The sequence below is a fragment of the Papio anubis genome, chromosome 11, assembly GCF_008728515.1.
Source record: "Papio anubis isolate 15944 chromosome 11, Panubis1.0, whole genome shotgun sequence".
Classification (NCBI taxonomy): Eukaryota; Metazoa; Chordata; class Mammalia; order Primates; family Cercopithecidae; genus Papio; species Papio anubis.
In genome coordinates, this window is record NC_044986.1 from 84,224,785 (window position 1) to 84,285,732 (window position 60,948).

General features: G+C 48.2%; 2 protein-coding genes across 5 annotated transcripts; one reads left to right on the forward strand and one right to left on the reverse strand.

Annotated features, from left to right (window-relative positions):
- The first annotated feature begins 12,028 nt into the window (after nt 1-12,028).
- ZNF488 (zinc finger protein 488) lies at nt 12,029-30,096 on the forward strand. Of its 4 annotated transcripts, none has more exons than XR_001906332.3 (3): nt 12,029-12,172; nt 15,538-15,720; nt 16,782-19,614. XR_001906332.3 is itself a non-coding variant. In XM_017962809.3 (3 exons), exon 3 carries the CDS (start codon nt 26,813-26,815, stop codon nt 27,782-27,784), a length of 972 nt encoding a protein of 323 aa, XP_017818298.1. In that variant the 5' UTR covers nt 12,047-12,172; nt 15,538-15,720; nt 26,653-26,812; the 3' UTR covers nt 27,785-30,096. The 4 variants fall into 4 exon arrangements, 3 of the variants coding, with proteins under 3 accessions (XP_017818298.1, XP_009212699.1, XP_003903695.1); XM_017962809.3 differs by lacking the exon at nt 16,782-19,614 and adding an exon at nt 26,653-30,096 and having other exon boundaries at nt 12,047-12,172; XM_009214435.4 differs by lacking the exon at nt 16,782-19,614 and adding an exon at nt 26,653-30,096 and having other exon boundaries at nt 12,047-12,172; nt 15,570-15,720.
- Nucleotides 30,097-37,613: 7,517 nt separating this feature from the next.
- Nucleotides 37,614-47,449, reverse strand: RBP3 (retinol binding protein 3). The gene is made up of 4 exons (XM_003903645.4): nt 44,281-47,449; nt 42,353-42,543; nt 39,972-40,114; nt 37,614-38,400 (listed from the first exon to the last, which is right to left on the reverse strand). Exons 1-4 carry the CDS (start codon nt 47,332-47,334, stop codon nt 38,045-38,047), a joined length of 3,744 nt encoding a protein of 1,247 aa, XP_003903694.2. The 5' UTR covers nt 47,335-47,449; the 3' UTR covers nt 37,614-38,044.
- Nucleotides 47,450-60,948: the final 13,499 nt, after the last annotated feature.

The window sequence follows — 60,948 nt, forward strand, 5'->3', positions numbered from 1 at the left end:
TTTGGAAAGGTCAACAAAATTGACAAACTTCTATCTTGGATGACTTAGAATAAAAGAAGGATTACTCAAATTACTAAAATCAGAAAACAAGAGTGGGACTATAACTACCAATTTAACAGAAGTAAAAAAGACTATAAGCACGTATAATAAACATCTGTACACCAACAAATGGAATTAAATAGATAAAATATCTTTTATGAATTTGGGTGTTCTTTTGAATCTGGTTGCTCATGAAGAATATGTTGCTCTTTTTGAATATGGGTACTCATGAATAATATTTTGCTCTTTATGAATCTGGGTGCTCATAAAGAACATGATTCAATTTTGATAGACTGTGTGTTTCTAGGAATTATCCCATTTCATCTATTTAATTCTATTTGTTGGTGTACAGATGTTCATAGCATGTCATTATAATCTTTTTTATTACTGTTAAATTGGTAGTCATTTTACCACTCTCATTTTCAGAAATAAGACTGCACACCTACAACCATCTGATCTTTGACAAAACTGTCAAAAACAAGCAAAGGGGAATAAATTCCCTATTTAATAAATGTTACTGGGATAGCTGGCTAACCATATGCACAAAATTGAAACTGGACCCCTTTCTTACACCTTATACAAATATTAATTCAAGATGGACTAAATACTTAAATGTAAAACCCAAAACTCTAGAAGAAAATCTAGGCGATACCATTTGGACATAGGCACGGGCAAATATTTCATGATGAAAACACCAAAAATAATTGCAACAGAAGAAAAACTTGACAAAAGAAACTATCATCAGAGTAAACAGACAACCTGCAGAATGGGAGAAAATTTTTGCAACCTATCCGTCTGACAAAGGTTAAATATCCAGAGTCTACAAGGAACTTAAACAAATTCACAAGAAAAAAACAACCCTATTAAAAAGTGGGCAAAGGACATGAACAGACACTTCTCAGGAGAAGATATTCATGCAACCAACAAACATACGAAAAAAAGCTCAACATCACCGATCATTAGAGAAATGCAAATCAAAACCACAGTGAGATACCATCTCATGCCAGTCAGAATGGTGATTATTTAAAAGTCAAAAAACAATAGATGCTGGTGAGGTTGCAGAGAAAAAGAAATGTTTTTACACTGTCCATGGGAGTGTAAATTAGTTCAACCATTGTGGAAGACAGTGTGGTAATTCCTCAAAGACCTAGAGGCAGAAATACCATTTGACCCAGCCGGTATTCCATTACCGGCTGTATGCCCAAAGGTATATACATCATTCTACTTTAAAGTGTCTACTTTAAATGTGTCTACTTTAAAGACACATGCATGTGTATGTTCATTGCAGCACTATTTACAATAACAAAGACATGAAATCAACCTAAATGCTTATCAACGATAGACTGGAAAAAGAAAATGTGGTACATATACACTATGGAATAATATGTTGCCATAAAAACGAATGAGATCATGTCTTTGCAGGGACATGGATGGAGTTGGAAACTATTATCCTTAGCAAACTAATGCAGGAACAGAAAATCAAACACCACATGTTCTCACTTATAAGTGGGAACTGAATGATAAGAACATATGGACACATGAGGGTGAACAACACATGCTGGGGCCTGTCGGTGGGGTGAGGGAGGGAGAGGATCAGGAAGAATAGCTCATGGATGCTGGAGTTACTACCTAGGTGATGGGATGATCTGTGCAGCAAACTACCACGGCACACATTTACCTACGTAACAAACCTGCACATCCTGCACGTGTACCCCAGAACTTAAAATAAAAGTTGATGAAAAATGAAAAATAAAAAATTTTAAAAAATTGTGAAGAAATAGAAAATCAGAACAGACCTATAATAGTAAGGAGATTGAATTAGTAATAAAAACCTCTCAACAAAAAAAAAGTCCAGGACCAGACGACTTCACTGGTAAATTCAGCCAAATATGTAGAGAAAAATCCTTTGCAAACTCTTTCAAAAATCTGTAGGTGGTGGAACACTTCTAAACAAAATCTATGAAGGCCAGCACTGCACTGATACAAAAGCCAGACAAAGACACTGTACGAAAACTATACACCCAAATCCCTTATCAATATTAGTGCAAAAATCCTCAACAAAATACTGCAAACTGAATTCCATAGTTTATTAAAAGATTTGTATATCCCCAACAATGAGATTTATTTCCATAATTTAAAAATGATTCAACATTAAAAATAAGTATTATACACTTCATTAGTAGAATGAAGAAAACTACATGATCTCCATTGATAAAGAAAAATATTTGATACAATTCAATACCTGTTTTGATTAAGACACTCAAATTAAGGGCATAGAAAAGTTCTTCAACATGAAAAAGGCCATATATGAAAACACACAGCTAAAATACTCAAGGGTGAAAGATAAAAAATGTTTCCCTAAGATCAAGAGCAATACAAGGATGTCCATTTGCATTGTGTTCATTCAACATAGTATGGAAATTCAAGCCAGAGCAAACAAAAATAAAAGGCATCCAAAGTGTAAAGAAGAGACAAAATTGTCCCTGTTTATGAATGATATGATCTTACATGTAAAAACCCTAAAGATTCCACAAAAAACTGTTAGAGCCAGTAAATAAATTTAGTAAAGTAGCAAGATACAAAATTGGCATGCAAAAATTAGCTGCATTTCTATAGACTAAAAATAAAAAATCAAGTGAAATTAAGATAATAATTCTATTTACAATAGCACCACACAAATAAAATACTTAGGAATAAATTCAGTGAAGGAGGCAAAAATAGGTATATTGAGAACTACGAAACATTGTTAAAAAAATTTAAAGATAGAAATAAATTGAAAGACATTTTATGTTTAAAGATTAGAAGACTTAATGTTGTTAGATTGAGAATAATAGCCAAAGACATCTACAGATTCAATGTAATCTTTACCAAAATCCCAACAGCATTTTTGTTGCAGAAATAGAAAAATCTATATAAAATTCACATGAAATCTCAAGAGATTACAAATACTACCCCTTAGCCCCCCCAAAAATCTTTAAAAGGAGAAAGTAGAGTAATTGTATTTTCTGATTTCAGTATTTATTACAAAGCTACAGCAATCAAAACAGTGTGGTACTGGTCTAAAGACAGACATATAGACCAATGAACAGTATAGAAAGCATAGAAATAAATCTTTATGTATATGGTCGATTGATTCTTCAAAAATGTTGCCAAGACTATCTAATCTGGAAAAGCACACTAGTTTCAACAAATGTTGCTGTGAAAACTGCATGTCCACATGTAAAAGAATGAAATTGGGCCCTTACTATACACCATTACAGAAATTAATCCAAAATGAATCAAAATGTAAATATATGAGATAAAACTACTAAAATCTTAGTAGAGAACATAGGAGAACACCTTTATGACATTGGATTTGATAATAATTTTTTGGATATAACACCAAAAGCACAGATAACGAAAGAAAAAAGTCAAAAATTGAATTTGTCCATGGCAATTACATTTTTATGCATCAAAGGATAGTATCAAGAAAATGAAAAGACAGTCCACAGAATGGAAAAGAGCATTTGTAAATTAAGTATCTGATAAGAGATTGATATCCATAATATATAAAGAACTCCTACACATCAACAACAAAAATCAAACAAGTCCAACAAAAAATAAGCAAAAGACTTAAGTAGACATTTCTCCAAAGAAGATATACAAACGTCCAATAAGCACGTGAAAAGAGGCTCAACATTACTAGTCATTAGGGAAATGCCAATGAAAACCACAATGAGAAGCAACTTCACATCCATTGGGATGGCTAATATCAAAAAAGAGAAAATAACAAGTGTTGGAGAGACCGTAGAAAAATTGTATCCGTTGTGCATTGTTGCTAGGAGCGTAAAATGGTGCATCCACTGTGGTAAACAGCTTGGCAGTTCCTCAGAAAGTTAAACATAGAATTGCCATATGATCCATGAATTCCACTTGTAAATATGTGTATGCCCAAAAGAAGGGACAGCAGAAACTCAAACAGATATGTGTATGCCAGTTTTCATAGCAGCATTATTCACAATAGCCAGATGGTAGAAGCAACCCAAGTGTTCGTCAACATATGAATGGGTAAACAAGAAGTGGTACATATACATACAGAGAAATATTATTCAGCCATAAAAATGGATGAAATTTGATAGATGGCATAACATGGCTATACCTTGAAAACCTTTTGCTAAGTGAAATAGGTCAGATAAAAGAAGTCAAATATTGTATGTTTGTATGTATGTATACAATTGTATATATTCTACAATTATACAATATATAATTGTATACATATATACAATAATATATACAATTATGTATGTATAATATTGTATGTATGTATACAATTATATATCTTATAATTCCACTTACGTGAGATACCTACAGTGGACAATTCACACATACAGGAAACAGAATAGAGATTACCAGGGGTCAGAGGAGGGAGAAATAGGTGGTAATTGTTTAGTGAGTACAGACTTTCAGTATGTGAGGATGAGAAATTCTGGAGATGCATGGTGGTGATGGGTGCAAAACTGTGAATATACTTAATGTGAAGGATTGTACACTTAAAACTAGTTAAAATGATCAATGTTATGTTGTATATATTTTATCACAATTAATAACTTAAAAAACCTAATAGCATGGATTGTGGATCAGGCAGACACAAGTTAGAAGACCCAAGTCTGAATCTACTGAATGTCTAGGGCATGCTACTTAACCTCTCTGAGCCAGTTTCCTCCTCTCCCCAGGGCTAAACATCTTCCTCAACCCTACTTCATGTCTGGTGGTAAAGATAAGCGGGAAACGTGGGCTGGTGCAGGGGACCCCACAGCGCAGGCCCCAGTGAACGGTCACTAGGTCAGCCCGAAATCAGAGACCCAGGCTGAAAGAAGTGAGCAAGGAAGCCAGTAGGTGAGCAAGGCGTGGGGACTGAGGACTTGTCAGCCTGGAGCAGGAAACATTCCTGGGGAACACAACAGTACTAAGCAGGAAAACAAAATGAAATGAAAAAGAAACTTCCTGCATTAATAAGAGGACAACAAAGTCTATTCATTCTAGATGAGGTCATTTTTGGGGAAGGATAAAAATGGTGCTTCGTGCAAGGAAGTATCTCTCCAAAAGAGTGGGCTGGCTCAGAAGGATGTGTGCCCCAGGTCACTGGGTTGCATGAGCAGAAATAAGGGGTCCCTGCCCCACGCAGGATGGGAAGAGATTGGGCTTGACCAGCTTTAAGGCCCTCACAGTCTCCAGGCCCTAAACATTCTCTGAACTGTTAATCTTGAAATCCAGCAAACAAGGCAGAGCAGGGGGAACACCATTCAGGCAAAACCCCAGTTTCCCCACCCCATCTTCCCATCACCTGCATTTACGGAGGTCGGACCATAAAAGCCCTCTGGGGCCACCACCTAGTTAGGGAGTCCAGTGAGCTGTCGGGGTCCTGAGCAGTTTGGGAAGAGGCCCCTGGAATCTTGTGGGCAGCAACATCTGGTGCAATGGCAGCCCGGGGCAGGCCAATGTGTGGGGCAGCCAGCCAGCACCTGCTGTCCAGTACCTGAGGTTGGGAGCACTGGAGAACAGAAGGACAACAGGGCTCAGCCAGGACCCAGGGGTCCATCCAGTCCTCACCCTGTGCACAGGCTGGAACACCTGGTACCTCACTACCTAGCACATAAGCATGGCTAGAGCTCCTTGAGGGGTTGGATGTGCTCAGCACCCTGCTTGGCATGTGGCAAGTGCTGAATGTTATTTCACATTCCCCACCTGTGCCAAGAGACCTTCCCCATCCATCCGAGGCCTGAGCTGTACCCCCACTGGGGTCCCAGGCAGAACACTAGGGGAGTGGGTAGGAGACATGTAGCAGAGGGCAGCTGAGAGGACCCTTTGGACCCTCACTACCACTCTGGAAGAATGGACTCAACAAGGCTGCCAGCCCCCCATGAAGTCCATCTGCTGTCTAAGTCCAGTCAGATGCCCAAGAGGGGAATCACCACCCCGAAGGATCAAGGGGCAAGGCCTGTCCAGGGCATCTGTGCTAAGGATCAAGGGGGCAAGACCTGTCCAGGGCATCTTGGAAGTCCCTAAGCTGAACAGGCAGGAGGGACTTCCAGCAAGCAGGAAGCCCCCGCCATTGTTGGCTTTCCTTAGGAGCTGGTGGGTTGGGGTTTGTGTTCCCCAAGCATCAGCATACAGGGGGAATTATAAAAATCAGAGGGAATTCGACCTGCGATGCTGGAAACAGCCAAGCACAGGAAGCCTGAGTCTTGTCCCACTACCTGCTTCTGGCGACTTCTCCAACCTCCAGGGGTCACCCCTGACCAGGAAGCCAGATAGAAAAATACCTGAGCTACTCATAGTCCAGGATTGTAGTGAGGTTGCCAGAAGGGCAGGGGAAGGGCTTTGGAGACCAGAAAGGGCTTCAACATTCTCCTGAAGATTACACCACTGCTACTAGTGAATAAGCACAGCGTGTATTCCCACCCAGCAGGAAGAGTGGGAAAGGGAACCAAGACAATTTCTCCAAGGCTTAACACTGGCCCCATTTCCTACTTTGAGAGCCAGAAGGTGCCTAATGCACAGCCCAGCTTTCCCAAGGCCACCCCAAGACAGACCAAACTGTTCCTGAAAGTGCAGGGACTGTCATATGGCTCTCCAAGTTGTAGAAGGAGCGCTTTTATTGCAGTATTCCAGAATCTTCTCCTTGTGGCCTTAGCTATGGATTGCACTCCGGTCTTGGTAGTCTTGGAAGTTTATGGAGACTGGATGCGGGTGGTGGCAGAAGATTCTCCACCCAGGGCTGCAGTACTTGAAGCTCCCCAAACTAAGTGGCAGAGAAGGCAGCAGCAACAGCAAGAAGAGTGCCAAGAAGGGCTCACTATGGCAGTAGCTCCCCATTTTCTGGCTGCTCCTGTGACCCCACCTCACTCTTGGGTCCCTGTGCCAGGGCCCAGGTTGGCTAAGCACAGGCTACCTCTGGCCACCTTCTCTGCTGCCTCCCCTTGTGCCCAGGGGCTGCAACCCTCATGCTCTGTCACCAGTGCACACTGAGGTCCTCCACCTGGAAACTGCCCAGGTCACAGAGACTAGGGTCAGCAGCTGGCTCTGGGAGACTTGCCTCCAGCTACCTGCCTGGCTCTCCCCCTACCCTGGGGGCAGAATTCTCTATTATGATTGATAGGAAGGGTGACATGGTGACTGTGACCTGCAGCTTTGCCCAATGTTCTGCATGTTGACAACACCAGGGGGAGTCATAGGATCTATAGAGGGGGTGTAAGACGAAACCTCTATTTCCCTTACAATAGCCCTGACACTGTCCCTTAAACTGCCCCCCCGCCCCCCAGATCCTGCCTTTTTGTTTACTGGAAGAGTTAGCCCAGGTGACGTAGGTGAGGACGTCACTGTGCGTGAGGAGGTCAAGGACTGGGAGGCCAGAATGTTGGCAGCGAGAGGTCATTTGCATGATACTGAGGTCCCCCAGGGGATGGCAGACCTGGAGGGAGATGGAAACTGCAGTGTTACCAGTGTCCTTTGAATGAAGGACATTCTGGTTCTGTACTGCTGTGCACCAGACCACCCCACACTTAGGGACACAGAACAAGGCCCATTTTATTACACTCACAGGTTCTGAGGGTCAGGCACTTGGCAGAATGGGGAGGGCTCCACATGTCTGGAGCCCCCAGTGGGAAGGCTTGAGCAGCCTGACATGACTTGAAGGATTGGACACTGGAATTTCTGGAGGCTCCTCCACTCACAAGTGTGGGTTCTAGGGAGGAGAACTCAAAAGCTGGGCTCAGCTGGAACTGTGAATGGAGACTCTGCATGTGGCCTCTTTGTATGACCTGGGCTTCCTCTCAGCATGGTGGCTTAAGGATGTTTGGGCTTTAACAGGTGGCTCAGAGCTCCAAGAGTAAGTATTTTCAGTGAGCAAGTCAGAAATTGTAGTGCCTTTTATGGCACCACCTTGGGAATCACACAGTGTCACTTCCACTGTACTCTATTAATCCAAGCAGTCAATGGGATACAAGAGTCAATGGGAGGGAACACAGGCCCCATCTCTAGGGCAGGAGTATGAATGAGTTCACATTCCAGTGTCAAAACTGCTGTATGACCAGGGCTTTGAATGGCAGAGAGGGTATAGTGGGTGGAAAAACACGAGCGCAACCAAGTGGGATTCAGAAGTCAACCTATTACTGTAAAACATTTGTAGAGATACCTTAATCAATTTTATTTTCTCCATTTTTGTATGCACAAGAGTAACATACAATTTTAGAAAATTTCTAGCAAGTCTATATGTTCTGGCTCTGTGTTCCTACCCAAATCTCATCTTGAATTAAAATTCAAATTGTAACTCACATGTGTTGGGGGAGGGATTTCATAGGACGTGGTTGAATCATGGGGGTGGTGTGCTGTTCTCATGATAGTGAGTGAGTTCTCATGAGATCTGATGGTTTTGTGAGGAGCTTTCCTCCCTTCATTCTGCATTTCTCCCATTATTCTCCTTCCTGCCATCGTGTGAAGAAGGACGTGTTTGCCTCCCCTTTTGCCATGATTGTAAGTTTCCTGAGGCCTCCCCAGCCATGCTGAACTGTGAGTCAATTAAATCTCTCTTTCTTTTATAAATTGCCCAGTCTTGAGCAGTTCTTTACAGCGGCATGAGAATGGACTAATGCAATAAATTGGTATCAGGTAGTGGGGTGCTGCTATAAAGATACCAAAAGATATGGAAGTGACTTTGGAACTGGGAAACAGGCAGAGGTTGGAACAGTTTGGAGTGCTCACAAAAAGACAGGCAGGATGATGTGGGAAAGTTTGGAACTTCCTAGAGACTAGTTGAATGACTTCGACCAAAATGCTGGTAGTGATATGTACGATGAAGTCCAGGCTCAGGTGGTCTCAGATGGAGATAAGTAACTTCTTGGGAACTAGGATAAAGATGTCTCTTGCTATGTTTTAACAAAAAGGCTGGTGGCATTTTGCCTCTGCCCTAGAGATCTGTGGAATTTGGAACTTGAGAGAGATGATTTAGGATATCTGGTGGAAGAAATTTCTAAACAACAAAGGGTTCAAGAGGAAGCAGAGCATAAAAGTTTAGAACATTTGCAGCCTGAAGATGTGATAGAAATGCAAAACTCATTTTCTGGGGGAAATACAAGCCTGCTGCAGAAATTTGCATAAATAATGAGGAGATCAATATTAATCATCAAGACAATGGGGAAAATGTCTCCAGGTCATCTCAGAGACCTACAGCAGCTCCTCTCATCACAGGCCCAGAGACCTAGGAGGTAAAAATGGTTTTGTGGGCCAAGCTCATTGGCCCTCACCTCCGCTATGCAGCCTTGGGACACAGTGCTCTGCATCTCAGCTGCTTCAGCTCCTGCCATGGCTAAAAGGGGCCAAGGTAGAGCTTGGGCCATTGTTTCAGAGGGTTCAAGCCCCAAGACTTGGAAGTTTGCACATGGTGTTGGGCCTGTGGGTGCAGAGAAGTCAAGAATTGAGGTTTGGGGCCAGACGTGATGGCTCGCACCTGTAATCCCAGCACTTTGAGAAGCCAAGGCTGGCAGATCACCTGAGGCCAGGAGTTCAAGACCAGCCTGGACAACATGGTGAAACTCTCTGAACTAAAAATACAAAAATTAGCCTGGCATGGTTGCAGGGGCCTGTAATCCCAGCTACTTGGGAGGCTGAAGCAGAGAATCACTTAAACCCAGGAGGTGGAGGTCACAGTGAGCCAAGATCATGCCACTGCACTCCAGCCTGGGTGACACAGTGAGACTCCATGTCAGGAAAAGAAAAAAAAAAGAATTGAGGTTTGGGAATCTCTACCTAGATTTCAGAGGATGTGTGGAAACACCTGGATGACCAGGCAGAAGTTACTGCGAGGGCAGTGCCCTGATGGAACCTCTGTTAGGGCAGTGCAGAAGGGAAAAGTGGGGTTGGAGCTCCTACACAGAGTCCCCATTTGGGCACTGCCTAGTGGAGCTGTGAGAAGAGGACAACTGCCCTTCAAATCCAAAAATGGTAGATCCACTGACAGCTTGCACCTTGTGCCTGGAAAAGCCACAGGCACTCAAAGGCAGCCCAAGAAAGCAGTTGAGAGGAGAGCTGCACCCTGCAAAGTCAAAGGGCCAGAGCTGCCCAAGGCCATGGGAGTCCACATCTTGCACCAGCATGACCTGGGTGTGAGACCTGGAGTCAAAGGAGGTCATTTTGGAACTTTAAGGTTTAATGACTGCCTTGTTGGGTTTCAAACTTCATGGGGCTTGTAGTCCCTTTGTCTTGGCCAATTTCTCCCATTTGGAATGGGTGTATTTACCCAATGCCTGTACTTGCATTGTATCTAGGAAATAACTTTCTTTTGAGTTTACAGGCTCATAAGTGAAGGGACTTGCCTTGTCTCAGATGAGACTTTGAACTTGGACTTTTGGGTTAATGCTGGAATGAGTTAAGATTTTGGCAGCCTGTTGGAAAGGCATGATTGTGTTTTGAAATATGAGGAAATGAGATTTGGGAGGGACCGGGGTGGCATAATATGGCCTGCCTCTGTTTCCCCACCCAAATCTCATCTTGAATTGTAGTCCTAATTGTAATACTCATATGTAGGGGGAGGGACTTAGTGGGAGGTGATCGAATCATGAGGGTGGTTGCCCTGTGCTGTTCTCATGATAGTATAAGTGAGTTCTCAGGCAATTGAATGAGTTTGTGAGGGGCTTTTACCCCCTTCACTCTGCACTTCACTCATTCTTCTCCTTCCTGCCACTCTGTGAAGAAGGACCTGTTTTGCTTCCCTTTCCACCACGATTGTAAGTTTCCCGAGGCCTCCCCAGCCATGCTGAACTGTGAATCAATTAAACCTCTTTCCTTTATAAATTACCCAGTCTCAGGCAGTTCTTTATAGCAGTGTGAGAATGGATTAATACAGTCTAAAATATATCTTTCTTTATATAAGTTAAAAATTACAAGTGATGAAAAGCATTGAGTTGGTTGGTTGTCAGTTTTCCCCCCTCTTTTGGAGTTGTATTTAGTATAATAGAATATCTTAAATTAGTGTTGTTTTATAATCAATGAAATTGGGTGTACTTCTATGCTGTACTAATATGGGTGTTACTAACATGCTGGGGGCATATTAGGGTTCTCTTGCTTCATGCCTTCCGTGACACTTGTTATTGTTATATTTTAACACTTATACCTAATGATTAAACATCTCCTTGTGGTCTTAATTTGCATTTTCTAATTACTCTAGAGACTTCCTTCGTTCACATGATTTTGGTCGCTAATGGTTCCTCCGAAGTGCCTATTCATGTCTGTATCCATTCTTTGCTTTGGGTGTTCCTCTCTTTCATTAAAAGTATATATCCTGGATACTAATCTTTTATCAATTGCTGCAAGTATCTTCTTTCAGTGTGTGGCTTCCTTTTTCACTCCGTTTGTTGTTTTTTTAATCGAAGTATAAGTTCTTAATTTTAACGCATTTGAACTGTCATTTTCCACCACGGCCCGAGTCGCGGAGCCCGCCTTCCTGGCCAGAGCGCTGCGTGGTCACAGCTGGGGTCTGGGGAGCAGAGGCTGCGGGCGCTCCCGGGGGTTGGGGGGGAGAGCTGGGCGATTTCGGCGGGGGGAGGTGCCGCTCGAGGGGCCGCCAGGCTGCGCGAGGAAGGAGGGCCTGGAGGCCGCGGGGGTCCTCGGCGCAGACTGGAGCCGCAGGCACCGCGCGCAGCCCCCGTCCGCCTCGCCGAGGCCCCGCGGGCCCAGGAGCGCGAGGTCTGGCGCCCAGGACCAGAGGGGGTCGGCGGGAGCAGGCGCCGCCTCCAAAGGACGCCCTCGCCCTCCCGCAGGCGCTGGCTCCAGACCCTGACCAGCCAGCTGGGAGCTGAGCCGGGGTAGGGCCGGGCAGCCCAGAGGATCAGAACGGGGTTTTCTCCCGGGGTTGGGGGTTCTTTGGCCAGCGCCGCCCTCCCCCGCCGGGGCCGCCCACCCGCAAGCCCCGCCCCGAAGGCTGGAGCTTCCCTGGGGATGGGCGAAGCCGAGGCCACGCCCTGAAGGCGGGAGCGGCTTTGGGGCGGGACCTGGCAGCCCTCAGGGCTCCAGCGCCAAGTTCAGAGCCACGCGCTGCTCTTGGCCGGGAGGAGGCTGTGCTGCCCCAGCACCTCTTGCTCCACATCTCCAGAGAGCCCAGGTGAGGCGCGCCCTCCTGTCTGCAGGGACAGAACCGCGAGCAGGCGCGGGCGGCGGGGTCCATCTCACTTCCACTGCCTTTCCCCAGGACAGGGTTGTTGAGTCCTGCCTTTGACTGTGGGGTCCTTTCCTTCCCAATGTCGCCAGCTTCCTCTAGCTCTCTCATGTCGTCTCCGAGTCTCATCCTCGTTTCTGTTCCCTTTCTCCTCTCTCACTTTTTCTCCTCTATCTCTTCTTTATTGTCTTCCTGTTTTCATTTCCTTCCGTGTCAGTCTCTCTCCCTCTCCCTCTTTTCCTCTCTTTCTTTATCCTTCTCCCTCACCTTCCCCCTCTCCCCGCTGTTTTTTCAGCACTCAAGAATTCTGCCTATGATTTTTTTTTTCTCCTAGGGTGACTTTCAGGCTGCAGTTGTTTTCATCCCTCCCTCTGCCCCTCCCGGGGTTTATCGTGTATTGCTCTGTTATTCTCAGCCCAGGCTTGCGCTGGGCAGTAGGGTAAGAACCATGCATCAGCCCCAGATCCTTTCTCCAACAGATGATATCCAAAGATCTGGACGTGTAACCTGTTCACTGCCTTTCCTGGGAAACAAAACAATGCCAAATGATCACATTATACTGAGTTTTTAGAATGAGCTGAAAGAACATACCTGGTTTTAGAGGCAAGGGGTTGATTGAATCCTTTCCTTGACATTTTGCCTTTACTAATAGACACAGACAGCACAGCAGGAAGCTAAGCCATGCAGAAGCATTTAAGGGGAGTTCCCACCCACACCTGCCTTCTGAGCAGGTTATGCAATGCCAGGTGCAGGGGAGGGAGGGGACAGGATTCAGAGCAGGGTTGTGGGAAGACAGTGGGAGGCCAGAGCTTTGCACCTGAAACATCTGAGGGCCCCTGGAAATAAGAAATTAACAGTAAATTTCTAAAATATGTAGTTGCCAATGCCACTGATGTACAGAAATGAACTTACTTAATTACTCCTGAGGGAGACGTTAGGCATTTTATGGCAGTAATTATGGCATTTGAAATTAATGATTTTATGTACATTAAATAGGAGGGCCAAGGGGAAAATATTTCCTGTTAGTGTCAAAGATTGTCATAGATGCATAAAGGGCGAACTCTAGAAAATCAAGCCTCATTCATTTTTGAGGGATAAAATAGAACTATATCGAGGCAATTTTTTGTTTCTTGGTTAAAATGTAATCTTATCAGAGATATGTGATTTAATTTTTAATGATATTTATGACACATAATATTTATGTGTTCAAACACACGCAAATACATAATATATATGCACTAAGTTATAAAAGAGCCTTTGTTTGTAAAGATCTTAATTACCAATAAAGCTTGAAGCTTTTGCTTCTTGGAAATAATTTAACATGATATTGTAGTTTATTATGACCTTTAATGAAAATTCAACTAATTTACTTTTGATTGATACAGAAATGGAAATTTGGCCATAGATAAATCACACAGAATTAAACAGAAATTAAGTGTGATGAAGGTACATTGCAGTGTGTTCAGTGAAAGAATTTGCATATGCTAGATATTTTGGACAAATTCATAGGTATGTGCGTGGAACTGTGATTTGTGAGGCTCTTTTCTGGTTTAAAAAGTTAAATTGCCTTTTATATCTAATCCCTGATCCCCAATATGTGAGGATTCTCGGGGGAGGGGTAAAAGACTTTGCAAATGATTTAGAATCATCATGTCTGCTTTGCTTGGCAGATTTCTTTTCGGGTATCCAAGAAGTGGCAACTTTTGCTTGAAACACGTAATCACACCAATTTTTTTTTTAAAAAAGGATGAATTTCAATATTTTTAAACTGATCGTTCCTCATTAGTGGTCAGTGTCTCTGTAAGAACATCATTGTCTTTTTATCCTTAGATGATGCTATTGTTGGAACCTGGGAATGTCAAAAGGAGTAGCTGAGGTAAAATCATGGACTTTTCCCCAGAAGGCTGCCAGTGGAATTGGGACCACCGTCTCAGGCTCCACCTTTATTCTCTAGTTGTATTAGGAAAAGAGCTGCTGTTCCTTGTGCTCTTGCTGCCTGGCATGTACAGAGCCCTGTTGAGTCCCGTCCGTGAGTGCCTGAAGTGAAGATCACTGTTCTTGTTTTACTTATGAAGAGATGGAGGCCCAGAGTATTTGTCTGAGGTCAGGCAGGTAGTAGCAGGGCTGATTTGGAACACAAGTTGTGCCCTGGAGCCTGAGTGACCAGGGCTAATTCAGTCCCGTTATGTGACTTCCATGTTGCTGCAGCCCTGGCACGTGTAACATCTAAAATATCACTCCACACAGCACCAGCCATTGCCTATTGGCATTGTTTGGCAGAACACTGCTCCCTGTTCTGTGTCCTGGCCATCCTCAGTCATATCCATGGTAGACTCTCCATCTGCATAGCAGGGCCCCATTGAAGCACTGGATTTGCCCTCTGCTTTCACTGGCCCTGCTTCTGCACAGTCTCAGGTATCTGAGTGGGTGATGAGATTGCATCCACCCCTATGAGGGTCCACATGGCCAAGTTATGTTGCACTAGGGCCACTCTCCCTGCTTCCATGGGTACTGGCTGTGTCCGCAGTCTCCTGCACTTAGCTTTCCTGGAATGCAGCAGGCATTGCTGCTAGAGGGGTCCAGGCATAGCTGGCCACAGAGCCTGTAGGGGCTGACCAGGAATTGCTCATCTCCCCAGTGCCACCAGTCAGCCTCTGGGAAAGCCTGGATCACCTTCCGTGTTTAATTTCCTCAGTGCGCCAGAGCCAGGAGAATTCCTGGAAACAGGTGTATTCCCTTTCTTAGGAAACCCCAGGACCTCACAATCCAAATGCAGAAAAGACCCATAGATGATTGTCCTCTGGAATCTTCCAAAAGGGTCTGGAGCTTCTCCAGAGACTAGGGACACCGAAGGATTGGAAGACAGGAGGCATTTTCTGCTGTTGTGTGTTTTAGCTGAAGAGAAAGGCAGATGCAGCAAAGCACTGCATGGGGGAGTTGGGGGTACATGGTGTCTCTGAATAAGATCTGGTGCCTGACCTGCAGCTCAGAACAACTTGAGGCTGGCTAGTTGGCTTGGGTCAGGGAGTGACTTCAGACATCTCAGGAAAAAGAGGTTATCCAGCTGTTTGCCAAGAGTTCTTTCTTCTGTAGGTGTAGTGGGAAGGAGAAAAATGCCCAGGCCGTTTGGTCATTCATTAAACACTGTTGTGCGCTGGTCCCTGAGAGCTCAGGAGTAATGGGAAGGCCGCCAAAGGGTGGACTCTATCCCTTTGCACTCTGCGATAAGAAGTGATACCCCTAATGTTTACTGAGACAGATTTCTTAGCACTTTCTCTATATTCATTCTTCTAATCTTTCCAACAACCCAGTGAAGAAAACACCAAGGTCACCCTCTTTATAGATCAGAAAACAGAGGCCTGGAGAGGACCCACACCTTGCCCAAGGTCACAGGTTGGAGAGAGCAGAGCTGACCCTGGAGCCCGTGCACTTAACATCTATGTGGATGGAAGACTCCAAGGTTACCTGAGACAACCTGGTTAAGGTATAGACAGGTAATGTGGGAGAATGTGGCCAGTGGTTCCTAGATGAGTGAATGATCAGTGTGCGGTCAGGGTCCAGAGGATGGGTGATAAACTGAGAACCACAAGCTCTTAACACCATGGGGTATGTGAGGCTTCATCTCCCAGGATGCAGCACCTGCTGAGTTGGGCAATAGGGGATCCTGGTTGATGGCCCAGCTGGGTTGGGAGCCTTGGGGAGATGTGCTCTGTGTTGGTGGGGAAGGCCAGGCATGGTTAGATCCCCTGTAGAAATTGGGGAGCTCAGTTTCAGAAAGTTTCAAAGATCATCACTTGATTTCTGTGATTCACGTGATCTGAGGGCTCTGAAAGTGGTGGGTTAGTCCTGGAATGAAATCTGCTTTTTTTCAAGTAGGAAAGACATGGGGTGGCCATGAGAGACATCTGTGTGGCTCAGAAAGATGTCTTGCTGAGGTCAGAGGGACAAGAGCCAAGGAGGACAAGAGGAGCCCTTCCCAGGACACTCACAATGACAGAGTGACAAGGGCCAGTAAAGAGTGTCAGGGGGCGAGAGCCCGGGTGTGAACTGAGCCTACTGAGGAGAGCTGACGACCACAAAGCATCTTTTCATATCATGTTCAGAGCCAGGAGAATAGGGCTTCATAGATCCATCGCCGTCTAGGGCAGCTGGTGTCTGTGAAGGGGAGGAAGGTGCAGCTGCACTGTGCCCACAGTGGTCTGGACAGAGGAGGATCTGCAGGTGCAAAGGGTGCAGGCCGGTCCTCGGAAGAAAGCAGGAGCCTGGCAGCCCTGGGCTGCTGTGGGTGTGCCTCGGGGCCCTGACCCAGAGAACGCCCTGGCCAGGGCATGGTGTGACCTGGAATGGTATTCCCTCATCTGAGGTGCTGTCTGAGAGGTGTTGAAGTTGAAGCCTGGAGGTGGATGAGACTCAAATCTGATGTTAGCCCTGGGAAAGATCATAGAGTAAGAAAAAGGCTGTGAGTCTGTAGGCAAAGGAGAGCCGGGCATGAGGAGCTGGCGGGGGCTCCCTGGGGACAAGTCATGCCAGACTCACGTCATTTTCCACCTTGCAGGTCTTCAGTCTGGCCCTTGTTCTGTCGGGGTTCTGGAGGACATCCTGTGCCCTGGCCTCTCTGACCTTACTCCATGCGGTGCTGATGCAGTGACAGCAGTGACCCTCGCGGGTCCTGGGTGGGATGAAAGGTCCCCAGATAGTTCTCAGTTTCATCTCCTCATTTTCTCCATCCTCCTGCTCCTTCTTATTAAGATCTGGATGTTAACATCGATGGATTGTGAAGCTGGGTGGGATATTTAATTCAGCAGTTCTCCGTGTCCAGATCCACAATGGTCTCTAAAAGCTGAGATGCTGCCCTCAGTTTATCAGGATGGCATTTGGCAGATTGGAGATAAGTGCACCTGAACTGAGACACGTAGCTTCCCCCATATGGTTTTTATGAAAATGAAATGAACAAGGTGCCTTATTTCATTTATTAATACTATCGTTTGTCATGTCGACACTTACGTAGCCGATAAATGGTGACTCCTGTTCTCACACCCTGAAGCATCCTGATGGCAAATGTTCCATCCTGCTGTAAAGGAGATTGGCTTCATCCCATTAGTCATACATGGGAAGGTCTGGGATGGACTGGAGAGACAGCTTAGCCCGAGCCCATTTTACAGATGGAAACCTGAGGCTCAGAGAGGTTGAGCGCTTTGCTCAGGGTCACAGAGAGGAGTGATGTTTCTGCCTCTGCCTTTTTGGGAGACACTGGCTGACATTAATCTCTGACGTCAGGCACCACCTCTGAGGAATCCACTCAAAAAGGGCATCAGGAGTGGTGCAGAGCCTGCTGCAGCGTGTGGTTTGCATCCTCTCCATGCGACAAAGGACCTGGACTTCCAGAAGTCACATAGGGTGGTTTGCAGGGCAAGGCGGGGTGGCGATGTTCCACAGGAGCTGGGCAAAAGCTTGTGACAAAAGGGCACGCTGAGGTTTTATGTTCACTTTTCTTGCTTTCTCTCTGATTTATCCTGTGCTTTCACTCTGTGAGAGGGTTGGCCTCTCTGTCTCATCTCCTTGAGAGCTCCTGCAGGAAGTGACTGGACACAGGTACATCCTTTCATGGGTGGGCAGGAAGCAGGGAGAGGAAGAAGCTGATTTGGCCCAGGTTATATTTATGCATAGCAAGCCATGGAGGCCCCATTGAATAAGGCTCTCATCCACTCCTAGATTCTCCCTGAACCCTGGGATAAATATTTTCTCAGGATGAAAATTCTGGAATGGTGAGTGGGGTCTGGCTTTGCCAGTACCACTCACCAGTGATGGGGGCACTTGGAAGAACTTGAGTTCTGGTTTCCAGAACTTGAGGGTGGGGCTGGTGAGGGTGGGTAGGGATGAAGGCATCCCAGCTGGCTGATGCCACTTCCCCATGGGTGGCACCTTCACATGTGGTCACTGCATGTCTTCCCTTCCACACCATGGGCACTTCCAGGGTGAGGCTGAAAGCTGGTCCACCCATCGGTGTCCAGTTTGGCACAGGCAGACAGTTCACAAACCTCTGACAGGGGAGCAGAGGAGAAGCGAGTGGATTCATGTGTGGGGAGAACCAAGAGTGAGCACTTCTGGTGAGTGGAGATGAGGTTACACATGCTGTCTCTAGGGGCAGGGCCAGGTGGTCAGGTGACTGCCCCCTAGTGTGCGGGTGGGGGCCAGGCACAGCCAGACCCATCCTGCCAAGCCTGCATGTGCATTGCTCCAACGTTTGTCCTTCTGTGCACCTATGCCTGCAGAGCCCCTGTCCCCAGGTGCCTGAAGTGGCCTGGTACTCCTGAGGGTCAGGAGAGAAAATGAGTATGGCAACTAGCAAGGAAGGAAAACTGCCCTCAACCAGGGTGCAAGCACAGTCAAATTAAGTCAGAGCTGGCAGGCGGAAGCCCTGTGTGCTCTGTGAATGTGGCAGCTGCTGCTAGATGCTGACAGGTGCAGGGGCAGGGCTGAGCCAGCGCCTCTGGGTGGCAGCCGTATGTGGGGTGTGTGTGTGTGTGTGTGTGTGTGTGTGTGTGTTCCGTGAGAGAGTCCTGGAGGCATAGCGCTCCAAGCTGAGGTGAGTTGTCACATCCATAGCAATCAGGATTCTTCGGATGCAAACCACAGCGACGGACTCTGGCTAACTTTGTCAAGAAGGAATTAATTAGAAGGTTATGGTGGCAGGTAGATCACAGTGTCAGAGGGAGAACTGGAGAAATAAGCTCAAAAAAGACCAGAATTGAGCTATTCAGAGAGTTCCAGTACCAGGCACACATAAGCAGCTTCTCAAACTGAAACTGGGTTTGGTTAGGAAGGATGCTGAGTAGCATAAAACAGAACCAAGCCATCTGACTGTTCTTGTCATAGAGATTGTGTATTCCTCCTTTCCTGACAGCTGGTTTAAAAACCTGGGCAAAGGGGGACCCTGCAGTCCACCCCACTCTTCCTGAGATGCCCTGTGGGGGCTGCAGAGATAGATCAGACACAGGCTGTCTCTTCCCCACGGACCAACAGAATAAATGAATGACTGTCTCCCCTAAGAGATATGGTCTGCCTCCCTGTGGCTAGACCATGTGGTCTTACCCGTAAACAGTCCTCACACTCTCGATTTACGTCTAACCCACTCTTGTCACTGCCTGGCATTCGTGTGTGCCGTTCTCTCTGCTCTCTCTCTTGTCTTTGTATCTGTCTGCCCTTTGGAGGCCTCCTGCCCCTTCCAGGAGGGCCTCTCATTATTCTGGTGCCCAGAATTAGAAAGTATATGGGGTACACGCTGTGGTGTGCTGGTAAGTGTTTAACAACTGGTTCTCAGCATGTAGCTCCAACATGAATTTTGGGTAATATTTTCATTTACAATAAAGTGTAAGACGAAAGTGGAACAATGAACATATGTCAGAACTTCACTTGTTTGTCAGTGATCTAAATAACTTCTTTCGTAAATCACATAATAGTTTCAGAATACTAGAAGAATGGTCCCTCAGCTTTTTGTGAGCTATTCACAATATAACAGCTATTGACAAGACAACAATTTCAGTTTAATCTGCATTATTGACAATTTTTTTCCCATTACTTTCTTAAGTCCAGACACTGAACAAAACAAGAAATCAAGCCTTGATTTATAGCATTTCCATAAATGATCCCATTCTTACTGACTTCCTGATTTATGGCCACTCACGATATCCCTAGATGTGGTGTGAGGAGGAGTGGACAGTGGCAAGCTCCCGCACCGGCAGGCAGAGCGGCGTCCACAGCGTAAGCAACGGGAATGTGTAGTAGAATGCCTAGGAAGTGATGGGTTCTGACTATGTATTACTTGTGTTTTTAATACAATTTCTATGACTGTAAGTTTGTATAATTTAGTTTTGAATAATGTCTGAGTTAAAACAGCTAACTCAAAACATTCCTGATCATCTCACAAGCCAATGTGAGCTGGCTCCAGCACACCACTGGCCACATGCCAAGAAAATCAAGTTGCAGGCAGAGAGGAAAACCTTCAGACAGAGTTGCATGACTGTGTCCTCTCAGTTTCCTCAGGGGGTGAGCTTTATTAAGTGCCACAGTAACAGATCCTGTCATTGGTTCAATCAACAACCATTTCTAACCCCGTCTCACTTGGTTTTCCTGCACTGCAGAGGTTGGGAAGCTGAATCCATGTTTCCCAGACTCCTTTGCATCCAGGGTGCAGGCCTTTGGCATAGATCCCCACAAGCAGCCAGGTACATCACCCAGCCCTGGATGTGCAGTCGAGTCCCATGAGCTGAAGTCTTTGGCAGGCAGGTGATGTCTGTCATTCACAGTGGCAGGGACATCTGGTCTTGTGGGGTGGCTGTGGTGGAGTTTGTAGGAGTTTGATCCCTTGTGATAGGTGCTGATACCAGCAGAGTTTCTACTAGACAGTGCCAGGGCATTGTTAGGCTTTTTTCTCTGGCTATCCTGACCCTTGGAGAGCACCCAAACTTGGTCTGTGTCTCTCACAGAGATTTAATGAGCTGCATGATACCCTTTAATAAGTTCTTTTCTGTTTAAACTACCTGGGTAGAGGTCGCTGTCTGCAGCTAGGAAGCCCTGATTGCTGGAACCTAAGGGATATGAGAAATCACTGTGGAGTGTCAAGGTAACCAGGGATCTGCTCCTGGGACCTATTAATCCACCTCTTTTAGAAGGAGTCCGCAGTCCTGTTTGTGTTCGAATATTCATGAATGTTAGAAGAGCAGCTTAGTCTGGGTATGGCTATGGCTGACAGAAGTATCAGGCTGTTGCACAGTTGATTATTAGATCTGCATTTTTTACCCTTTAGCTTGTCAAAATAATGTCTAAAAAACCAGATTGATCACAAGAGATGCATCATAATGCCACATAAAGATATCACTCGGTGCCTTATGGTATTTAGGACCGTAGAGGCCACCTGGTCCAGCCTCCTCATTTTGCAGCTGAGCAAGGTCTTTGAAGGACAGGGACCTGTCCAAGGCCCTCTCGAAACACTGAAGCTGAGACTCATACCCGAGTGTCTTAACTTTGCCCACCCCACGCTGTTTCTCAGTCTTAACCAGCAAGCTTTCCTTGTTATTTTGGTTTGTCTTATGTCTAGGTTTGATTTGGCAGCACGTTTCAACATCTGGTGAAGGCGTGGGAATAAAACAGTGTAGGTGGGTGGAACACCTAAGAGCGGAATGTTTGGTGTTCTCTTAGGGTATACTGGGCAAGGCCTGCTGGGCTGTCCTTCCTCACCCTGCTGCCTGCGTTTATTCAGTTAAGAAAGTGGCACATTTTGTGTCTTTGAGAATGCAAGTATTTTAGTTAGGAGAGTGATGTTCCGTCTACGGAAGACTTTGCCTGTCTCCATCATAGGCTTGGAGAGGGTGTCCCGTGTCCCAGCAGCATGGCTCTATATAGTCATTGATTCTTTTGTTTACTTCTCCATGTCCTTCATTTTGTTCCTGTCCCTTGACCACAAAGAAATAAATGAACATTCCTGAGGCACTGACATGGGCCGGGCGAGGTGGGAGCCTCCTTCTGGATATTATTATCCTGTTTAAATGCATTATTTTCCCACTCATTTCACGATTGCCCAATATTCAGAGAAGTTACATTACGCAGCTGAAGCTCCATAATAAGTGCATGGAGGTGAGATTCGAACCCACGTCTTTCCCATTCTACTTTTTGTGCCTTTCTGTTTTATTTTGCTTCTTGGTATTCCTGTGTATTATTAATAGTCTGAAGCTTGGTAATAGATGCAATAGTCATTACAGTAAAGCAAATACGGTATCGTGCTCTCTGAAGGATAACAGGGACATTTTTGTTTAATTGCTATTTTGATTGTTCTTTTAAGAGTGTTCTCGAGGAAGGAAAACCGAGGGAAAGACCAGCAAAGCTCACTGTGTCTAACTTTTGCCATATGCATGGACCTAATTTCTCACTTGCCAAGCAATACAGGCTTTATTTTTGAGACTCCTTGAGGGTGGCTGAGTTCTGCATGCTTGCTGGGGTTGGAAAAATCTGGTGTGATGGGGGTCAGTGGCTCCATGACATGCCAAGGCGGAGTAAGCCACAGAGCTCAGTCTGCCATAGGTGTGGCCTCTTTCCTTCCTCACATCTGTGTCAACACCTGGCAGGAGGTGCCTGATTCCAGTGGGGAATGAAGCGGCCTCTGCCCATCCCTCCCACCCATCAAGAGCCTTGGACACACATGAGGTAGAACCGCCAGATGGTGGCTGCCAGGGGAGTGTGTCCACCTCTTACTTGGGCCAGGCGTGTGGCAGCTCACTGCGGCAGGCGTCCCGTGGGCGAGGTGGGTGCTCTGCTGATGTCTTTGATATTTTTCTTTATCTGGCCTAGTCTGAAACCAGTACTTTCCCCTGCCTGTGACCCCTGACTTCATTTGCAAAGTTTTGTCATGCACTTTCTGAAATTTTCATGACAGAGAGCGCTGGAGAAATTTGGGGCAGTGATAGAGATGGAAGAAGGTTTTTAGCTGGGAATCTTTATGCATTTTCTCTGTTTTCTCCTTCTCTTTATTTTTTTTCTTGACCTATGCTTCACACTGGTCTCTGTCTTCTCCATGCTCAGAAAACAGAGGAGGCTTGAGCTTCCAGCAAAGACCTTACCACATATTACTGGAGACAGGCCGGTGCATGGCAGGGGTGGGTGGGGAGGGCCAACAGGAGAGTGTCCCTCCCCTGAGCATCACTGGCTCTGTTCTCGGCCAGTTACTCTTTGTCTCCACATTTTAGGTTGTCTTCCTGCATTCAAGCATGGGCAAGGCCAGGGCTGCTATTTCAGGACTGCGTCCAGCCCTGAAGTTTTCTCTGGGCCTCCACAGGGGACCTTCCTGCTCTGAATTCCACATGCATCCTCCAGGCCACGCCGCAGGCCACACTGCACACTCACCCTACTCTCCAGCCGTTTCCAACTACTTAGAATTCAGTTTTGAGAGTCACCAGTCTTATGTAGTCTGGAGCCTGGCACATAGTAGGTGCTTTGTGCATGTTTACTGAACGAATGAACAGAAAATGAAATGCACTTTGCCTAAAAGCTGATCTGATCTGATCTGAGTGCCCAGGCACCCTTCTTCCGAAGCTCTCCTTTTGTTCCTGTGGCCCAGGGAATGCTCAGTTCCAGGCTTGGCAGAGGTGAGGTCTCTCTAGGCGGCGTGAAACAGACTGTGAAGCCCCTATGAGAAATAGCCCGCCCGCTGGGCAGGCCCCTCCGCTCCCAGGAGACTCCAGCCAGAGCACTCCAGTGTGGGGCCTAGGACTCCTCTTTTCCAAGGGAGAGTAGACAGCAGGGGGAATTCACCTCCGAATTATTTCCTGGAGCAGTTACGAAAGTAGCATCTCTGAAGTCACAGAGCCTTCAGCTCCACTGGGCTGTGAAAATCCCTTACAGAATTCTGACCCCAACCAAGCAGAAAAGGGCACTGCCCCCTTTAAAACAGTTGACTGCAGAACAAAACAAAATGCTAAAATAAGACTAGTTTGAAAATATTGGAAAGTTAAGAAAAAACTCCCCCAAATTCCAATACTAGCATCATCATAGTACATAGCATATTACATATATAGCATATTATACGGTGTATTATGTATACATTCTATGTATACTATATGTTATATAGTGTACGTACATAGTATAAATTATTTTTCACATACGTATTGCTTTGGTATGTTTTCTTTCATGTTTCTGTTTATTTGGTAGATAGGCTTTTTTCCTGTTTTGTTTTACAACATGTTTATATCTGACACTAACATTGTATTATAAACGTTTTTTCCCATACTATTGCATAGTCTTTATAGCCACACTTAAAACATGAATCATTTATTTCTAAAAACAGTCAGGTCCATTTTATTTTGGCTTCTGGATCCTGCCCCTCCCTGAGCACTCTCCCACTGCAGAACTGTGTTAGGCTCAGTTCCCCCAGAGAGCCCTCAGGTTCTCCACACCGCAGGCCCCATGCAAGCTTCTTGTGAACTCTGGGCAGCCCCTTCTGGGTCCTCAGAGCTCAGTTTAGATGCCACCATTGCCTGTTTGCAACACTGGCACATGTGCAGGTCCCTGTGTTCTGTACAGCTGAACTCAGGACTGCCTCATCACCACTGTCACTACTGCACCTCGCATAGGACCTGCATGCTGGGTGCTCTCAGCGAATGCTTGTGGAATGAACGGAAGAGGGAATCAATGAACAAATGACCTGGTGGTCGTTTTCTGTGTTTCCTCCTAGGGTTTTTCCTTTGGTGTATGCATTTTGTGTGTGTGTGCATAGAATAGGTAACACCAAATCTATAATCTTTTTGTCCTTTTGCCTCCTCAGCATTTGATCATAAGCATAGTGAGCATCACTGTCCAAGGCTGCACAGTGCTTCGTCTTGCATATGCATCCTGCTTTGTTCACCATGTCTCTGGAGTTACTCATTTACTTGCTTGTTGCTTTCACCACTATAAACCACCACTATAAACCATGATCAGCATTTGATCATAAGCATAGCGAGCATCACTGTCCAAGGCTGCACAGTGCTTCGTCTTGCATATGCATCCTGCTTTGTTCACCATGTCTCTGGAGTTACTCATTTACTTGCTTGTTGCTTTCACCACTATAAACCATGATCAGCATTTGATCATAAGCATAGCGAGCATCACTGTCCAAGGCTGCACAGTGCTTTGCATTGCGTATGCATCCTGCTTTGTTCACCATGTCTCTGGAGTTAGCATTTACTTGCTTGTTGCTTTCACTACTATAAACCATACTTCATTTCCTTCTCCTGTTAGGCAGATCTGACCCCTCAGCCTGCTTCTCCCAGCCATGGTCAGACTGTTGTTAGTCCAGCGCCTGAGGGAAGGTACTTTTGGAGTTCCGGGCCCTTGTGTGACCCCCACTCTTAAGGTGACTCTTGGCACCCACAGGCCAATCAGCTGTATTCTCAGAGAGCTCTGAGAATACAGGCTGGTGGGCTATTCCCTAAGGAAAAACTGGGTGGGTTCTCACTGGGGTTGGAACTAGGGTCAAGGGGAGATAAGGAAATGGGAAGAGGCTGGATGCCCTTGGTGGGGCTTCATAGTTTGATCTTACTTCAGAGTTGGAAAGCAAAGCACACCCTTCAGCCACAGCTAGTGGTTTCCCCACCTGTGCCTGAGCTGTGGACTCGGCAGGGCCAAGTGCCTGGTAGGGAGCACAGGGTAGGAGCAGGAGGTGGAGAAGCTAGAAGCCAGGCTGCAGTCGGCTCGTCGCCCTTCTCACCATGTGGATGTCTCCTCCCTTGGCCCTGTGGGAATATGGAGGGCTCACATTCTCCTCTCTGTGCAGGAGCAGGTCATAGGCCACACTCTTTGGGAGGACAAAGTTGACTTCTTTCTAACAGTTGCTGTCCTGTCATTCATTCACTCATTCATTCAGCAAAAGCTTCCTGAGCTCCCGTCCTGTTGCATGCATGATTAAGTACTGCAGATGTGAAGGTGAATTGACATATTTGTTTCTTAGAGTTTGCCTTCTAGCAGACCACAAACAAGTAAATACAATGTTGCACGTGGTGCATGCAGGCCTTTGGTGCCCAGGACAGTGGTGGCATGGAGGAGGGAGTGTTGTCTGTGTCTGAGAGCACTGGGGAAGCCTCAAGGGGAGGCTGTGCCTGAGGTGCATTTTGGAATGAGTTCACAGGTATGGTGGGAATAAAGCCGTCCACATGTACTTGGGAGTTGGGGGAAGAGTGGGGACACATGACTCTCACAAGAAGCATGGCTCTGAGAAAATTGGAGACCATACAGAAGCTGACAGGGAATGTGATGTGGACAAAGGGGCCGCCAGGCCGGAAGGCAGGTCTGGTAACCCGAGGAGCAATGGGTTGACATTAGGGTCAGGACAGAGAGGGCTGCGTGAGGAGCAAAGACCATGAAGTCCATGATCCTCCAACACATCGGCCCTAATGCTGCGGCCTCCCTGTGCCCTCAACACCAGGGCCAGAGGGAGCTTGAGCATGGAGCAGGGGCTGAGGGCACGTGGCTTCCTCATGATGGAGTCTACTTGTTGACAGATGACCCAGAAACTTCTGGAGGACCCCCAAGGCCCTAACACAGTCCCCAGAGCAGGCTCTTTCCATTTACCTCCAGACTGTCCATTTCATGCTGGTTAATCCCCAGGAACCACTTCTAACAGGGGAATCCTGCATTTCTCTCTACTGAGCTGTAGGGGCTGCTGCCCTTGGGCATTTTCAGCAGAGACCCCTGTCCCCACTCTGCCTCAGGGAGGTGGGCCCTGGAGGACGGTGCCATCCATGCTCCTTGTCTCCTCAGACGTGGTGTGGTCAGCACACCCATCCCACAGACCGCGGAGGAGGCCTGAGCGTCAGGGTCCTGTCTGATGCCAGCTCATGATGCACTGTGCCTGAGTGATGGATGCCCATCTCACTGCCTGTCACTTCCTCTCTCTGCAGGGCCCTGTGGCCGAGTGTGTCCAGCCCAGTGTCACAGGGAGCTTCCACATCTCATGGCTCCTTGCTGGGCCAAGCCCTCCAGAACCCCAAACCCGCAAAGACTGATGGCTGCCAGAGTGGCCACCTTGCTTATCCTGTGGCCCCGGCCCTGGTGATCACCATGGCAGCTGGGAAGGGAGTCCCGTTGAGCCCATCGGCTGAAAACAGATGGCGACTTAGTGAACCTGAGCTGGGCCGGGGCCGCAAGCCAGTGCTGCTGGAGAAGACAAACCGCCTGGGCCCTGAGGCTGCTGTGGGCAGGGCGGGCCGGGATGTGGGCAGTGTGGAGCTGGCACTGTTGGCAGCCCCAGGCAAGCCCCTACCTGGCAAGCCACTGCCCCTGAAGGTGCGTGGGGAGCAGAGTCAGAGCGCCTTCACGGAGCTGCCGAGGATGAAGGACTGGCAGGTGGATCCTCAGGCCCAGGAGAGGGAGCACGATGACCCCACAGGCCAGCCTGGCGTCCTGCAGCTGACCCAGGACGTCCCCAGAGGCCCAGCCGGCAGCAAAGTCTTCTCTGTGTGGCCCAGCAGAGCACGAGGTGAGCAGAGAAGCGCCTTTAGCAAACCAACCAAGCGACCAGCAGAGAGGCCTGGGCCAACCTCAGTCTTCCCTGCAGGGGAATGTGCAGACACCCTGGGGGAGCTGTCTGGACTCCTCAACACCGCAGACCTCGCTTGTTGGGGTCGACTTTCAACTCCCAAGCTTTTGGTTGGTGATTTCTGGAACTTGCAAGCCTTGCCACAGAATGCTCCACTCTGCAGCACTTTCCTGGGTGCCCCCACACTGTGGCTAGAGCACACCCAGGCCCAGGTGCCCCCACCCTCGTCATCCTCCACCACTTCCTGGGCCTTCCTGCCACCCACCCTCACCTCCCTGGGCTTGTCCACCCAGAACTGGTGTGCAAAGTGCAACCTGTCCTTCCGCCTGACGTCCGACCTGGTCTTCCACATGCGGTCCCACCACAAAAAGGAGCATGCAGGGCCTGATACACATTCTCAGAAGCAGAGAGAAGAGGCCCTCGCCTGCCCTGTGTGCCAGGAGCACTTCCGGGAGCGCCACCACCTCTCCCGGCACATGACTTCTCACAGCTAGCAGGTGGCCGCAGAGTGACCTGCTGGGTGCGGCAGTCAGCCTTTGGCAGAAGGGGGCTCCCTGGGCCTGCCTGGAGGGGGATGTCATGGTCCTTTGCAGAGCTGCCACCTTTGACATTCATAGATAAACAGCTCAGGCATAATTTGAAAAAGCCACACCTGCATGATGTGTTTTGAGGGAAATGAAGTCCTGAAATAAAGTGATGGGCTTTGCAAATCCAGGGTAAAGGCCCTAACAGGCACAGAGAGCGGGGGCGACTCCTGGCACACATCATGGGCTTTGGAGGCACCCAAGCCTGGATTCGAATCTGGGCTCTTTCACATACCAGCTGTGACCCCGGACAAAGAGCTTTAACGTGCTGAGTCCCCATTTTCTCGTTTGTGAAGTGGAGATGATAACACTGTGTGTCAGGCTGGCATTCAGGTCACATGAAAGGCGTGCGGAAAGTGGCCAGCATTCTGCCTGCAGACCCTGAGCACTGAGTCAATGAGGTTTGTGATGATGTCTGTACTAGTCAGCTATTGTCATTAACAAGATCTCCATGGCATACAAGCTAAAGCATCTGTCTCAGTCGTGAGTCTGTGAGTTGGCTCAGGTTAAGCTGCGCTTGGCTGGGCTTGGCAGCAAGTCTCAGATTTGATCAAGTCATGTTCGTTTTCTTCTTCGGCTGGTGGGCTACCCAGAGCGGGCATGCTTCTTTCGCGGTTATGCCAAGAACACAAGAGGGTGAGTCTAACAAGCACACTTGAAGCCTCTGCTTGGGTCGCATTGCCAACGTCCTCTCAGCCCATACAAGTGGCAGAACCAGGCCCAATACTGAGGAGTGGAAAAGTGTAGGCTGCCCTTGATGAAGCTGTGACACGGGAGTGAGCATCCATCCCCTCCACAGGAGGGTGAAGAATTGGAATAGGTAATTCCAGCCAACACCTGGTCCATAGTTCTTTACATTGTGAGTATATGAGTAGAGGGAAATAGAACCCCCTCCCCACCACCTACACACATGCCCTTTTACCTTCCAAGAATAGGACATGTGCAAAAACTGGGCTTCCAGATTGTGAAGCTGGGGAGCATTCTAGGTACCATTTATTATCTACTGCATTTCGGTCAGTAGCTATTGTAGGTACCCGCATCGGCCCTTGTTCCTAAGGATGTGTGGAGCCCAGGCTGTACTCTTTGACATTGCACAGGTCAGTCTGCGTGAAAGCCCTTTGTGGGGAGTTTCCAAGCCAGTGTCGTTTTTGCACTGGTTTCCACCTCACTGTCAGATACTGTTCTTTGGATGTGCAGTTTCCAGCCCCCCAGCACAGAGCTCAGGCTTGTGGCTGGGAATAAGCCAGGGTGAGCAGGTGGGGATCTCAGCCAGCCTCCCAGACTGCACCTCTTCTCTTGCTCTCCTCTGTCCACCCTTCCAGGCAGCAGCACTCCCACCTGGCTGCTCTGATGTCCTCGCTGCCTCCATTCCTGCCTCTCGCCATGCACCCATCCATTGCCCACACGCACACAACCAGATCATCTTCTGAACGTGTAACTCAGATGATGCCTCCAACCCTGTGGCTGCCCTTCACACTTACAGGCCTAAGGACCCCGCAGGCCCCAGCAGGACCTGCCAGCTGCTTCACAAACAAGTCCTTGCCTGTTGTTAATTGCAAACACTCATTTCACGTCCCTGTGTGCCACGCAATAGCATAAGCACTGGAAGAATACAGATGTTATAGTGAATCCTATCATAGCCCTGGGAGGCAAGAGCTGTTTCCTTTCCATTTCTACAATGAGTCAATTGCAGATGATGCTATAACACTTCCAGTGTTTCTGACACTCCCCTGAAGCTATGCCTGCTACCTTCATGGGCTGAGCTTGCCCTTATGAGGCCCACAGGTGGCAGTGGGCAGAGGGCACCCCGCGATACCACCTCGCTGCTGTTCTGCTGTCTGCTCCCGTGTTCTGACCGCAGCTCTCATGCCGTTTCTCAAGCCTGGGCTTCATTCAGCATTTTCTCTCTAGCTCTTCGTGGTGCCGCTGCTGCTGTGGTTCCACAGGGCTGCTTCTCACAGGTCAGCTCCTTAGAGAAGTCTCCCAGATTCCCTGTAAAGCAGCCCTGCAGCCTCTGTCACTCCCAGCCGCATCACCCTGTTGCTTCCTTCACAGCATGTCTCACCATCTGCAACCATCTTTCTGTTTGTTGTCTTGTTGATTTGCTGCGGCCACACTGTCAGCTCCTTAGGGGTAGAGATTGGTTTGTTTACTGTGCATCCCTGGTGCCCAGAACAGGGCATGGCATACTGTTGGTGCATAATAAATATTGTGGAAATAATTTCTGTGTGAGAAGCTGGGTCTGAATATGTGTGCAATCTTCCTTTGGCTGTGGAGGGTCGCAGGAGGCTGCCATGTAGCTGGAAGCCTCCATGTGTACTGAGCTTCCTTCACCTACGCTGTCTCCCTGGCCTGGCAAGGGATTGAGTGAGTGGATCCATTTCCATTCATTTATTCAGCAACCCTGGGCACTTTGAGCTGAGCCTCAAAGACAAGTATGTGCTGGTGATTTGGTGATGCAGGCAGGGGAGCAGTGGCTGAGGAGAAAGATCAGTCCAGAGTCTGCAATTGTGTCAGGGTGTGAGGAGGAGATGGCGGGGCAGGGTAGGAGGGCCTCACAGGAGAGCAGTTTGGACCGAGGGGACTGAGGACTTGGCTCGGAGAGGCACTTTGGGGGTGCTCTCCAGCTGCAGTGGGGAGTGTGGCCTGGAGGAGGGAGCCTGGACCCCCTGAGCTCATTGTCTTCCACATCTAGAAGAGGGAAGGGTGCTCCCTACAGATGCCAATAAAGCATCCGCATTCCCACAGGGACACTGGGAGGTCCCTTGCTCACTAAGACAAGACAAGGAAAGTTCAGCCTTGCCGGCCGCTTTAGGTGCTGTGTGGGGGTATCATTTACACACAGAGAGGCTGAGCACAGAAGGCAGCTGAAGCTACGGGAGCCTCCCTGTGTGCTGTCTTGGGTAAGGCAGGAAAGGGCAACTCAAGGTCTCGGTATGAGGCCCCACACTATGCACTTGACACACAGCAGCCGGGAGGCAGATTGTTATTAATAATTTCCACCTACTGCAGATGACATTAAACTCCAAGAGTTTAATGGGCTAAGGAGCATCAGTGCAAGAATAAGACTCCAGGACCCCAGATTGAGCTTTTCATGTCCTTTTCAGCCTGCTACCTGTCTGCCCAGTCCAGTGTGGTCATGTGGCATTGTGGATGGTTCAGGAACTGGGACAGCAGCAGGTGTAGGCTCCCTGTCTCAAATTCCAACTCATACTTGCTACTTGTAAACACACACACTTTCCTATCGCCCTTCTCTCCAGCACTTTCACTATCTTGCATACTAACTCTTTCACTGATTTATCTTGCTTACCGTGTCCCCTATCACTAGAATGTAAGCTCTGTGAGGGATTTTTGGTGGGTTTTTTTTACCTGCAGCATTGCTGGCATCTAGATAATGTAGGCACATAGTAGGTGTTCAACAGACATTTGTCGAATGAATGAATGAATGAGATGCCTGGTTCTGGCCTGGCACTTGCCACATCTCAAATCAGCTTCTCGGGAGGGTTTTAGGATCTATCAAACGCTGTGCACAACTGTCCTTCTCTGGCTTAATTGATTGGTTTGTAATTTCTGTGAAATCTCTTTGAAAGGCAGAAATATGCCAAGACATGCAGACACTTAGAACTGAAGGGACTTTAGATTTCTAGACCACCCCCTCCCTGTACAACAGTGGACTCTGAGGTCCACAGACATGAGCTGATGTGCTCAGTGTTGCAGGGCAAGTGGTGGTGAGGCCAAGGTTAGAACCACTGAGAGGTCTGGACCTTGCCCCATCCACAATCTATGAGGAACCTCAGCTACACCAAGCGACGGTTTACATTGCACGTGAATAGAATGGCCTCACATGCAATTATTACTAACCTCGACCAGTTATACCGTTCCCAAGCAGGATAGGCATTTAGGAAAACTTGAAGCTATAGAAAACAGCACACTATCTTCCCCCAACTCTGATTTTTAACTTGGAGTTAATTTTGGTAAAAATGAATGTAGATCCAAATTGCTCACAGCCATTTAAATGGACAAACTCAAAAGTGATTTGTGGAAGTGATGGGTTTACAGCTTGTTAATATTGTGGTCCCTAATTATCACCAGGCTGGGTTCCCAGAGTCTGGGAGTCAAATTCTCTCTTAGCCCTTCTTCATTTCTGCCCTCCTGTATCTACTGGAGAGTAGACATGGTAAATCATGGTTTTGCCCAAGCTCTCTCTACCACTTCTATGGTCTGAATGTTTGTGTCTCCCAAAATTTATTTAAAGTCCTAACCCCCGAGGTAATGGTATTAGGAGGTGGGGCTTTTGGGAGGTTGGAATTAGTGCCCTTACAAAAGAGGCTGGGTACAGTGGCTCACACCTGTAATCCCAGCACTTTGGGAGGCTGAAGCGGGCAGATTATGAGGTCAGGAGTTCGAGACCAGGCTGGCCAATATGGTGAAACTCCGTCTCTACTAAAAATACACACACACACACACAATTAGCTGGGTGTGGTGGTGGGCACCTGTAATCCTAGCTACTTGGGAGCCTAAGGCAGAAGAATTGCTTGAACCCGGGAAGTGGAGGTTGCAGTGAGCCAAGATTGCACCGCTGCACTCCAGCCTGGGTGACAGAGGAAGACTCCATCTTGGAAAAAAAGAAAAAAGAAAGAAAGAAACCCCAGTGCCTGAGCACAGTGGCTCATGCCTGTAATCCTAGCACTTTGGGGGCTGAGATGGGAAGATTGCTCAAGGACAGGAGTTTGTGACCAGCCTGGGCAACATAGTGAGACACCCGTCTCTACAAAAAATACAAGAATTAGCTGAATAAGGTGGTGTGTGTGCCTATAGTCCCAGCTACTCGTAGAAGGCTGAGATGGGTGGGGTGGGTGGGGGAGTTACTTGAACTCAGAAGTTTAAGGCTGCAGTGAGCTATGATTGTGCCACTGCATTCCAGCCTGGGCAACATAGTGAGACCCTATTTCTAAAAAATAAAAATAAACCGCAGAGACCTAGTTCCCTGCTTCCACCTTGTGAGAATGCAGCTTAAAGTTGCCATCTCCCAACTAGGAAGATGGTACCAACCGCCAAAGCTGCTGGCACCTTGATCTGGGACTTCCGAGCCTCTAGAACTGTGAGCAATAAATTTCTGTTGTTAATAAGTCATCCGGTTTATGGTGTTTTGTTATAGCAGCCCAAATGGACTAGGCAGTCACCTTCTATATGCCAGTTAAGAGTTGGCATGAAATGTTGCCACAATATATCACATCAGCAGATATTAATTTTACAATCCTGGCTAAGAATTACTGCATTCCTTAAATTCTCTGTCTAATTGAATCAGCTCAGCACCCCATCCTGTGGTCCTGGTGAGATACTCACCCTGCCACTGTTGAATTCCTAACCTGCCTCTCAAGCTCACAAAAGCTCCTCAATGCTCCACCTCAAGATCGTACCCTGTCCCTTGGTGCCCCAGGGTGTCCCCTTGCTGTTCTGGCCAGCTTTGCCTCTCTCCTCCACTCTCCTAGGATCTAGGGCCTTGGTGGCTTTCTGGCAAAGCTGTTGGTAGGCATGTGACCCAAAGACACTGAGTCGATGAGCAGAAAGTCTTGGCTGACCTCGCGGAACAGAGGAGGTTTTATCTACAGTAGCTGGAAACATGGCAAATTCTATCATAATAAATTATCTCCCAGTGGCAGCCATTCAATTCAGATTTACAAAAGTCCTCAAAATATGCTAATGAGGCTAAACTAAGACATTCTGAATTCAGATTCAGTTTGGTTCTCAATTTTAACAAAGGTCAGCTTTTCTTTCTGTTGTTACCTGGGAGAGAAGTAAAACCACTACAAAGTTGGGCTCCTAGAATTCAACTTCTTGCCAATTCCTGCATCTCTAGGCCAGGGATCCTAAGCTCAAAAGTCTATTGAAGTAGGCTAATGAGTGGATGGAGCTGCCTGTAAGTGGCAATGGTGGGGAGCTCAATGCCTGGGTGAAGACTGCACAGCCAGGCTGGATGCAGGCCTCAAGAAAGGCCAGAGTTCAGGTCTTTGTATGAAATTCGTTGTCAACTGACTCAAGAGTTTTGCAAGCACTGATGGATAACCAAAGTGGCATGGATTCATGGAAGCATGTCAGTGGTGGTGATGGTTCAGGGTTGCCACCAGCCAGTGACCCCTTAACTCTGTTATGCTCCCAGCTTTGGAACAGGCCGGTGCTGGGCCTAGCACTTCTAACCTCAGCCGTACCACCCTGTTCCTGTGAGCACGGAGACAGAGCCCTTATCAGGGGTGAAAGTCAGCCACAGTAGCCCCCAGACCAGCCTTGCACTCCTCATACCCCTGGAAAGTGATGGCGCCATCTGGAGGCAGCAGGCCTTCCTACAGGCCTCTTCCCTTGAAAGAGGGAATCACGCACCCTTGTCATTTGCCTAATTTTGTTGTGTTTTTAGAAGTCATGTGGTAGGTCTACAGATGGCATAGCAAGATCAGAACCTCATAGAATAAACCTTTTATTTGAAAAATAAGCCGTTCTCCAACATGTGTTGGGTTGTGATACTTCCTAGGAGAGAAGGTTCAGAAACCGTTTTGTTTGTTTTGTTCTGTTTTTGGAGACGGAGCCTTGCTCTGTTGCCCAGGCCAGAGTGCTCGATCTTAAATCACTGCAACCTCAGCCTCCCAGGTTCAAGTGATTCTCTCACCTCAGCCTTCTGAGTAGCTGGAATTACAGGCACCCGCCATCACGCCCAGCTAATTTTTGTATTTTTGTAGAGACAGGATTTCACCATGTTGGCCAGGCTGGTCTTGAACTCCTGACCTCAGGTAATCTGCCCGCCTCGGCCTCCCAAAGTACTGGGATTACAGGCCTGAGCCACCGCGCCCGGTTATGAAAGGGGTTAGGGGAGGCAGTGCCTGCAGGGAGATTGGGAGGGGTTCTCTGACGTTTTCTTTCCATTCATCTTGCCATCTCGTGTTTTCCTGGGGCAAGACGGAGGAAGCCACTGTTGTCTGATCCCATTGCTATTCTAAACTGCTTGGATTAGGAGGCTATTTTTAGTGCTGGCCACCCTGGTCAGCAAAGCAGAGAGGGGACCTAGGCCAGGTGGCAGCTAAATCCCATAGGAACCAGGAGATGGGAGGTGGGTGCCCCCAGGCGTGTGACTGCATCACAGCTGTGTGGGTAACCAGGGCCCTCTGGCACACAGTCAGAACCATCTACTGTGTGGGCCTGTGCGGGGCAGACATGGACACAGGAAGAGGAAGCTCCTCCCTTATTGCTTCAGTCCAGCCTGAAAGCAGCAGGCCCACAAGGGTCCCCACATGGCCCCTTTGCATTCGCTATGGATGAAGCATATCACTGCAGTAGTCCCTGGTTCCTCCTTCCCTGGATGGGGGTCACCACGTCTCCAGCAAGGACTTGGAAGTGAAGGTCACTTTTTCCTTCCTCTCCTTACAGAGCCTGGCAGAGGCATGGCTTGTTGCTGACCAAGAGCACCTGGAAATGAGCCCCCAGCACCCAGAGTCACCACCCCCACCATGCCCCCCAGCTCTGTGCTGTCAGTCCCTAGTCAGACTGCAAAGATGCCCATGAGTGGACTGTGCCCATGCCCTGCCCCTGCTGCTAACATCTGGTCCCCCAAGTCTTCTCTGGCACCGGGTACCAGGTCTGAGACAGCTCTGTTTCCACCACTTGCCCTGTGGCTAGCCTGGCATCCTCAGGATCTGCCCTGGAGGGGAAAGAAAGGCAGGGAAAGATGGACCCAGCATACCCTGAGTTCCTTTCTCTACCCAATGGCTCTGGTTTGGTTGCCCAGAGTGTGGCCTGGCCTTTGATGGTAAACAATAGGGAAACTCCTCGGCCTGTCTTCCCCCAGAGAGCCAGCTTTGAGTCCCTGCCAGGGCCTTTATAATCCATTTATTGTACATGCTGTCACAACAGGGCTGAGCTGACTCCGAGGGGCACTCCAGCACCCCTGAATGCCAGTCAAATGAACCCCTGCTTGGTCCTGGTTGACTTACCTCTCCATCACATCTGCAAGAAGGACAGATAAATATGACCTTCCAGAAGTGTCTGCATCACCTAACAATGCCCTTCCAGTGAAGATGAACCCCTAGCTGCAGGTCAGGCCACAGAGATGGGGCAGGAAGCTGTGTCAGGGATTTAGGCACAAAACTGGGACCCCAAGACAAGGCAAAGAAGACGGCAGGCTGGGTGCAGAGCAGAGTGACATTAACTCAGGTATTAACTTACCTTGGGTCCTGATCACTGGTGGACACTGGGTGAGAGGTGTGGGGGACAGAGAGGAGGGAATCTGAGTGTCTGGAAGGAGGTGTGGCTATGTGCAAGATGTGAGCTGGAGGTAAGTAGGATTTGGCAGGGTGCAGGCCAAGAGCTCAGACCAGGGCATAGAGAGTTGAAGGGGCCCAGGGCTCATCTGAACAGAGACTTCTAAGCAGTTCTTGGCCATCTGGGTGTCCCACCAGAAAAGAGACCTGATGGGATTTTGTTTTCCTTTTCCTTTTCCTCCAGTCTTGTGCCTGCAAGCAGGTAGCAATGCAAGAAGGCTTGCATTTAGGAAGGCTGAACCTGTACTTTGCTATGCAGAGGACTTTCGCTCCTGTCTATCTCAAACCCCCTTTCCAGATCAGGCCCAGGGCCTCTTCATGATGTGGTGGAAACAGAAGGATCTTTGGAACTGTACAGAGATGGGTTCAAATCCCACCTACCCTTTAACCCGCTGCACCAGACTGTGCTGTTTATTACAGAAAAGTCTTTGGTGGATGGAAGCAGACAGGGATTTCATGAAAGACCCCGGATGGTGCCCAGTCCTAGATGGGTGGGCTGGGGGACCTGGCTGAGCAGTGGGTAGGGACAATGGGTCACTCCACCAGGACCACAGCCAAAGTCACACCGGGAAGTCTGGGAAGCACCTCTTGAGGGTGCTGCTGCTGTCCCTGCTAAGCATAGGGCATGGCTGTGCTGTCCTTATACACTAGGCTTCTGGCAGATGGCCACTGCCCAGGCTCCCTGGCCACTTGCTCCAGATTAAACGTCTTGCACAGGAGCTTCTGGTTGACCAAGGCAGGACCACATGCCCATGGCCTACTGCCAGGAGGGCTGGAACAGTGGGCTTCCAGGGTGTTCAGCTTTGTAGCGGAGAAATTATGACAGCTAACATTGGCTGGGCACTAGATTGACTCACTTCATTCTCACAACTCCAAGTGTATTATTATTCCTCCCATTGAACAGATGAAGAAACTGAGGCCCAGAGAAGTGAAACAAATTGCCCAGAACCACTCAGCTGGGGAAGTGGCCGGGCTGGTTTCCCACCCAGACAGGGCTGACATCACTGTTTCCTACCAGTTCCTATGGGCAATGATTCTCTGATCACCCAAAGGTGCTGCAAATGCTGGGTGGCCCAAAGGAGGACACAGGTCCACCATGCTGGCTGTGTGACCTTGGGTGAGCTGTGGAGTTTGTCTGTGTCTCAGCTGGCTCCTGGGTAGAAAATGAGAGTGGCCAGCTATGCAGCCGGCATGAGGCTCAGAAGAGACACAGCCAGCATGTGTACATCACCAGCAGAAGGGCTGCACCAGCCCTTTCCCTATTTAAGATCCACAGGACCTTTGCCACCTGCTGACCCCATAGCATCTTGCGCCACATCTTAAACAAAGTCAGCTGTCCATAGAGGCCAGCAGGGCAGATCTGGAAGATCCAAATAATATGAATGAAAAACCCATGAAAAAAAGAGATTTAACAACCGCTGGTGATCACTAAATTGTGGTTAATGGCTCAGTTATATAATTTATTTTATCTTCTTTATTTTTTATATTTTGGAATAATGACAGCTGCATCTGAAAATAATGATATATGCACATTAATGAGTATTTAAGAAAAAGAGCAAAGTATGAAGAAGAAAGGTAAAAATACCACCCCAAGTTCTACCACCTAGAAGGAACTTTTTAAAAATTCAGGTTGTTATTGGAAAGCCATATATATATGTATACATATACATACACATATATATGTGTATATACGTGTGTGTGTGTGTGTGTGTATGTATACATACCTCCAGCTCTAGCCTAACCAGAGCTCAGCAGGCCCCTCTGCTGCCCCTGGGAACCTCAGGCCGGGCCACCTGCAGGAGTGCCCTTGGTGTGTATCCCAGAGGTTCTGTTTGTCCTGGGGCTCTGCCTACGGGGCCCTTCCCTACGGGTGGTCCTGCAGGCCTGGGCTCCGCTTCACCCTCAGTTGGTTGTGCTGGAGCATCTCCTTGGCCCTGGTGAGAGCCTCTTCTGCAGGGACAACCATATGGGGTGTCACCCCAACCCCTTCCCAGGAGCTGCCATCCGAGGCCCCCACAGAACGGGCCGTGGGGATAGTGAGGTAGAGGTTGGTGTCATCCACGTGGTAGGTCTGTGGTGGCTGGCAACCCCCGCTGGTCACTTCCCCGATGACCAGGGCCCGGCCCAGCCTCTTCATGATGTAGGTGAACTCCTCCGCAGTGCCGGCCGTCACACTGCTGGTCAGAATGACCATGCTCTTCTTGGAGCCATAGCGTTCACCTGGAAGACATAAGGCCCTTCAGGATAGGGGTCATGTCAGGACCCTGGAGCACCTGTCTTCTCTATCCTGCCTGGGCCTGCAGTGATGGAGGAGGCCCTGGGGTTTCAGTCTGTGTCCTTGTGTCCACTTGTGAGCCACTTGACTTCTCTGAGCCTTGATTTCTGCATCCGTAAAATGGGGACAAGAATGCATGCCTAATCACGAGGATTTCAGTGCTTGACAACTCCCAATGAGGCCTTTTTATGCCAAGTGATAGGAAAGACTTGACTCTCCTGAGAAAGGGACGTCCTCTCTCTTCATGAATAATGAAAACACTTAAACTGACCTGACTTCCTTTTCACTTTGGACTCAGAAAAACCCAATTTGTGATGTCATAAGAACAACCCTCTAGGACAGCACTGTCCAACAGGAATGCAACGTGAGCCAGAATGCTGCCCATAGATGTCATTTTAGGTTCCCTAGTAGCCATGTTGAGCAAGCAAAAAGAAATCCACGGTGTTAATTTTAATCATGTTTTGTTTAAGCCAATGTATCCAAAATACATCCATTTCAAAATGTAATCAAATAAAATTATTAATGAGGTTTTTTTCCGTAATGTCTTCAAAATCTGGTATGCACGTTACACCTCCAGCACATCTCCACTTGGGAGAGCCACATTTCAAATGCTCGGTGGCCACAGGTGGCTTGTGGCTCCCATATTGGACCTCACAGTTCTGGGACCTCACTATCTGTAGAATTGAGTCTATCTTTAACTTCCAGTCTTGAACATCTATTTGAATTTAGAATTCACCTGGTTCTGATTTGTATTTACACTTCGTAATATTATTGAATGTATGTCCTAGAAGCTACAGCAAAATGCCTGTGTATTACAGAAGCATGGACATGAAAATGATGGCGTGTTTCTCTGGTCACAGGCACACCCCCATTGATCTCTCCAGTCCTTTCTCGTTGGATAGGAGCACAAGTTCCTTGGTCTTACACACTGGGCAGGGAAGATAGATGGAGGCCGTCCACCCTGGAATGGGGCTTTGAGAGTCATGGTTCTGTAAAGCTAGCTCAGGGCCTGCCTTTGCTCCTGTAGCCACAGCTCTGTGTCCAGGGCAGTAAACAGAAGCCTGATGAGCATCATGACCTTTCCAGGCAAGTGTGTGACACTGCAGCTGAGAGCTCAAGTATGGTGAGCACTGGAAATGCCCATTGGGGTTGGTAAGGGGCGGGGATAATCCTTCAAATTCTGCATTTGTCCTGCAGGCTGGTGATTATAGTGCTAAGCCTGGGGGAAATTTTGGTATTAGACAAACTAATATTCACATTTTGGGTCCCACTTATTAGCTGCATGACCCTAGAAAAGATACTTGACCTAGTCAATCCCCACTTTTTTTTCCTCTAGAAAACGGGCGTAGTGATACATGCTTTTCAGGGATTCGAGATCATGCACATCTAGTGCCTGGACTAGGACAGGGCTTTACAGTCTGGTTACTAGGACTTTTACCTACACTCAAGCTGTCTTTCCCTGGTTTCCCAGAAGCTTCTAGAATGACAGTAGAAAGAGGAAAGCTTCTCCACGTACCTACAACCTGGGCGTGTGTCCAGAGTTCACTGATGGAGTCATCAGGCCGGCTGTAGATCTTATCCAGCAGAATTGGAGGGCCTTCATCAAAGAAGTAGGAGCACAAGATGGGAATGGAGGATGTGGGGCCGCCGATGTTGAACCTGAGGGATGGGAAGCAGAGCCTGTTCAGGGGCTGAGCTCAAAGTGAGGCCCTCTGTGCCCCTCGGGGAGGCCAGGATCTTTGTCCCATGGACGGTTCCAATTATTGGCAGCCTCAATGTACTACCTCTTCCTCCTTTAGAATACCATGGGTTGGCATTTTCCAGAGTATTTCCAAGAGTACTAGTCTCTTGAGAACAAAAAACTTTGTGGTCAAATATGTTATCCTTTCCTTCTGCTATATAATTAACACATGTTAATATATTAAAGGACCAGTCGGGTGCAGTGGCTCACGCCTGTAATCCCAGCACTTTGGGAGGCTGAGGTGGGTGGATCACAAGGTCAGGAGATCGAGACCATCCTGGCTAACACAGTGAAATCCCATCTCTACTAAAAATACAAAAAATTAGCCGGGCGTGGTGGCAGGCACCTGTAGTCCCAGCTACTTGGGAGGCTGAGGCAGGAGAATGGTGTGAACCTGGGAGGCGGAGCTTCCAGAAAACTGAGATCGCGCCACTGCACTCCAGCCTGGGCGACAGAGTGAGACCCCATCTCAAAAAAAAAAATATATATATATATATATGTGTGTGTGTGTGTGTGTGTGTGTGTGTGTGTGTGTGTATAAAAGGCCCTGACAAGTCCTGCAATCAGAAACTTGTTGATCAGTTTCCCCCATTTATTGACCATGGACTGCTCCCCCGCACCCGTATCTGCCTATGAGTGGAACACATTTTGGGAAACATTGTTTTTCCCAGTTGCATTCTGTGACAATCTTATGACACCTACCGGCTGTCTTAGTTCAGGTGTCTTAACAGGGCACTTAGTGTGTTGAAATATTCAGGCTTGTGGAGCCACATTGGAAGAAAGGGAGCCTGCATTTCTCCCAGGCCATTTAGATTTGTCCCACTGTGTGACCTCATTGGGGCCCTGTCTCCCCACTGGGGCTAGTGACATGTTAAGCAGCCTCATCCAGTTGATGGCCTGGGATGACCTGGCTGGGTTCTGGGCCTGTGATGTCAGTGTCTGAACCTCCAAACAAACCTCAGGGGTGGAAGGGTCTTTAAGCAAAGTGCACTTGCAGGCTGGGGCCATCTCCTCTTTAAAAAGTGTAAATGGCATATTCAGAAGAAAGGGACTTAACATGAGTGTCATTCAGGTGCTCAACAGAACTTCTAAAGAAAAAAATGATCAGAGAGACCACAGGAGCCTCAAGCTCGGGCTGTGAACACACACAGAACTGGAGCCAGGGCTCATGTTTTAGCCTTAATGTTCTTTCTTCTCCCAGGGGGGAGAAGCAGTGGGTGCAGGACTGAGAGCCACCTAGTGACCACTAAGAACCATGTGAGTGAGCACTGAGGGCTAGAGAACTGGAGCTGGGTGAATGCTCCTGCTCTGCCACCCCCTGCCACTTCTTTTAGACAACAGGGGACCGTGGAAGGGTCCCGTCTGAGGAAGGCAGCCTGCCCATGGAGGGTGCCAGGGCATGTCCACCAATGGACCCCAGAGTCACGGGATGCCAGGTCTGGCCACTGCCTGAGGGTGCTCATCCACCTCCTACCCCTAGTCCATGATGTAAACTCACGACATATGAGGCACAGTTTTACAGAAACAGAGGGGAGGTGGCTAGCTGAAGACATCCTTCTGACAATCATTTGGTGATGCAAAGAATTCTTTTGATAACAATAGTGACTAATTTATAAATTCTCCCTGTGCGATTTCCAAATTCTGCCTGTATGACGACGATTCATGTGACCAGGGTTGTCATGAGTTGATTTTGTATGACGTGAGGCGCCTTCCCAGGTGGGAGGCCTGGCTGTCTCACACGCCACTGGCCATCAGAATCACCTGGGATGCCTGTCAAATACAGATTATTGGGCCTGTCCGCTGGAGCTTCTGAGTCAGTAAGGGAGGAGTGGGGCCCAGGAATCAGTGTTTTTAACGTCTCCTTCCTCTCCTCCCCACTGAATCCTATGACCAGGCAAATTTGGGGTAATTCTCAATCTGGAATGCACATTGGAATTGGAGAAGTTTACAAAAACAACCAGTGCTGGGCCCCATCTGCAATGAAACAAGAACCCCTGGGCTAACTGGCTGGAGCCCTGATAGGCAGGAGGCCTGGCCCCCTCAAGTCCTCTGCTGTGTTGCAGGGTTCCTTTTCTTCCCTGCTGTGGCCCATAGCTTTGACTGTCCCCCGGCAGTCCTGCGTCCTGGCTGGGAAGCACCGACCCCTGGCCACTGACCTCATGTCGATGATCATGGCATCCGTGTGCATGATCTTCTTCCAGATGTGCTCCACCAGCAGCTTGGAGACCTGGGTGAGCAGCTCACCGTCCCCAAACATGTCAAACCTCAAGTAGCCAATGTTGTCCTCAAACACATTAGTGTGGAAGGAAAACTTGATCAGCTCTTCAAAGACTTCAGGGGAAGGGATCTGTAAGAGTTGGAGGTCCTACTCAGTGTCAGGAGGAGCAGCCGGTTTTAGAGTCCAGGAAAGCAGGCACCACGGATCGCCTTTATGTCACAGGAAATATTAAGGGCATGGGACAGGAACTGACATTTCTGAAGGAGTTAGTAGATACCAGGGACTTTCCCAGTGGCATGTCTGAGATGTGAGAAGGCTAGAAGGCCCAGGAATGGTCTCCCCTCTGACCTCTCCAACCTCACCAGATACTTCCTAACGCCTCCAAGCTCACCTTCCCCTCCACTGGGGCAGGATTGGAAGATGTTAGTTACCTGTACCAGGCGCCTGGCCCTGTACTGAGTACTTTGTAGAGCTTATCATCATCCTCACAGCCACCTGTGCAGGAGATAACATGACCCCCATCTTTTCCATGGAAAAACTGAAGCACAGAGAGATTAAGTAACTAGTCTCAGGTCACACAGTCAGTAAGTGGTGGAGCCAGAATCTGAATCTACATCTGACCTCAAATCGTGAACCTTGGCTATATTGGAAAGGATGGAGCAGTTGATTTGGAAACCGGGGATCCTGCAAGCCTAGCACAGGCTACTCCCACGTGGATGCACCTCCTCCTCCCTCTCTAAGGCTGCTGGAGGGAGGCAGGACGTGGTGAGCTTGACTGGGACCAGGAGCCTTCGTTGACAGAGACACCGCCCTCCAGGCCCTGCCCTGCCCTCAGTCACAGCTCTCTGGCTCCAGGCCACTCTCCTCTGCTCCTCTCCAGGCCTCAGTTGTGAAAAATGGGGATAACAATTCTGTAGCAGATGCTTTTGGCACTCTCAGCCCCCTCTGCTTTCAGCTGCCCCTGGCCCCACTGACAGGCTCTCCTATAGCACAGCCTTGTCTTTTCACCCTCAGCTCAGGCCTTCTCCAAGAAGGGGGAGCCTGCCCCACCCTGAGTGATGTCCTCAGGGCAACTCTTGGCCAATGTGGGACAGGAGCCACTGGGCCCCACCTGCAGAGGACTGTGCCTGGGAGCATCCCCACACTCATCAGTGTCCTTGCTTCAGCAGAACAGCTTTGAGGCATCTGCTTGTCAGCTTCCCGTCTCAGTCTCCCTGCTCCCTCCTTCACACCTGCTTCAGCAATGGCCTCCCAGACAAACTGCCTGCACTCAAGCCCTGGTCTCAGACCCTCCTCACAAGGGATCCCACGACAAATGCTGCCCTGTACAATCGTGATGATGCAGCAAAACCACAGGTAGAACAGCGTGGAGGTGTGAGTGCTGCCTAGGTGGAACTCTCGGCCAGCGGTGGGGCACTTGGTAAAGCCCACGGCCACCTCTGCCAGGTGTTGGCCTCTTCCCCAACACTGACAATGAGAAGCCCTGCCATCACTCACCTTCCACCCAGCCAAGGCTGAAATGCCTTCTATCCCAGGGGCTTCCAAACTGGCTTCCTGTGAGTATTGGTTGGCTTTCAAACTGGCTTCCTGTGAGGTGGGTGCAAAAATAATTGCAGGCTTTGCCACTGAAAGTACTTTTGCACCAACCTAATATGCATGTTCAACAGAGGTGTTCAGCAACCCCAGGGTCACAGAGAGTGGATGGAACAGGTTGAGAAAGAGGAAAGGACTTGACTGGTCAAAACTTAAACATGAGAACAAATCTAAAAGCCATTGTCATGCACTGTGCACAGAGCCCGGCCTGTGCAGACAATGGGCCAACTCACTCCCGGGACTGGGCTCAACCAGGTCTCCCTTGGGTCTCACCTGCATAGGGACAATTCCAGGAATGCGGTCCTTGGCATTCTCAGGGATATGGGCTGCCTTCAGGTGTGGGTCTCCGGAGAGCATCTGCAGGTCGGCCCCCAGGATCTCGGCCAGGGCCACTTCTGAGGTCACCCTGGAGTAGCGGCTCTGCAGACCGCTCAGTTTGACGGCCATCTTGGCCCCCAGCTCGGCGAAGGCATAGTTATCAGCCACCAGCTTCCCGGCCGTCTGCAGCACCGTGGGCACCTTGGCACGCAGAGCCACTATGTCCTGGGCTGTGGAAAGGGCTTCGATCATGGGCACAGTGATGTCGGGCTCCACGCCAGCCAGGTCCCAGGCCTTGCCTGTGGTGGCACTCAGGGCCATCTGGGTGGGCATGGATGCGTATAAGGGGCTGCTGCCCACCTGGTAGATGCCCACAGAGAGTGCCCCTCCAGCTGTGGGCTCCCCAATAACCGTGGCCCGCTGCAGGTCCTGCATGGTGTGTGCAAAGGCCTCGGCCGCAGAGCCACTGGTGTGGCTCATCAGGATGTAGAGATCCTTGTGTGAGCCATAGCGCTGGCCCGCGACCTGAGGCAGGGTCCACACCTCCATGACTTTCGAGGTGGCCCTGTCAAAGACAGAATACAGGTGCTGGCGGGGTTCTGCCTCAAAGAAGTAGGAACAGAGCAGCGGGATGGCCGTGGAGTAGCTGCCAGGGTTGTAGCGCAGGTCGATCACCAGCGCAGCGGTGTCCACCAGCTGTTGCCATACCAGCCGCACAAGCTGTGGCCCCACGGCCTTCACTGTCTCCAGTTCAGCCATGGCGTCAAAACGCAGGTAGCCCAGCTGGCCGGGCAGCACCTCTGTCTTAAACAGGGCCTCAATAAGGTAGGTGAGCTCCTCTGGAGAGGGGACAGCAGGGGGTGGTGGGGGTGCTTCCTCTACCACCAGCTCACCAGGGCTGTGGAACACTAGCAGGCGGTGGTCCCCAGACACCTCCTGCAGGTCTGCTGTGAGCTGAGAGGCCAGAGACTCCAAGTCCACAGCTGTGCGGTAAGCGCCCTGGGCCAGCTTGGCCCGCAGCAGGGCACTGGTCTGGCCCACGACTTCTGGGCGAGCATAGTGGGCCTCCAGCAGGTGCCCTGTGCCCTCCACCAAGGTCCCCAGGCTCTGGTGGAACTCCAGCACTTCCTGGGCTTTGTCCAGGGCCTCCTCTGCCAGCACGATGGCATCAGGCACCACTCCACCACCCAGCCAGGCCTCGCCGTGATTGTCGATGAAGGTGAGGACCGGCACGGTAAGCGCGAGGCTGCCTTCCGGCGTGTCTAGCAGCGGCACGGTGCGGGTGTGCAGCAGGTTGCCCGCGGTGATCTCACCTACCAGCGTGGCCCAGCCCAGCGACTGCATGAGGAAGGCGAACTCCTCGGCGGCCGTGGCGGTGCGGTGGCTGGTGAGCAGATACACCCCACGTTGGGTGCTGTAGCGTGGGCCCGGGAGCTCCATGTGGCTGAAGTGCTCCTGTGTGATGTTGGTGCGGCGATCATAGGTGGTGAAGAGGTGCACGGGGCCGGCCTCGGGGCCCTGGAAGTAGGACAGGAGCAGGGGCACAGCGGAGGATGGCCCTCCGGGGTTGTGGCGCAGGTCCATGATGAGGTGCTCCGTGTCCTGTAACGGCTCCCACACCTGGCGCAGGACATATGGGGCCAAAACACCCAGCACGGAGGCGTCAGCAAAACTATCGAAACGCACGTAGCCCACGTTGCCCGGCAGCACCGACACCTGGAACACAGACTCCACCAGTGCTTGCCGGATAGCGTCGTCCTCAGGCAACTCTGGGGCTGCCCCTGGTGGGTCTTCAGCTGCAGCATCGGGCACCGGCCCAGAAGGGGTTTCTCTGGGCCTGATGGCTCGCACCAGGAGCCTGGGATCCTCGGATGCAGCCTGCAGGCCGGCATTGAGCTTGGTGACCAGATCGTCTTCGGAGACCACCGTGGAGAAGTCCATGCTGGCCAGGTGCTGCAGCAGGGTAGGCACACGGTCCACCAGCGTGTAGTAGTCCTTCAGTGCCTCCTGGAGGCAGTGGACCACCCCTGGAAGGGCGCTGCGAAGAGTGAGGATGTCCAGGGCTTTCTCCAGGGCCTGCTCGGCCGGTGTCCCCACACAGGGCAGCACTCCGCTGCCCTCCCACGTCTGGCTGCCTCCACCCAGGGGCCCCAGGGACCTGGACACGGGCACGGTGAAGAAGAAGTCAGACTCGCCTATCCTCAGCTTCCGGAGGTCCAGGGCCCCTCCTCCAGTCCGCTCGCCCACCACGATGGCCCTGCGCATCTGCTTGAGGATGTGCGCGATGTCCTCGGCCACGCCTCTGGTCTGGCTGCTGGTGAGGACCACCACATCCTTGTCGGCACCGTACCTTTCTCCCAGGACCTGGGGCAAGGTCCAGATCTCTGTGGTGGTGTTGGAGGGGCGGTTGTAGATAGTGTCCACGTGCAGGATGGTGTTCCCTGGGTGCAGGTAGGAGATGATGTAGGGAATGCCAGAGATCTGGCCTCCCGTGCAGTGCCGGAGATCCAGCACTAAGGCGGAGGTGCCCATGAGCTTCCCCCACACGTGGGCCACCAGGAACTCCCCCATCATGCTCAGCACCTCCTGGCCCGGAACGCTGTCCACCCGCAGGTAGCCCACATTACCCTCCAGAACCTCATGGCGGAGGCCCCTTTGCAGCCAGGCAAGTAGTTCCTCTTCTGAGAGACTGGTGAGTGCTGGGACTTGTGGGGGAGGCTCGGGGGTGCTGGGCTCATAGGAGATGACCAGGCGAGGGTCGTTCAGGGAGCTCTGCACCCCAGCTGTCAGCACACTGGCCAGCGTCTGCGGGTCTGAGATGCTCAGAATCTCGTGGCTCTTGATGGCCTGCTGGATGGCTTCCTGCATGCCCAGCAGGTTCTCTGGGAAGCAGTAGTTATCCAAGAGGACCTTGGCCATGTCCAGCACCAGGCTTGGCTGGAACAGGTGTGTGGGGCCAGCCAGGCCACAGAGCAGCACAGACATGAGCAGAACCCATTCTCTCATCATGGGACCCAGGGGGAGGCCTGGCTCTTGCACAAAAGCCCCCTGGACTGTGTGCAAGGCCGTGGCCCTGCTCTGTGCAGCTGCCTTCTGCCCTTGTCCTCCTCAGCTGGTGGACAGAAGGTCTGGGGCTAAACTCCTGAGTTGGAGCAAGGCTTCCAGCTCCAGTAAGCCTTTAATCCTGTCTAATTCAATCACATCAACCCTGGGTATCGGGGAGGAGTGGCCAGGGTGGTTTGACCCAGAAGGTACATTGCATCTTATCTTGCTGTGCTGCGTCTGCATATCACAACATTAATCGCTGCCATTATTTTAGTTCCTGCCACATGCCAGACACTGTGCGCCATCCTTTACAAGCTGACAGTTTCCACCAGAGCCTTGCAGAGTCCAGTTATTAACTTGCAAGTCCTCCTTGGAGAACTGGTTCTGCCACTGTCTCTCCCGTGGCCTCAGGGAAGTGTCTTAATTACTTTTTGTGTAGATTAAGTGAGAAAATATGTGTAAAGCACTTCTTCCCAGTACCCAGCAAGTAGGAAGCACTCATTACTGGCAAGTTCTCTGTATTAGATATTATCTCTGTTTCATAGCTAAAAAAAAAAAAAACATGCCAGAGAGTTTTGTAACTAATAGAAGCCCATTGTTTTAGGTGGGGACAGATAGGGGTTGCAGCAAGAAGAAGCCCTTGGGGCTACAGTTGGCCCATATAGTACAGAGGCTGAGTCTGAGGCTGGCATCAGCCTCAGAGCCTGAGATTTATTTCTGTGTACCATTAATGCCTCCAGGGAACAGAAGGGGTCCCCCTACAGCTTTCTAATGCTAGGAATGATGTGTCTGGACCATCACGTAGGGTGTGGAGTATAGAGGCACCCACCTTCCAGATGTCACAGGACTAGTATTCCCATTCAGATGAGGTTAGCTCTGAGAGTTAATGGCTAGAGGTGACTCCTGATTCTTGAAGGCTCAACCCACAGCCCGCAGTTTGCAGGGAGAATCAAGCAGGAAGTCTTGGGTCTCTGTGGTCCCAGGCTTCACATGGAATCCAGATCATTCCTTCCGAATGCATAGAGCACAAGAAACAGGGAAAGGTAGACTGCTGGACTCTTCAGATCCCAGCTCCTGCCACTTCTCATAGAAATAATGTGGGTGCTGCTTGCAACTGACTGGCTGCAGAAATCCAAGAAGTCCTGCTATGGGGTCGGAACCTGGAAGCCCTGCTTTGCCACTGAATGCCCCTGGAAATGGGCACTTCCCTCACTTAACAGACAGACAACTACTGCCCAGACAGTGGTCACAAGGCCAGGGCAGAGTGTCGGGAGAGCTGTCCCAAGCTAGCTCTGGTAACACTGCCTTGGCTGAGTGGGCAGCAGGCAGGCACGCCTGTGTGCCTTAGCAGGCAGCTGGAGAAGGTGGTCTCAGGGACGTGGGCTTTCTCTGCACAGCTGAGACCCACAGTCTGGTCTTTGGAAATCATTATCTGAGGATGTTTACCAACTGCTTTATGAAGGCCAAAGAGGTCAATTAGCTAAAACAAACATATTTTTAGCTCGTTAGGATTTGTGTAATGCTCAAGTGACATATGGTCACATCACTCCACCGTATGCAGCCAATGGAAGTGAGCCTGATTTACTATGAGAATGGGGCGGGGCTGGGATGCTGCCAGCACCTCCAGATGAATGCACTCCTTGCATATCCTTAGACCTGCTGGGAAGGCTGGGCCTTTCTGCCTCCACTTGGAGAATCACAGTTCTGAGCATGCACTTCTGTGTCCTCAGAGGGCACTTGTCTGCCATTGCTTGAGTCCAGGCAAAGCTTCTGGCCCAGAAAGGGCTTGGGGGAGAACAGGAGTAAGACTGTCTTTGGGGAAAGGATTAACTGTAGTCTTACTAGATGTAGTTTCAGGATAGGATGTCTGGACCTATCACTGGGATTTGATTTGTGTGGCTAGCCCCGAGCCTTAAGAGGGACATGAGAAAAAATCAGCCTGTTGCAAGTCCCTGGGCTGCCTGAGTTGGAGGGGCATGGGTAGAGAGGCAGTGTATCTCCTGTGGGTAAGGCCCAAGCAGGTGGAAGGGCAAGTTCTGTCCTCAGAGTTCTCTGAGCTCCAGGGGTTGTGGGGGGATGTAAGCCGATGGTGGCCGGCCTCCTTAGCTCATGAGGAGAGTATGTTCTGGGTAAGTCCCCAGAGTGAAAGCCTAGAGCTCTACGTCTTCCCATCCAGTCCCCGACAACTGTAGGCCCAGGGTGGGTTCAGAGAGTCCATTTGATCTTGGGGGCTGAGTTTCGGAGTTGGAGGGGGCTGGAAGGCCCTGCAACCCCTCACTTATACAAATGTCCTGTGGGCAGAGCTGTGGAGGGCAGCTTAGAAGCCACCCTGAACTGAACTGGTGAGAACTGAATAGGTGAGTGGGTGAGACCTTGATAAGATGACATGAGACCATGATTAGGTGACTCGACTGCTCTGAGCCTTGGCTTCTTCAAAAGGGAAAAACAGAACAAGGAGAAAAGCCTCAGTATTGCTGGAGGATTAGGTGTTACCGTCCTAGAAGTTTTGAAAGGAAGTTGAGGACATAGGAGTTGGTGAGGGGCAGCTTGGCTCTGCCTGGGATTAGAACACCCCTGTGGTATTAGGGAAAGTCATTCCAAGAGGCTGGGGCTGCCCTGGAGACCTGGAGTCCTAGGGCTTCTTAGGCTCCAAGCCTTTCCTGGGCCTCTACATATCTAAGGAGAAATGCCCAGACCCAGGTTCCAGAGACCAGCCCTGCAGCATCCGCAGAGCAGGTTAAGAGGGGGACAATGACACATCAGGGCTGCTGCAGGGATGGTCAGGGAGCATGCGGAGCTGGGCAGTACAGGAAGGAGCGACTTGCCTACTGCATCACAGATGTTGTCTTTTCAGTGTATTGTTGTTTTATGTCTGTCTATTGTTTTATGTTAGTTTTCCCGTCAGTGTTTTATAATGGAAATGTTCAAGTGGTACAGCAAATATCTATATACTATCATTTAAAGAAACGCTTTGACATGTTCACATTTTAAAGAACTTATCTGAGCAGACAGCGATTCATGAATCCAGTAGCTCCCCACAAGAGGTGGTTTGGGGCTCTGCAACGGAGCACAAGGGGAGACTTCCACAGGGTGAAGGCGAAAGTGGAATAAATATTACAGATGCTTTGGTTGCTTAGCGTTTCCGCCCTTGCATGATTTGGAACATCCTGGTGGAAAGTTCGAGACCATGTAACTGATGTCCAGTTGGCCGTCAGTGATTGACTGGGCTTAAGCTTCGGGTTCTTTTAAATTAGCTGTTTAAAGGAAATGAGTCTGAGTTAGGTTTCAATTTGCTCTTGTAGAAAATCAGGGCATTAGAGCTACCTTAGTTTAATGGCTGCCTCCCTAGATTCCACCACTAACATTTTATTACTCCTTTCTCATCTCAGCTCTGCCTTACCAGCTTCCTCTACCCTGCAAGCCTCCTCTCCTCTGCAAGCCAACACATTTTTTAATGCACTTCAAAGCAAATTGAACCTTGACTTTTTATTCATTTTACTTTATTTTCATTTTACATTTTTCTTAAATCAGAGGAGTAAAACATACTCATTTTGTAGAAATGTGCAAACAAACCTTTCCCAAATCTTTTAAAATCCAGCCTCCTTTAGTAACAAATAATCAGCATTGAATGTGTAGCCATTGTCACCTGTCTCTGCGTACACGCAGGGAGGTGCACGTATAGGAGAGATCCATCCACACATCTATAGGCAGACCATCCATTTGTCCATCCTATTGTCAGCCCTTTATTAGCATAGATGGTAATTTGCATTTTGTTTTACTCACTTAACCATACAACATAAACATCCTTCCCAGTTGAAGTATACTCATTAAATTCATCCTTTTAATGGCTACATATAGTCTGGGGATTCCTAATCCAAAAATCTGAAATCTGAAATGCTCCAAAACCTGAAACTTTTTGAGCACTGACACAACACCACAAGTGGAAAACTTCACACTTAAGTACTTAACACCAACTTTGTTTCATGCAAAAAATTATTTAAAATATTGATATAATTACCTTTAGGCTGTGCGTATAAGGCATACATGAGGCATAAATACTGTGTTTAGACTAGGGTCTCACTCCCAAGATATCTCATTATGTACATACAGATATTCCAAAATCCAAAGAGAATCTGAAATCTAAAACACTTCTTTCTCCAAAACTTTCAGATAAGGGATACTCATCCTACAGTAGTTCTTGATGATTTACTGATCTGTTCCCTTTGTGAGGCATATTTTAAGTTGTCTTTGTTTTTACTTCAATATTGTTTCAGCGATATTGTGATAAATGTTTTTGAACACATGTTCTTAAGGGCCTAAGGTGCTTTTTCGTTTGTGGATAAATTCCCAAACCTGGTCTTGCTGAGCCAAAGGGCATACACACTTGTTTGTTTTCTTTATTGTGTTTTTTCGGTACCTTTTAAATTATCTAATAAGTGTGTCCTTTTTTTTTTCACAACTTAATTGATGTATAATTAACATATAATGAACCTATTTGAAGTGTATCATTTAGTCAGTTTTGACATGTGCGTACCCCCCCAAAACTCTCACCACCACCTGGGCGACTTATACTGCTGTCGCCCTCAAGTCTTCCTGGTGCCCCTTTGCTCCCCAGTCCCCTCTGCATTCCCATATCCAGACAAACATGGATTTACTTGCTGCCAACACTATAGATCAGCTTGCAGCTTCTAGAATTTGCTATAAATGAAATGATACCATGTGTATTGCTTTTTTATCTGTTTTATTTTGCCCAACATAATGATTGTGGGATTCACCCAGATTGCTGAATGTACCAATAGTTCATTTGTTTGCTGGGTAGCCTTCCATTGCACAGATGGACCCCAATTTGTTATCCATGCACCTGTTGAGAGCCCTTCAGGTTGCTTCCAGTGTATGAATATTACAAAGAAAGCTGATATGAGCCGGGCATGGTGGCTCACAGCTGTAATCCCAGCACTTTGGGAGGCTGAGGTGGGCCGATCACCTGAGTTCAGGAGTTCGAGACCAGCCTGGCTGACATGGTGAAATCTAGTCTCTACTAAAAATACAAAAATTAACTGGGCTTAGTGGCAGATGCTTGTAATCCCAGCTACTTGAGAGGCTGAAGCAGAATTGCTTGAACCCAGGAGGCAGAGGTTGCAGTGAGCCAAGATTGTGCCACTGCACTCTAGCCTGTACTACAGAGCAAGACTCTGTTTAAAAAAAAAAAAAAAGAAAGAAAGAAAGCTGACACAAATATTTGAGTGCAAGTCTTCGTGTGGATGTATGTCTTTTTTTTGGCTGGAGTAATACAATACCTAGGATAGGAATGTATATTTAACATTTTAAGAAACGACTCAACTGTTTTCCAAAATTTAAATTTCTACCAGCAGCAAGAGACTGCCAATTCCTCCACATCAATGGCAACAATTGGTAAGGGGAGACATTTACATTTTAGCGTTCAAATAAGTATGTTGTGGCATCTCATTGTGATTTTAATTTGCAATGGCGTTGAGCATCTTATTATGTATTCATTTGCCACTTGTATGTCTTCTATGGTGAATTCGCTGTTCAAATCTTTTGCCCATTTGTTGGGAAAGGGAGGCAGTTGTTTGTCTTATTATTGATGAAGTAAAAGTTATTTTTATATTCTGGATGTAAATCTCTTACCTGATATATGTGTTGCAAATATTTTCTTCCAGTCCACGCCCTGTCTTTTCATGCTGTCAACAGTACCTTTTGAAGATTAAAATGATGAATCCAAATTTATCATTTTTTTCCCTTTACGATTCATGCTTTTAGTGACACAGCTAAGAAATATTTGCTGATCTCAAGGCCACAAAATCTTTCCTTTAGTATTTTGTTCTAGAATTTCCATAGCATTAGGTTTCACATGAGTCTATGATCTGTTTTTAGTTAATTAGATATCCAGTTGACCCCATGCTAGATGTTGAAAAGACTTTCCTTGTTCTAGTGAATTGTATTGGCATCTTGATAAAAAAGTGGTTGATCGCATCTGTGTGGGCCGATTTCTACAGTCTATTCCACTGCGTTCATCTATTTGTCTATTTTCTACCCACATCACACTCTCTTGTTTACTACAGTTTATAATATGTCTTGAAATTATGTAATCTGAGTCTACCAACTTTGTTTTTCTTTATCAAAACCATTTTGGTTATTCTAGTTCCTTTGATTATCCATATAAATTTTTGATTCAAATCATTGACTTTACAATCAGACTATTGATTGGGATTGAGTTGAATGTACAAATGAGTTTGACAGACAATTTATCTCTTAACAATACTGAGTCTTCCAACCCAAGCATATGTTATATCTCTTTACTTACTTAGGGCTTCTTTGATTTATTTATCAGTGTTGTGTGGTTTCACTATATAGATCATGCAAATATTTTGCTAGGTTTATACCCACGTAATTTGTGGGGATTTTTTTTGGTGCTATTGTAAATGGCATTTTTTTCTTTACATTTTAATGTCCAGCTATTTATTCTGTTTTGATATATTTTGCAACTTGCTAAACTTCTTTATTTATTCTAGTATACGTTTGGAAGAATCCTTGGAATTTTCTAAAAGGGTGTTCATGTTCTTGATTGACAACTTATGGATGCTATTTTTTATTCTTGTCTTATTGCCCTTGCTAGGGTCTCTAGTGCCTTGTTCATGATCTTAGGGGGAAAACATCCAGTTTACCATTAAGTATAAAGTTAACTGTAGATTTTTTTTGTAGATGCTCTTTATCAGTTAAAAAATTCTTTTCTGTTGCTAGTATTTTGAGAATTTTTAAAAAATCATGATGAGTTTTGAATATAGTCAGATGCATCTAGTAACATGATGTTTTTTCTTCTTTAGTTTGTTAACATAGTTGATCATATTGACTGATTATCTAATCTCGAACCAGCCACTCATTTATGGGTTAAATCTCACTTGTTCATGATGTATTAGCCTTTGAACATGTTCCTGGATTTAATGTGCTGGTATTCTGTTGAGGGCTTTTGCATGGTTATAAGGAATATCGCTCTCAAGTTTTCTTTTCTTTTGGTTTTGATATCAAGGTAACGTCTACCTCATAAAAATGTTGGAAAGTAATTTTTTCTCTTCCTATTCCTTCCTCTTTCTGTTTGCTGGGAAAAGTTTTTATGGAACTGATATTGTTTCAAGTACTTGAGGGGCTGAGAAGTATTGTGCTAAGCATGTAAGGAGGGCTGGTTGTGCTTATACCTTATTCCTGCTTTTCAACTGAGCATTTCACAGTTTCGTGCCATCAGAGGAAAAGATAACTGAAGTATCAGAACATAGATTATTCCAGCTGTTAATGATCTATATTAGAAAGTATTCACAGCCTCAAAGATGACATCACTTGCCTGATGTAAGGTAAGAGCTGGAGTCATAAGGGCGCATTACCCACTATTGCCTCCAGGGGGTGCTGTGTGTCAGGCAACGGAGCCTAGGGCCTTTGAACCTGGATAAGTTCTGAGGTGTGTAAGGGGCCCAGAATAGTGACCAAGGTCCCAATAGCCAGGGGCCCATCACCCACACAGTGGTTGGGTAGAAGGATGGAAGCCTGTTCTCTGCAGGATGGAAGCCCCTTGGAAGCACATGGCTGTCCTGCCCTCCCTGCGCCACACCTTTTCTGTGCAGTGAGGACAGAAATTCAAGTTTTCAGAAAATTAGAGTAAATTTCGGCCAGAGATATCCTAGAGACTGAACACAGGAGGGCGGGGCCTTAGGCGGTTTGGAAGGCTTGATTTGCACAAAGAAATGAGGAAGCAATTTGCATCTGGAGAGAATGCATGAATGACATTGTTTAACAGGAAAGTAAGGCCACAAGGCTAGTGACCCAGGATCGGAGTTGGGTCCCTGCTGCCTGCATCTGCAGGGAATGTGCCATGTTTATGGATGATGCCTTAATCACTCCCCACCCAGGCCATTTCTCCTAAGCTACTGCTCCTTCTACTTTGGGGATGAGGAAGCTGGGGCTCAGGGAGAGCACAGAACTTTCTCAAGAGCACAGAGCTAAGGAGCCATGGACCTGCTGAAGGGAGAGAGGATTCCACACACACTCCTGTGAGCTTTGGTTACTGTTGGTGTCATAATCCCAGGCACAGACTCGTGGCAGGAGGTGGGGTGGGGTGGGGAGAGAGGCTCCAGCAGGGGCTAGGACCCCTGCGGCTGTGGCAAGGCTGTGTCTCCAGTACCTGCAGGGCAATAGTCTAGAGAAGATGAAGGAGATGGACCCCGCACTGACAGATGCAGGGGTGAAGCCTGAATCCAACAGGCAGAGAACCCCGGGCGCCCTTCAGGAATCCAGGCCATTAGGTGGGATGACACAGGGGGCTTGGGAGTCGTTAGTGGAACACAGCCTTGGGAATCTGAGAGCAGGACATTGCAGGGTTTGGGAAGCAGGGTTCGCCGGGGAGGGCTGAGAGCAGGGAGCGGAGCAGACCCCAGAGGGCTCAGGGCCCAGGACTGGCTTAAAGTCCAGGGAGCGAGGCTGGGTCCACTCATCGGGATGTGGGCTCAGCATGAGGACCGACTTCTGGACAAGGCAGAGTATGTAGGGAGCAGGGTGTGCAAAGCATGGCCAGGCAACAGGAGGCAGCCTTCTGTCTCTCTTGCCTAAGGTGTCTGATGTGGAACTGATTCAAGGAAGTGGGGATGTTGGTCCAGGGGCTCAGGGTGGTCTAAGGCGAGGAGGTCCCTAGTAGGCACTTGCAGGAGTCATCCTCCCTGAGTGTCCTCCTTCATCAGCACCCTAGGCACTTTCTAGAAGCTGAGTAGGGATGCTGAGGTAGGTATCTCACCAGAGCACCACATCCACGAAGCCCTGTGCCAGGCGCTCCCCTGACAGTCCTGTGCTTTGGAAACCTGGGCTTGTGTGTCCTGAGCCTTGCTGCAGGGAGGACTTGGTCTACAGGGGCATCTGGCTCCCCGCTGGTGGGTCTGTCTCTGAGAAGAAAAGCCTGGAGTCTTGCATCTGAGGACAGCCTAACCGTGAGGGATTGGAGGAGATGCTCTGATTCATAAAAGGGAAGGAGTAGCTGGGACAAAGGCAGAATGGCTTTGGAAAATACTTACCGCTTCTGTTTGTACCCTGTCATGAAGATTATCTCGTTTAATCTTTTTTAAAAACAAATGATCTTCTTGAGATACAATTCACCCATTTAAAGTATATAATTCAATGTTTTTTAGTATTCACAGAAATGTACGACCATTACCACAATCAATAATATTAGAACATTTTCATCACCTCAAAATAAAACCCTGTAACCTTCAGCTCTTACCCACTATCCACACCCACATCCCTGCCTCCCAGCTCTAAGAAACCACTCATCTACTTTTGATTTCTATAGATTTTCCTGTTCTGGAATTTTTCATGTGAATAGGATCATATAATATGTGTTTTTCTGTGACTGGCTTATTTCATTTAGCAAAATGTATTCAAGGTTCATCCATGTTGTAGCATGTTTCAGTACTTCGTTCCTTTTTTTTTTTTGGCAAGGTCTTCCTCTTGCCCTGTCACCCAGGCTACAGTACAGTGACATGATCATGCTCACTATAGTCTCGGCCTCCTGGGCTCAAGCTCACTCCTTTTTATGGTTGAATAATATTCCGTTCTATACATATTGCCACATTTTGTTATTCATTCATTAATTGATACAAATTTGGTTTTTTCCCACCTTTTGGCTATTATGAATAATTCTGCTATAAAGATGTCTGTATAAGTTTTTGTGTGAACATACATTTTCATTTCTCTTGGATACATGCCTAGGCATGGGATTGTTGGGTCATATGGTAACTCTATGTTTAACTTTTTGAGGAACTGCCAGTTTTCCAAAGAGACTGTATAATTTTGCACTCCCCCCAGCAATGTGTGAGTTCTGATTTCTCCACAAACTTGCAAACAATTATTATCCAACTTTTTGATCATAGCCATCCCAGTGGGTGTGAAGTGGTATCTCATTACAGCATTGATCCGCACTGCCTGATGACTAATGATATTGGACGTCTTTTCATGTGCTTATTGGCCATTTGTGTGTCTTCCTTGCAGAAATCTGTATTTAGATGATTTGCTTATTTTAAAAAATGGGTTATTTATCATTTCATTGTTGAGTTGTAAGAGTTTTTTATATATGCTAGATTCAAGTCCCCTATCATATATGAAATTAGCAAGGATTCTCTCTCACTCTGTGGATTAATCTTTAACTTTCTTGATGATGTCCTTTGAAGCACAAAAGTTTTTCATTTTGATGAAGTCCAGTTTATCTAATTTTGCCTTCATCGCTCTTGCTTTTGATGTCATATCTAGGAATCTTTTCCCAAAGCCAGGCTCATGAAGACTTACCCTTATGTTTTTTTCTAAGGGTTTCATAGTTTTAGGTCTTATTTTTAGGTCCTTGATCCATTTTAAGTTAAGTTTTGTATATGTTATGAGGTAAGGAAGCAAATTTATTCTTTTGCATATGGAAATCCAGTTGTCTCACCATGTTCTCATGTAATCATTACAACCCAGAGATATCATAAGCCTATTCTTTAAAATAAACATCTCCCTTTTACGTCCCCCCTTTAAGGAGTCTTATGGGGATATGTAAAACGGAGATGTTTATTTTAAAGAATAGGTTCCTGTGATTGTGGGAGCTGGAAAGTCTGAAATCTGTTGTGCAAGCCCCAGCAGACTGCAAATTCAGGCAAGAGTTGATGCCGTAGTCTTTTTTTTAAATTTTTTTTATTTTGAGACAGAGTCTCGCTCTGTCACCCAGGCTGGAGTGCAGTGGCGCGATCTCCGCTCACTGCAAGCTCCACTGCCTCCTGAGTTCACGCCATTCTCCTGCCTCAGCCTCCCTAGAAGCTGGGACTACAGGTGCCCGCCACCACGCCTGGCTAATTTTTTTGTATTTTTAGTAGAGATGGGGTTTCGCCGTGTTTGCCAGGATGGTCTCGATCTCCTGACCTCGTGATCCGCCCGCCTCGGCCTCCCAAAGTGCTGGGATTACAGGCGTGAGCCACTGCGCCCGGCCTGATGCTGTAGTCTTGAGACCAAATTTGACAGGGCAGGCAGCTGGCTGGTAACTCAGACAAGGTTTCTCTGTTGTAGTCTTGAGGCTGAATTGCTTCTTCCTCAAGAAACTGGTCATAAGGCCTTCAACTGATTAGATGAGACCCACCCGCATTCTGGCGGGTGATCTGCTTCATGTACAGGCTACTGGTAGCAAAAGTATATCACACCCACTAAATACCTTCCAGGCAGCATCTAAACTAGTGCTGCACCAAACAGCTTGGCACCATAGGATAGCCAAGTTGACATCAAATCAGTCATCACAGGTAGTGTGGTTGCCGTTTCTTAGGAGAAGAATCTGAGGCTTGGAGAGGTTAAAAGATTTCTCTAGAAGCACAGTCAGTAGCAGAGTCTAAACATAAACTGGATTATCAGGTGCTGGGTGAGGAGTCAGGAAAGGGAAATGGGAAAATGTTGGTCAAAGGGTACAAAGGATACATAAATTCCAGAAATCTTCTGTGTAGCCTAGTGACTATGGTTAATAATGCTGTATTGTATGCTTGAAAATTATAAGAGAGTAGATTTTAAATATTTTCACCATAAAAAGTGTGAGGTGATGTATATGTTAATTAGCTTGATTCAATCATTTTGCAATGTGTACACAAACATCACATTGTATACCGTAAATATATGCAATTTTATTTGTCAATGACATCTCATAAAGCTCGCGGATAAAAACGACACTTGGACCGGAAGCTGGCTCCTTAGGGCACTCCGTTCTTATACCCATACTAAGCCTTTCTGTTCTGAGAACAGTCCAGGCTTAGGGAGCACTTGAGTTCTCAGAACTCCAAGTAGGTTCCAGAAAAAATTACCACTTCACTGATGGGAGACATACACGTTGTGTAAATGACTAGAGTTTCTCTAAAGCATACATTCCTCCTCTCACTGTGCCTGAACTCTAAGTCACAGCAATGTGGGGTGCCATCCTCATTTAGGAAAGTTCTTTCATGATGTGGCCTCTCTCTTTGCATTTCTTCCTGCTGTTTCTCCTAAGCCCATCAGACGTGTGCATGTGTCTGAACCCCAGCTATGAACAGGCGTTAGGATCTTTTTCCTGAGAGTCGGAGGCACTTGGCTCGCCTTCAGGAGGCTGTGGCTGCCTGGCAGACAGAGGGCCTGGGGGTTTGCGTGCAGCAACTTCCAACTCAGGTATGACTAGAAAGGCCGACGGCACTAGGAGAGCAAGGGAAAGACAATGAAGAGGAGGAAGGAAAAAAAGAATGAGGAATAAAATGAAGGTTTCAGGTGACAGAGAACCCGGTGGTTCAAATGTTTTCCTGAGCATTACACACAAAGAGAAGCAGGCAAAGACAGAAATACAAGAGCCCGGGAAACATTTGTGTATGTGGCACTTTGTGGGTGATGAGCAAAGACCCAGTGAGCCATGTCCCCTGGCTGTGAGCATGCAGCCAGCACGTGACCTGGTCAGGATTTGAACATGGAGGGGCCAACTCTCCCCACGTGCCCTGCCAGCCACCCTGCTGCTTCCAGCTGGCCTCTGCTATTGGCTCCTGAGCTGCCCCTGACTGGGGATACTGCATAACATCATCCACTACCCTAGTACTAGTTACACAGGAACAGCGGCATTAACCAGAACCATGCCAGGCAAACCAGGACGATGGTCACTGAGCCAGAGGAAGAGGTGGCCCAAGTACTGCCTAGTATAAGCGTTGTCCAGAGAAGGGAAGAAGAATGGTCCAGCACGCACGTGGATGACCACAAAAGGTGCCAGATGTTGGGGTGCAACATGACCTCCAGGATTTGAGTGTGCTGTGGGGGTCCTGAGCACTCACACACTCACCACCTGGCTCACATGAGGTGGTCGCACCTCAGACATTGTCGGCGATTTGAGAAAGTTTTGCAGCTTTGTGCCTTTTGAGCTGGATCTCCCTTTGTTTTGTGTCCACTGCAGAGCCTCAGAGTGCCCGGTCCGGTGTGGCCCGGGGACAGCCTGTTGCTTCCAAGAGTCATTTCCAGGGTCAGCTTCATTTTACTTATGCTGAGACCTCCTAATGCCCTTAGTACTAGGGATGTCACCCCCCACCAACCGAGGCGAAATGTCAATGTGTAAGTTCAGAACACCAGGAGACTGGGAGTGCGGACGGACTTTGAGACCTCTCTTCCCTAGCTTTCTGGCTACACGCTCTCCTAAGAGCTGACAGGTCAGTAAGAGACATCAGGCATGAAGGTGTCCGTGCAATGGGGGGACAAAATCACCCAGAACTACCTACTCTCAACACCAGCTCATTCACTTCCATTCTTGTTTCCATGTATGGATTTTACAAAATCACAGAAGTAAAAAAGACCATTATCAATTAATTTTTGACATTCTTCTCCTTCCTGCCATTTGCTGTGTGTCTTTCTGGTCCTTTTATGAACTACTTCTTTATATATAAGCATATCCTTGGAACACAGACGCTCTGTGGGTTTTTATGTATGTGCCAGATAACACATGCCACTCCACAACCTGCTCATTTTGCTCAGCACTATATTTTGGACATGTAGCCATGCGGGTGTGCGTCAACT

What these genes read in the sequence shown, in the direction of transcription:
- ZNF488 (XM_017962809.3), top strand. Translation starts at nt 26,813, where the DNA reads ATGGCAGCTGGGAAGGGAGTCCCGTTGAGCCCATCGGCTGAAAACAGA.
- RBP3 (XM_003903645.4), bottom strand. Translation starts at nt 47,334, where the DNA reads ATGATGAGAGAATGGGTTCTGCTCATGTCTGTGCTGCTCTGTGGCCTG. An exon ending in CTGGAATTGTCCCTATGCAG is followed by an intron (nt 42,544 to 44,280) that starts GTGAGACCCAAG and finishes CAACTCTTACAG; the next exon opens with ATCCCTTCCCCTGAAGTCTT. An exon ending in GCCATGATCATCGACATGAG is followed by an intron (nt 40,115 to 42,352) that starts GTCAGTGGCCAG and finishes CCCATCCCTCAG; the next exon opens with GTTCAACATCGGCGGCCCCA.